Source organism: Eurytemora carolleeae, unplaced genomic scaffold, assembly GCF_000591075.1.
Source record: "Eurytemora carolleeae unplaced genomic scaffold, Eaff_2.0 scaffold42, whole genome shotgun sequence".
In the NCBI taxonomy this organism is placed as follows: Eukaryota; Metazoa; Arthropoda; class Copepoda; order Calanoida; family Temoridae; genus Eurytemora; species Eurytemora carolleeae.
Genome location: NW_019396063.1, coordinates 12,890 through 82,821, shown reverse-complemented (window position 1 = coordinate 82,821; position 69,932 = coordinate 12,890). Strand labels below are relative to the sequence as shown.

At 31.7% G+C, this 69,932-nt stretch overlaps 4 protein-coding genes and 1 long non-coding RNA gene across 8 annotated transcripts in view; 3 read left to right on the top strand and 2 right to left on the bottom strand.

The window, feature by feature from the left end:
* The window catches only part of LOC111709079 (peptidyl-prolyl cis-trans isomerase B), a 10,300-nt gene extending 5,815 nt beyond the window's left edge, over positions 1–4,485 (bottom strand). Inside the window, exons 1-6 of one of the 2 annotated variants that reach the window (XM_023482678.1) lie at positions 4,208–4,485; positions 3,133–3,196; positions 2,285–2,298; positions 1,991–2,047; positions 707–723; positions 264–324 (exon numbers count right to left, since the gene is read on the bottom strand). In XM_023482678.1, the coding sequence (XP_023338446.1) occupies positions 264–324; positions 707–723; positions 1,991–2,047; positions 2,285–2,298; positions 3,133–3,196; positions 4,208–4,246 (252 nt within the window). In that variant the 5' untranslated portion in view covers positions 4,247–4,485. Of the gene's footprint in view, positions 1–263; positions 325–706; positions 724–1,990; positions 2,048–2,284; positions 2,299–3,090; positions 3,197–4,207 lie in introns of both variants that reach the window. The other variant, XM_023482670.1, reaches the window with a different exon arrangement.
* A 5,661-nt stretch (positions 4,486–10,146) lies between these two features.
* On the top strand, positions 10,147–14,317 carry LOC111709272 (uncharacterized). Its single transcript, XR_002766823.1, has 6 exons — positions 10,147–10,187; positions 10,433–10,493; positions 11,235–11,461; positions 12,043–12,117; positions 13,354–13,424; positions 14,255–14,317. It is a non-coding gene; the product is annotated as an uncharacterized LOC111709272 (long non-coding RNA).
* Positions 14,318–14,979: 662 nt separating this feature from the next.
* Positions 14,980–20,220, top strand: LOC111709091 (uncharacterized). Of its 2 annotated transcripts, XR_002766786.1 has the most exons (9): positions 14,980–15,045; positions 15,355–15,422; positions 16,492–16,656; positions 17,092–17,267; positions 18,074–18,132; positions 18,435–18,494; positions 18,987–19,065; positions 19,265–19,400; positions 20,129–20,220. XR_002766786.1 is itself a non-coding variant. In XM_023482688.1 (8 exons), exons 1-8 carry the CDS (start codon positions 14,984–14,986, stop codon positions 19,334–19,336), a joined length of 741 nt encoding a protein of 246 aa, XP_023338456.1. In that variant the 5' UTR covers positions 14,980–14,983; the 3' UTR covers positions 19,337–20,220. The 2 variants fall into 2 exon arrangements, 1 of the variants encoding a protein (XP_023338456.1); XM_023482688.1 differs by having other exon boundaries at positions 19,265–20,220.
* A 6,284-nt stretch (positions 20,221–26,504) lies between these two features.
* LOC111709101 (transmembrane ascorbate ferrireductase 1) lies at positions 26,505–33,029 on the top strand. The gene is made up of 6 exons (XM_023482703.1): positions 26,505–26,545; positions 30,588–30,685; positions 31,322–31,396; positions 31,969–32,058; positions 32,639–32,714; positions 32,826–33,029. Exons 1-6 carry the CDS (start codon positions 26,514–26,516, stop codon positions 33,001–33,003), a joined length of 549 nt encoding a protein of 182 aa, XP_023338471.1. The 5' UTR covers positions 26,505–26,513; the 3' UTR covers positions 33,004–33,029.
* Positions 33,030–38,817: 5,788 nt separating this feature from the next.
* LOC111709279 (uncharacterized) lies at positions 38,818–44,216 on the bottom strand. 2 transcript variants are annotated; one of them, XM_023482906.1, is made up of 9 exons: positions 43,825–44,214; positions 43,410–43,443; positions 42,574–42,615; positions 41,926–41,982; positions 41,145–41,193; positions 41,054–41,083; positions 40,056–40,204; positions 39,756–39,831; positions 38,818–38,978 (listed from the first exon to the last, which is right to left on the bottom strand). In XM_023482906.1, the coding sequence occupies exons 1-9, from the start codon at positions 43,925–43,927 to the stop codon at positions 38,898–38,900; spliced, it is 621 nt and encodes a 206-aa protein (XP_023338674.1). In that variant the 5' UTR covers positions 43,928–44,214; the 3' UTR covers positions 38,818–38,897. The 2 variants fall into 2 exon arrangements, with proteins under 2 accessions (XP_023338674.1, XP_023338683.1); XM_023482915.1 differs by lacking the exon at positions 41,926–41,982 and having other exon boundaries at positions 43,825–44,216.
* Between the last annotated feature and the right edge of the window lie 25,716 nt (positions 44,217–69,932).

The window sequence follows — 69,932 nt, the reverse complement described above, 5'->3', positions numbered from 1 at the left end:
GATACCCAGGCATTTGGGAAATTTCCCAGATACCCAGGCATTTGGGAAATTTCCCAGATACCCAGGCTTTTAAGAAATTTCCCAGATACCCAGGCATTTGGGAAATTTCCCAGATACCCAGGCATTTCCCAAATACCTATTTTAATAGAAAATGTAAATGCTGTCGTGACATGCAAAATTGAAATAGAAAGTCGTCCTCATTGTATTGATATAATTACCTACCACTGTATTATATAAACTTTAACTTTTAAAGATAATCCCACCTTAAAGTTTTCATCCTCAAAAGTATCTCCATAAATAGAATAACCACCAGTGCCGTCACCGCTACATTTTGTAACATTTTTTTAAAATTATCATTTTCTTTTGTAAGTAAATTCATTTTATGGTAATTATGGACCTAGACGGAATTTCAAGTGACCCTGAACAAAAAAGTGTCATGAACGATGAACAACGGTACCATAAAAGCTTCAAATGACCCAGAATGAAGAAGATGTCCAGGTTTTTAACTTTCAAAAATTATTATTTTCTCTAGAAATTAACTGGATAATTTCTGTTTCAGAATCAATGAAGGAATAAGTTCTGCAGAGTCTTGTTAGTCAAGCATGCTCCTTTTTAAATAAAGGTCCACTCGAAAATACAACAACAGTCACTTTAAAGAATTTTAGTGAATTTTAAAAATTTAAAGATTTTACAAATGATTCCTTACTTTGTAAAGTCTCCTCCCTAACAATACAGATGTTGATTAATAATTAAATAATTCTTATTTAATTAAACATTTATCAGTTCCATGATTTGCAAATAACTGGGAAACCGGAAATAGTTTAATTTGTTCATCACTGCTGATATTTGCTGTAATTTTGTTTTCGTGATATTTGCAATTTCCTTGATTGCAACATTGCAAAATTTAAATTTTGTGATTCTTATCTCAAAACTATTTGATTTAATTTTGAATTATGGCTGATAACTGATTGTTTCAAATTTCAATTTTTTAATCCCTAGATCTTTACAACCTGATGGTTCAAACCATTGATATTAAAATGTTGACGTCTTGATGTAGCAGATCTGAGGTGAACATCAGAGTGCAAAGATATAAAGATTAAGAAAATTAGAGTAATTAGTTCCTGTTTGAGGAATTATTGTTACCATTTTACTCCTATAAGACCATTTAACTCGAAGTGAAAAAGAAAATTCAAGTATCTCAAAACTTTTGTTATTCTGATCATGTTTGCTTCAAAACTTCTGATCATGTTTGCTTCAAAACTTCTGATCATGTTTGCTTCAAAACTTCTGATCATGTTTGCTTCAAAACTTCTGATCATGTTTGCTTCAAAACTTCTGATCATGTTTGCTTCAAAACTTCTGATCATGTTTGCTTCAAAACTTCTGATCATGTTTGCTTCAAAACTTCTGATCATGTTTGCTTCAAAACTTCTGATCATGTTTGCTTCAAAACTTCTGATCATGTTTGCTTCAAAAACTTCTGATCATGTTTGCTTCAAAAAACTTACGGTATGATTTAAAATTAGTAAATGTAACTATGGCTTACAGAATGGAGTCTTTGCAACAAACTTTAATTTTCTAATCATAACATCGTTGCAACCTGATCGTGCAAACCTTTGATATTTCAAACTTAGATTATTTGATCTAACAAAATTCAAAGTTTGGAACAACAAAGGTTTATGACATTGAGTTGCAAAAATTTAAGAATGATAAAATCAGTGATAGAGGCAAAGATTTGATTTCGTTTAAAACCCCACAATGACGTTGTTGGGTATACTACGTCGTACTACGTAAAGAGATTTAATTGATTAAAGACTGAATCAAGGAAACATGAAGAGTAGGAATTAGTATAATAGAGGAAGGTGATTAAGTATAAAATTTGCTTAATTTACACATCTAAAAACAAGTTCGCTAAAAACAAGACAAAATGTCACACCCTTTCATCTAAATGAATAAAAGTGGAAATAATTAACATGGAATAAAAACTTACCTGAATCATAAAATTTTTCTGAATTCTGTGAAAGCAAGATTGAGAATATCCTTCTCCCTAAAAAAGTAGAATAATTCGCACATTAATGTGGTTTCATATATTAATGAAAAATAACAACGTCTTTGAAACGTAGAGTTTCATTTTCATAGATAGTGTACAAATGAAACAATTTGTATACATATACAATGACTTATTTCTAAAGGAAAACTTTTAGTTGAAGTAAACATTACTAAATAATCAATCATACTAAAAAAATTAACATTTTGTTTTGACTTAAAATTTTCAAAACTATACCTTCGGTTTGCAGGCTGTGAAAATATCAAATTAAGTATAATATTATTAAAACAATAATCTTGAAAACACCCGTTATCTTTTTTGTGATTTAAATTTTCACAGAAATAGTTTTCAAATAAAAACTAAGGGATCAAGCACTTGAAATTAACCGAGTATTTGCCACACACTTTAAAGTATTAATCCTTATTTATGTATATGTAAACCGATGATGAATCTTTGATATTTCAAACTATGAATTCTGTACACACACTTTGAAGGGTTAATCCTTATATGTCTATGTAAACCGATGATGAACCTTTGATATTTCAAACTATGAATTTTGTAAGATCAAATATTGAAAGATCAAAGTTTGAAATAATCAGTTTGCAAAGATATAGGAATTATAAATTCAATTTCTGTCAGTTTCCACAGTGTTATTAAGCTCAGAGTTTCAGATTAACGCTATAAACTTTTTTAAAAATTGTTATATTTAAAGTTTAAAGATATATTTAAAAGGACTGTAAACACAATTTAAAGTGAACCTACATTACATAGAGTAAAGTGTTCGATTCACATCGGCACTGTTTAAACCTGTTTGTGAGTAGTATTAAGGAAAATATTTTTTTTTAGAAAAAACACAATTATAAATAATCATTTTTTTATTTATAAGATAAAGATATCACATTCTTTCTTGATCAGACAAAGGGTATCGTTGTAAATAAGAAATGCCACACAATAAATGGAGGTTCACCTGAAATTATGTCCTCAGTCCCTTTAAGTTTGTTTTCTTTTTTAAAACCAAGTGATAATATTAGAATTTGATATCCCTAGTTGTGCAAAATTTTCCGTAGTTTCAGGAACAATTTTACCAAATAATCCGATATTTATTCTTCCAGCCTCCTCCCCTCCTATACTCACACACATATAAACCTCCTGGAAATGGGGGAAAATATTTGAAAAAATATTTGAAAAATATGATTTATCTCATACAAAGTTCTGATGGAGAAAGGACCACTAACTTTGAGAATTAAGTTCAAAGTTTTGAATCAAAAAAATATTTGCTTCTGATTAAATGTATTTTTAATGTTTGACTAAGCGTAAAAAAGGTAAAACTATGGTTTTGTGCGTTGTTTCAACAAGAGTTTTAGTAACATCTATCATTTTTGTTGTATCTAACATGACCCTGCACTGAAGGTTCAATGTTTACAGGTAAAATTAAAAATGTGCATTGAAAAATGGCACGAAGCGCTCTAAAAGCGTCGTATAATTTTAAACATACAAAGGTAACCAGAAAAAAATTAATTCCAGTCGTCATCGTTCTTTATTTTGTAAATAAATTTTGACATGGATGGATCGTATCTACTGGACACATTATTTTAAATAATCGATTTCAAATTACACAATTTCATTATATAATGTCAGAAAGAAACCAACTTGCATTCCTGTTTTTTCTGTTTACCACTGTATGTTACATTCAAAAATGTATTCTTAAAGGGAGGTGTAGGCTTAATGCGATAAAAAAGCGCTTTTGATCGCTACTAATCTTACTTCTCTGTTGCGTCTATAAGGGGAAATTGTTAAAAACGACTAATACCGAAGAACGTAGTGTCCATACAAATTCAGAAAGATGCAAAATACAACTCGGATCGTAAACAAATCAATTTATTTCCAAACAAATCATTCAGATATTACAAACAATAGTCATCGATTATTTTTCGACGCATTCGTAAATAGTTGATATTTCATAATATTTTGTATTTTTCATGATCTGAGAGTTACTTTTGACATTTTCATATTTTCCAGGAATGTTAGAAAATCCAGCGCCAGCGAAAATTATTTTTTTTTTAATCAAAAATATTATGAAATATTAACTATATACGAATGCGTCGAAAAATAAGGTTAATTTGAATAAAATTGGAAAATTTGCTTTTAGAAAAATGTCACCTTTGTTACTTTCAGTTTTGCCATTTTTATTCTAAACATAAATCCTAATTAGGTAGAGTTTAAACCTACAATGCATTAAAACTTTTAATTCAAACTGGTAAAGTTTTGAACTGGTGGCTGGTGTAAATTAACTGTTTAATCATGGCAAGATGTAGTTCAAAACTAATAAAATGTGCTGATCTTTGCAACTTTGTATATCAATCTAAACATTTCATGAATTTTAGAAAGCCAAGATACAGAGGGTTTCCCCTAACCATAAAGTTGTTGACTTTAAAAGTCAATATGATAAAATAAAAGGAGATCTACATGGATATTTCTAACATTTATTTAATAAAACGAAAGTTTTGAAATAGTTTCCCAAGTGGCATTAAAATTGGTTGGTTTAGAAATTAACAAAAGGAATAAATGACGACTATTTGGGGGGACTTCATGGGAGTGATGTAGAGCTTCATGTTGGTGGAGTAGATCTACAGGAACTGAAACAGCAGGGCTTATCCAACCTAGTAGGCAGTGATCGCGGTTTTATCATGAGGTGGAGCTTCATGTTGTCTCTGGTTTACATGATAAACTGGGAACCCTTCGGGTAAGCACGTCTGCTGCTCACTGAGTATCTGCGTCATCATCATGAAGGAGTCATGGGTTGAGATGGAGTTGTGGATGTCTTGAGTGTTTGTAGCTGACTGCCGGGGCTGGGATCTGTAGAAGGGGGGGGGGAGAAGAAGCGGGGTTTGACATGTGGGCACTACGTGGAGGAAATAGATCTTGAGTACGCATACATCTAGAGAAAAGGCTAAGGCATTTGAATCGGAAAAATCGTCTTCCTTATATTTCGAATTAATTTTAACAAAAGTATATGTTCCTTGGTTCTTTTCTGAAAAATTTGATTAAAGGAATTGAGTTTTTGCCACAAACTCAAATCTTCTGATCCAAATATCTTGCAGTCTGATGGTGAAAAGCTTTGATATTTCAAACTCAGATTATTTTCTCTATAAGTATAAATAGCTTGAAATATCTTAGGTCTACGAAATTGGGTTACAAAGATAAAGAGATTAGAAAATCAGAGTTTGTGGCAAAAACTCAATTCCTTTTATGCTCTAAATTAAACAGGAGTTCTTGCCACAAAGTTTTATTTTCTAATCCCTATATCTATATCTATATATGCTATCCAATATGTCGGAGACTTTTATATTTTAAACTTGTTTCGCGACCAACATGGTCTCGATCTGTTGATGAATCTACCCTGGATTTACTGGTCTCGATGATGAGTTGGTTCTGGTTTAGAGACGTGAGATCTGTCAAGTTTGCAGTATGCTCTGTCTAAAGAACCGGTTTTATTTTGTGTTTGCCTATTCTCGTGTTACCGTACAGCCTATTGTGACCATAGCAGTTATTAAACATGTTTTCGTGTTGTTTCCGTGATTACAATTGCAGCATAAATGCGTTGAAAATGAATGTGTTATATATTTTCAGAAAAAAAACTTTTTTGACTTGAGATTTATTCTTCAGAAAATCCTATCTAGAAAATTTCTCTATGTCTTGTCATAAAGATCGGTTATAGTTTTTAGGTTTATGGAATCTTTAGGGACCCACTTACTCACCGTAGTTAGTGATTATCTGATAAATTAGGCAATATTCTGTTCGATAGCAGTGAAATTTAGCTCATCTGAATGAACTAAAAGTAAACATGAAAGAGGACTATTGATATATGTTTTTAAAATGTCAAAACTACATGTAGGCCTCATTAATATAACGATTTAGACCTTTATGTTGTGTTTTTCTTTAAATTTATATTTAATTTAAAAGCTATAAATTCTTTATAGTTTTTTTCATAGAATTCATACATGGGGACTTTATGTCATTTTAATTGTTTGTTTGTCCATTTGCCTCTATCTAATGTGTTTCGAGTCTCACCGTCGTGTCCCTAGAGAAACATCAACCTGTACGTATGAAAAAGTTAAAAAACATATTTTGCAATTTTTTATCTTGCTCTCTAGTTTTCATAGTATAAGTTCTGAAAAAAATCTGTTGGGGTTTTAAAATTAATTCTTAAATTCAAAATAGAAAATTCAAAATCTATCAAAACCTTGGGTTTAAATAAAATTTGCTTGTAATGTAATTTTTCATCTGTTTACAAAAAAACGGTTTGGGAAAGGTTTTACCGATAAATTTGAGGTACTTCGCTGAACTACCTACTGCCGCAACCGGTTCACATTTGAACCACCGATTCAAAGTTAAAGATTAAGGATCAGGATATAAATCGCTCATTCAAATTTGAACTGGAGGTCGGCAGTTTAAATTCATTAAATTCGGTTCCAGATCAATTTAAGAGAACACTGAAAATTATCGAAAATTAGTAGAATTTTTCGAAAATTTGTCCAAAATTGTTTGCTGGGATAGAAAAAACAATAGACACGATTTTCAATCCATTTTTCATAGGATATGACTAAACATTTGCCAACTTTTAACATTATTTTAGTTTTGAGAAACAAATACGTTTAGATACATTACATTTTGACTTCTTATATATCACTCTCCCTGTTTCGATTTAGCAAAGTTTAGAACACATTTACATCACTTTTCTAGTGATTCGAAAACATTTCAGTGACATAATATAATTTAGAATGTCGTCTTTTCTATAATTCTGCTTTGAAAAGACGATCGAATATACATATATTGTATAATGTATATGATTCTTTGGTTTTCATGGCACCTAACATTTTACGATTTAAAATGATTTTTTAAAAATTTTGTTTGGAATATCGAACTTCCATATCTTGAAAATTGTGTAAATTTCAAAATCAACTGTTTGAATTTTATCTGACTTCAGAATAACATTTAAAAAATTAATAAGAAATAACATGGTGTTGAACTCAGAATGTACTATTGTGGGGAATTCATTTGAGACGTTTTACGGTGTTTATTTGGGAAGCAAGAGCGTAAATTCAATCTTTTAAATCCACATAGATTTTCCATTTTGGAGGGATAATTTTGAACATTGTTTTTTAAAAAATAATTAACTCTATCATCAAAGAAAAGTAATCTTATTCAGTTAGTAGGTTCTGTAATGTCTCATTGTTCGCAAACATTTTCAGAGATATCCCCCAAATTTTATTGAAAAGACGACATTTGAAGTGTTTGAAGAAATTTGCGAACACATTTTTATTGATTAATAAAATCCAATATAATGATAAAAAAGAAATAATTGATAATGATTTATTGACTTTCTATTGAGAAATATGTTCCTAAACATCCAATTAGTTTAATTAAAAATTTTTGTAACATTTTTCGCCGTTGTTATTGAATGATTAAAAAAACGATTCTTAAAATGATCTCTCCAGAATGGACAATGAAGGAGGATGTTAAAAATTAAATATGCACTCTCGCTGAGCAAATATTCACCGTAAAAACGTCTGATAGGTCTCAAAACAATCCTAAAAAATTTCTTTACAAAACTGCATTTTCAGATCAACTACCATACAATGCCAGTCACTCCCTTCAAGGGAAATTATAAGTTATGAGTGAAGACATGTTTAATTTTATTTGTCCATATGAATTGTGCATTTTGTATTTATTATATTACAAATTTACCCCAAGAAATTTCAGCGTAAACATATGATGGTGTGCGGCATTGCGTGGTTGACGCACGGTAATTATTGATTTTAGTTTTATTGTACATGTTGGTAACACTAGCTTTCTCTGACCCCCCTGACTCCCCCTGACTCTGTAGTAAACACCTACTCCATAACAAGTTCTCGAAACGTATCTATCCAGGTACAATCCGTCCGCTATCAAATTCAACCAGGACTGAATCCCAGGCTCTAAATGCCACACAGGGACACAAGCCTATGCTATACAACAAGCTTTTAGGGTTCATGATATTCGCATGAATACAGGTCATTTTTGCAATATCATAATAAGTGGCAGAACTGATAGTGAAAATATCTAAAAATACTTAAACCCCCTTTCCCAGGAATTCATGAATCGCTAAATTGCAAAACTGGGTGGACTTCTTGCCCCCCTACAGGGGGGGGCAAGCCTTCTTAATGGCATGCCCCCCCTAATCCGGATTGCAAAATAGGGTGGACTTCTTGCCCCCCCCCTACAGGGAAGGGCTTGGGGGGCAGGCAAGCCTTCTTAAGGGAGTGGCATGCCGCCCCCCTTAAACCAGATAGGGGGGCCTTGCCCCCCTTGCCCCCCCCCCACTGATTATTAGTGAATGTGATTATGATTAATTAATTTGTGAGTAACTCAGTTACTACTTGAGATTGATTGCGGATAAACGGTGTAATAGTCGGTACAGTCCGGTGACCTAAAACCTGTGAATTGGGGCTCATTTGGCCAGCATGTTTGAGCTCGGAGCAGACTGGAGCATAAGACAATCATATTACGTATTTACTGTCAAAGTCAAAGTTTAATATACTTCTTTAAAAGATTCGTGAGAATAGATATAACGGACTAAAGCTATCCGGGAACTTCTGGATCAACATCCATCCCATGGTTTCGTCTCCGGTTTACGGTTACTCATTGTTTAATCTATACAAGCTTATACAAGGAGATATATTTCATACTTTAGCCGTATCAATACTAGAGTTTAAACTTTAGCAGCTACTAGCTAGTGTCCATTTTATTGCCCATTGAACAGCGAACTCGTATAGAATACTAATCTATAACTAGTTAAGAAAAAGTCGGATACAAGCCGACTTTTGATAACTAGTCCACAAACTTGAAACAAAAAGTTGTAAAAAAGTCGACTTTTTCATCCCAGTTTTAAACAAGTTACAATCTTGGAACACAAGTCCTAAAAAGTCTACTTTTTTATCCTAGTTTTGACAAGTTTGAAACTTTGAACAAACGTCGTAAAAAGTCGACTTGTTCATCCCAGTTTCGGACTAGTCACAAACTTGTAATACAAAGTCGTAAAAAGGTCGAATTTATCATCCCAGTTTCGGACTTGTCACAAACTTGGAATAAAAAGTCGTAAAAAAGTCTCATCCCGTTATGATACATTTTAAGGAAAACAGCAAATTGGGAACGTTTGATAATAAGGGAGAAAGGCAATATTTGTGTAAGCGTAAATAGTGCTTTCTCCCTTTACCTATCTATCTATCTAGTTTTCTTTATATCTATCTATCTATTTGAAACTTACTTTCTATCTGTCTAAATTGCATGGTTTAGTCAGTGGTACACTGTTTACATGATAACAGTATACCTGGATTCTGAAATTCTTTTATTTTTTTTATTTTAAAGGTTGTGACAATTTTATTTTTTATTTTTTTTTTTATTTAGAAAGTTAAATTCAGAACTTGATCTATCCAACAATTCTAAAAACAAAACATAAACCATTTTTGTTTTGATTGAAGTTCCCTGTGCTATAGATAGTAGCAATCTCTGACTGTTTTGATGTCCGATCATAACTCATGAACCCCTGAACCGAATTGCTTTTAATTTTGATTAATTAGATGTCAGGAGAACCACGGGAATGTGCTTAGTTAGGTTATTGTAATTGTAAGTTGAGTGGAAAACTCTAGGTAAAAGTGGGTTCCCCAGCTAGCAGAATATATTTCTATATTACATCATTTAGTTTTTTTCTTAACTCAAGATTGATAGCAAATCGATATTTTAAAAAAAGTGTATTTTTAAACTTATAAATTCTTCCAAGAGACCAATGAGGAGACATTTTTACTTTGTTTGTATAAAATGTTTTGTTTTATCATACTATAATTAATCCTGTAAATGGTAACAAAACACACAAAAAAGATTGATAAATGAAGTTCAGTATTTGTAGGTTAGAAGTTTACTCTATCTGTATTTATTATTTAAAAATAAATTGATTACATGTAGATATTTAATAAATGTATATTCAGGGGTCGAAACTTTTTTTTAAATTTGCGTAGAAAATTATAAAATACAGTATATATATTTTTTACAGAAAAATGGCAGAATATTAAAAAAGAGATTATTAAAAAATAATGAGTATCCGGTAAGTAAAGGAACTGAGTCTTTACTCATTAATTTTTTTCCAGAAATTTAAAGGTTGCAAGATCTCACGCTAAAATCAATGAGAATTTTTCCAATTACTTATCCAAAACTTAATAACAACTGAGGTAAAATCAGAGACCAGGGCGTTACGACACTTTATAAGTCTTGAAAATCTAAACAACTTTTCGTAAGCCAGACTACATCTCAGGATTTAAAATGATTGAAAATGTGAATTATTTATTTTAGGTCCATGGAGCAAAAATATGGGCAATACTTGTTTCAAAGGAAGAATAGGAATTGCCAACAGGTATTCTCACTTTTAACCAAATTTTGTTCTTATTATATTCTGATTAAATTTTGATTCTTCTAAAAATATTCTGATTAAATATACTGCTCATATTCTGATTTAAATATGAACTAATCTTTGGCTTAAATTTACCTATAATTAAACATAGTTATGAGAACAAAAATGCTGGGTCTAACAGTAACTTTTAATGCAAAACTCTTTGTGTTAGTATTCTGTATGCTTTATATATTTTTGTAAAAAGGTGTGAATACTCCACCCCCCACCCCCCCCCACCTCAACGCTTTTAACATTTAAAACTAATTGTGTGTAACAATAGAAAACTAAAACAAAAAATATAAAATTCGATTTTCAGAACAAGAATATCTGAGAAAATGCTTGATTGAATGATCGGCTTTGGCTGATCCTTCTAATGATAGTTGGGCTTAAGATCCTATAATTGATTGATTGATTGATCAATTTTGGCTATATGCCTATTTTTGCTTGGGTTTAATCCTATATTTGATTGGTTGATCAATTAGGTTAGGACTATCCAATAATTTAGTTAGTGATCAAATGAACTATCCACCAACTGATAATGGTTGGATTTTATCCTGTAACAATTGAATTATTGATCTTTTAGGACTATCCACCAACTGATGGTTGGATTTAATCCTATAAAAATTGAATTATTGATCTTTTAGGACTATCCACCCACTGATGGTTGGATTTTATTCTATAACAATTGATTAATTGATTTGCTAGGACTATCCGACTACTTATGGTTGGACTGGATAATGCTGGAAAGACGTGTACAGCTAAATCTATTGTTGGAGAAACCTTAGATAATGTTGCTCCTACTGTAGGCTTTAATAAAGTACAACATAAATATAAGGTAACTCAAGTTTAACACAGGAGCATTGCCCGTTGGAGAAACCTTAGATAATGTTGCTCCTACTGTAGGCTTTAATAAAGTACAACATAAATATAAGGTAACTCAAGTTTAACACAGGAGCATTGCCCGTTGTGCAAGGTATGCTATACCTCAATAACTTTACGATAATGATGACCGAATTTAATTAATTTGAGTCATCGCTGAACTGCTTGCCGCGGTATTTGAATCACAAAGTCAAATCCTTCCTGACCTTCAGTAGGTGGTTGAGCGACGTTGCTTGAATTCATTTAACTCGGTCACAAGATTTTAATACAACTATATGTATTTCCAAGGTTTCCAGATAACTATTTATATTTCCAGGGTTACAAGATAACCATTTATATTTCCAGGGTTACCAGATAACGATTTACATTTCCAGGGTTACCAGATAATTATTTATATTTCCATGGTTTCCATATAGCTATTTATATTTCCAGGGTTTCCAGATACCTATTTATATTTCCAGGGTTTCCAAATAGCTATTTATATTTCCAGGGTTTCCAGATACCTATTTATATTTCCAGGGCTGCCAGATACACATTTTGTTTCCAGGGTTACCAGATAATTTTTTACATTTCCAAGGTTACCAGATAACTATTTACATTTCCAAGGTTTCCAGATAACTATTTATGTTTCCAGGGTTTCCAGATAACTATTTATGATCTGGGTGGGAGCAAAAGTTTTCGTGGAATTTGGAATAAATACTATCACGAGGTAAAATTAACCTAAAATTTAAAACAGAGATCACAGAAGAATTATTCTCTGTAAATGTGACTTGCGGCTTTATGCAGCTAAAATAAGGAATGAAATTGTCAGAAAAGGTTTGAAGGGTATCCTAGTAAATGAGACAAGACACTTTACAAATGGAGTATTTCAGTCCCTTAAGTGGACTGTAAGCATAATTTAGAGTGAACCTCCATGCAAAGACGACAAAGCCAGATTCACAACGATACTTATCAAACATTCATCTGTTCAATAATGTTGAAGATAATAACGTTATTTTTCTAGGTTAACAGTTTTATTATTAGTTTTCACTATTATAAACATTGATATACTTAATGCGAATCAGTGCATCTTCATCTTTGCATTGAGAGTGACCTGAATTACGCTTACAATCGATTCCCGTTAATTGCGAAATATCAAAACGTCTCCTAACATTTGAAATGTTGAAGTTTTTGTCTATATCTATGATAGATTATTAAAGAAATATCAAGGTAAAATATGATTTATTCTAAAAACAAAAAAGTCTCTTGATCAACCATGTGAATAGTAGAATACTAGAAACCCAATATTTTCCCAGAAGTATTAAACAAGAATGGTTAGCAATAGCAAGTTTCAGCTGTCTTTGTATTAAAACTGTGAATATCTGTTTAATATATATATATATATATATATATATATATATATTGGAGAACAATGCACATTATAGGCTTAAATTGAGAGCTAAATCTTTAATATCAAAATGGCACAAAAGAAAAATGGCCCAATTCAATTTATTGAGTATGTCCCAAAAAGTCCTAAAACAAGTTTTTTGACGAAAACGACATCAGTTTGAGAAAAGGAAAAAACGACTTAAAAACTCGTAGATTATTTTTACAATAAGAATAGTAGTGACAAAAAGTAAGCTTTGAAGAAATTGGTGTCAAATTAATATCTACTAACATTTTTTAACCCGCATATACATATATTGACATCTGTTTATTAAATACAGAAAAAAGAACAGTAAAAGAGATATTATTTTGTATATTTCAGGTTCATGGTTTAATTCATGTATTTTTTTAGTTTCTTGGTTTTATTTTGATATTTTTCATGTTCATGGTTTTATTTTTGTATTTTCATGTTCATGATTTTTGTATTTTTCATGTTCATGGTTTTATTTTTGTATTCTTTAGGTTCATGGTTTTTATTTTGTATTTTTCAGGTTCATGTATTTATTTTGATGTTTTTTAGGTTCATGGTTTTATTTTTGTGATTGATAGTTCAGATGCTTCCAGGATCCAGGAGTGTAAAGATGTTCTCAGGTGAATTGATTCTTAGCCACAAACTTAAATTTTCTAATCCATATATCTTTGCAAAATGATGATGTAATTCTTTAATCTTGAAATGCAATCGCAAGGATTTTGTTGTTGAAGAACCACAGAGAACTGCAAAAAAAAATAACAGAATTCAGTAATCCTGTAAAATTATCATATCTTGATTTTTTGTTGTTGAATAGATCCACAGAACTAGATCAGAGGACGAATTAAAAAATTTTAGCCGCGGTTTAAATTTAAGCTGCGGCTCAAAATTTGTTGTTTCCACTTAAATTTGTATTAAATGTTTCAAGACTTAAGCCGGCGCTCAATTAAAACCGGTTTTTGAGGGATTTGAGACACTGCTTAAATTCATTAAATTTAGACACTAAACTCATAATCGACCAAGGCTGATGGCTTTAAACAATTGTTTTCAAAAATTGTTTGTCCGCAAAAACTAAGCCTTTAGAATTAAATGTATTCGCATGTTTCCATGGAAATGTGTTTTTATTTTTTTTGGCGTCCACGTCATTCAAAATAAAAAAGTTATTGATTGAATTTTACGATGAAAACTAACATCTTTGGAGGATTTAGATTTTTTATGAATTTATCAATATATTTATAAAGGAATTGAGTCTTTGCCACAGACTCTGATTTACTACTCCCTATAGTTTTGCAACTCAATGTAGTAGAACTTAGATATTTCAAACTATGAAATCTGTTTAAAGTTTAAAATATTAAAAGACAAAACCGTGAAGTTGCAAAGATATAGGAATTAGAAAATTTAATTTTGTGGCAAAGAATCAATTTTTTGATTTTGATAATCTTTTATTTTTCAGGGAGATGTTGAACCATGAGCTGGTTCAAGGAAAACCTATTCTGCTTCTCTGTAATAAAAGTGAAACCTTAGATAATGTTGCTCCTACTGTAGGCTTTTAAAAACTTGAGAGGGGAAAAGAAAGGAAGTATGAGGGGTGTATAAGTTACAAGTTCAGTAATAATGTGGTTTTTATTATTGATCATGACTGCACGTGAGATTTATGGAGATTAGAAAAGCCTTGATAGATTAAAAACTAAAGAAGGCATTTTTTATCCAATTCTTATTTTTTAAGTATTAATTTTGTTGTCATGCTAAAAATAAATATCCGTGTTTAAAGGGACTGTCGTTGTATTATCAAGTGACCTTACATCTGAGGAGTGGCATTCACTACAGTGTACCTTAAACATTAAGCTTAATCAATAATGTGGAAGATAATGTTCTTTTCTACTCTGAAATGTTTTTCATTTCATCGTTTCCGAAGTAGAAATGCGCAAGTCAATTTATAGGGAAACACCATTTAAATTTAAAGAAATTTTCAAGACAAAGTTTATGGATGTACAAAAAGTCTCACTTTCCAAAGAAACCACAAGAGATAATTTTGATGTTTTTAAAGAGCAAAATAAGGATATCCCATTTATCCTTGATCATTGAAAGGTTTATCGTTGTGAATCGGACATTCAACTCTATAAAGAATATTAGAAAATTACGCCTACAGTCGACCCTTTAAGTATTTATTTGTTAGGATGAGATGGAGTTAGTCTCTCAGCTTGAAGTAGAAACACTAGTCAATGCTGCCCAGTGTCCAACAAGGTCAACACTTTAAAGGAACAGTTCTAGAAAACCACAAAAAGAAATATACTTATAAAAATTGGACCAATAAAAAAATAGAGAATACTAATGAACACCTACCTAGCTATATTTTAATATTCATAAGTATAAAGAAACTGAGCAATTTTGCCACAAACTATATTTTCTTAATTCCTATATCTTAAACAAAATTAGATATTCAAAATTCTCCTTTTTGATTTGTTAAACTAGAGCTATTATTACATCATAGAAAACACAATATTGACGACTTCTAGAATTTATGTTTCTTGGCATTCATATTTTACTTTGCAGAGTTGAGCAGTGTATTGCTAGCAAAGGACAAGGATTGAAGGAAGGATACAAATGGTTGGTTAAATCAGGTAAATTCACGGATTAAAGGAAGAATACAAATGGTTTGTTAAATCAGGTAAATTCAAGGATTAAAGGAAGAATACAAATGGTTTGTTAAATCAGGTAAATTCAAGGATTAAAGGAAATTACAAATGGTTGGTTAAATCAGGTAAATTAAAGGATTAAAGGAAGAATACAAATGGTTGGTTAAATAAGGTAAATTCAAGGATTAAAGGAAATTAAAAATGATTGGTTAAATCAGGTAAATTAAAGGATTAAAGGAAATTAAAAATGGTTGGTTAAATCAGGTAAATTCAAGGATTAAAGGAAATAAAAAATGGTTGGTTAAATCAGGTAAATTATAGGATTAAAGGAAGAATACAAATGGTTGGTTAAATCAGGTAAATTCAAGGATTAAAGGAAATTAAAAATGGTTGGTTAAATCAGGTAAATTAAAGGATCAAAGGAAATTAAAAATGGTTGGTTAAATCGGGTAAATTAAAGGATTAAAGGAAGGATACAAATGGTTGGTTAAATCAGGTAAATTCAAGGATTAAAGGAAATTACAAATGGTTGGTTAAATCAGGTAAATTCTAGGTTTAAAGAAAATTAAAAATGGTTGGTTAAATCAGGTAAATTTAAGGATTAAAGGAAATAAAAATGGTTGGTTAAATCAGGTAAATTCTAGGATTAAAGGAAGGATACAAATGGTTGGTTAAATCAGGTAAATTCAAGGATTAAAGGAAATTACAAATGGTTGGTTAAATCAGGTAAATAAAGGATTGAAGGAAATTACAAATGGAAGATAAAAAATCTAAAATTCTTTCAAAATTTAAATTATTTAAAATCTACGAAATTGAGAAATTATGTAAGTTTTAAACTTTAATGGAATGAATATTTTATCAGTGGTCGGGCACCAAGTCAGTTAAATATTTCATGTTCTCTAAAAATTACACAGGATGAAACGAAAGATATTTCACGTTGTATAAAAAAAATACAAATTGGATTGGAGCTGCTTTTTCCGACTGATTGAGGAAGAATAATTCTTTTTAAAATATTCTGAATGGTTCGGATAAGATTCTATTTTTCATAATTCAGTTATCTCAAAGTTCGTGGATATCGAGGGACGGGTGGTGAAGGACTCCGAGAAAGAGAATAAGAAGGAGGAGGTGAGGAGGGAGAATGCCAGGAGAAGGATTGAGGAGAAGAGAAGGTTGCAGGAGCAGGAAGAGGAGGGAGAAGGAGAGGAAGCATCAAATTCAGGTGAAATTGAGTGACTTGTCAACATTAAGAACCTTTTACTTTTACGTAAAATCCTTCAAATATCAAATTTAGATAAATCTGCAAAAAAAAACTTAAATCGATTAGAAGATCGCAATGATTAGTATTTTTTTTTATGAATCTGTCAATTTTTAAGAAGTAAAATGCGTTCGTCGTTTTGTATCATTCTACGTTTTGTTTTTAATAAATTTTTTGACGTTTTGTTTTCCACAACTTTGATTTATAGTACAAAAGTTTTGATCTCCATATATCTTTGCAACCCAATGTCGTTGACCTTGGATATTTCAAACCATGAATTCTGTTATCTCAAATAAAGTTTGAAATATAAAAGGTTTACACAATCAGGTTGCAAAGATACAGGGGTTAGAAAATTTGAGTTTGTGGCAAAAACTCAATTCTTTTAATTTATGATTGTAGAAGATATTTGTCCTCCTGGATTTGTTCCGCTTGATGATCTTCGAAAACGCTGGTCAACTCAGGATAATCCAGTCTCAGCAGCCTCTAATCTGTTCAGTAATGGGGGCAAAGCTGTCTCGAATCAGTTCAGTAATGGGAACATATCAACCTCTAATCTGTTCAGTAATGGGGGCATGGTAGGATTTTTATACATTCTCGTATACATAGTGGGAACCAGAACACAGTCGAATTATGATGGTCTATTTTTCTTTAATTATGAAATGGATTCTGTAATTTGCAAATAAACTTTTTCTAGAAAATATTGCCCTGAACAATCTAAGGGCTCAGGGGTATGTCAATAGTGGTAATTTATAAAATTCCTCAGCGATATTTAACTCTTAATTAAACGTAAGTGCAAAGATTACATTCAGTTCACAGTTTTCTGTTTCCCACTGTAAAAAAAAGGAGCTGATGACCTCACTCAAACTCCAATTTTGTCAATCTTATTATATCTTTGCAACCTGATATATTAGACCCATGCTATTTCAATCTGTTATAGTCTTATAGACCGATCAGTTCAAGTATAAAATATCAAAGTGTACACCATCAGGTTACAGAAATATCTGAATTATAGAAAATTAAAGTTTGAGTCGAGTAATCAGTTCCTTTGCGTATGCGATATTAAGAAATATTTTGAATGCATCAATCTGCTTTGATATTTGAAATCTCTTAAGCAAAATATTTTTGTTCTTCTTTGTAATCAAGGAGCATGGAATATATAACCAGGAACTACCATTTTTTTGTTTACATAAAAGTATATTGCAAAAGTTAGAAGAGCACTGTACGTAGATTGTTTAGATTACTCTCATGGAGTCTACAGTACTGCACTTTTTATTTAAACCAAAGTGTGGAGGTTTCTGATACAACTATATAGGCCTTGTCAAGGAATATAAAAATATAAGACGACATTTTAAATTTCCCGATTTCTACTTTCTACTTCTAGACGGAGAAGGTTAGGAACGGAAACAGTTCTCCTAATGGAACACACTTTTCTCAGCTCAGGGAGGAGTTTAATTCTTCATTTGCAAATTGTAATAAATTATAACTTATCCAAAAACTATATTAAATCTCTAAAACCCTTAAACCCTTGTTGAAACTCCTCGTAAACCCAAAACCCCCTGACCCCTCCCTGGTCCCTGAACCCCTAAACACCCCTTAAAGATTAACCCCCTGGACCCCTCTGAAATACTCCTCGTAAAACCCTAAACCTGAAACCTCCCTACCCCCCGCCCCTATCTGAGCCCTGCAACCCCCCTTGAAATCATAATCCCCCCTTGAAGATAGATTAACCCTCTGGTCTTCAGATTGTCAGATCTTCCAATAAATGGTTCCAACGGGAAACTAGAACTGGAACCAATACACAGGAACAATATATAGATTAAACTTTTATTCAATAAATCAATCTGAGAAAACCAGTGCAGATGCAGCTTAACAACTTCTCTTGTTCAACCATGTCTCGCAATACATTCAATCTGGTCCAAAGCATTTCTAGATGAAAAAAATTCTTTAATGTTATTTTAAAAAAGTAGCTGAACTAGGAATTACAAGTTGAATTATTTTTCGCATACATCAACTCAATACATCAACTCAATACATCAACTCAATACATCAACTCAATTGACATATTTTTTTTTAAATCACACTTTTATTCTTAAAGCATCTTACACTGATACAATGATCGGAAAACTTATTTGTTTTTTCTTCAAAAAAAAAATTTAAAAATAATTAACTTCGGAAAACATATTTCCAAAATCAAATATTTTATCCATTTACATATCAAAACTATCAATACAAATTTCAAATACAAGAATTGTGTTAAAAGTGCACTGACGTTAATTTATATTGTTGCTGATTAGGCCAAAAAAGCGTAGTCTGCTCTCCAAACTACAAAAAACGAATACAGAAATTAAATCTATAAAATCAATAGACAGTCAGGTAATCATAGAAAAGATGGGGAAATTGGAAGCGGGGAAGAATAAAATAAATATAGTGTTTAAATTTTTCTCTACTTCCAAACTTGAATAAAAACAGTAAAGTATCTATAACGCATTCATAATTTTTATTTAGTTATAAACAACGTTTAGTCAAACCGTAAACAAGAAATAAGTTTAAAAGAATGAAAATTAATGTTTAGATATCGCAGGCCTGGAGTACGGCAGAAGATCGAGGCGGAATAAGAAATTGGGGACTGGCGGAGGAATTATAAAAAGTGGAGTAAGAAACTGAGGACTGGCTCAGGATTTTTGATGAGTTCAGTTAGAAAATATAGGGTACTGGTGGAGGATTTATGAAGGGTTGAATTAGGAATCGGGGTACTGATGGAGGATTTATGAAGGGCGGAGTTAGGAAATGGGGGACTGGTGGAGGATTTATTAAGGGCTGAGTTAGGAACTGGGGGACTGCAGGTGGAGGATTTATGAAGGGCGGAGTTAGGAAATGGGGGACTGGTGGAGGATTTATGAAGAGTGGAGTTAGGAACTGGGAACTGGTGGAGGATTTATGAATTTATGAATTGCGGAGTTGGGACTGGTCGGACTGGCGGAGGATTTATGAAGGGTTGAGTTAGAAGATTTGGGACCGGGTTATGAAGGGTGGCGGAAGAAACTGGGTACTGTTGGAGGATTTTTTAAGGGCTTTGTTAGGTACTAGGGTACTGGAGAAGGATTTTTGAAGGGTTGAGTTGGAAACAGGGACGGGCGGAGATTTATGAAGGGTGAAGATAGAAACTAGGACTGGCGGAGGATATATGAATGGCGGATCTAGAAACCTATAGGGACTGTTGGAGGAAATATGAATGGAGGATTTAAAAACTAGGAACTGTGGGAGGATATATGAAGGGTAGAGTTCCCATCTTCTGGACTGGTGGAGGATTTAAGAAGAGTGGAGCTGGGAACGGGGAATCGACTGGCGGAGGATTTATAAATGGCGGAGTTAAGAACTGGGAAATGCCAATTTTAAGTATGATTATAAGACTACACTAGTACACCCAACACTGCAGATATGTTCAATAAAAATAAAAAATTTAACATGAAATATGTATTATCTAACCAGTACTTACAAGTTTTTTGTACAAATAAATTCATTATGTTAAATGCACAATTTTGTTATTTTAATTTAATAAGGATGATTTTCTAGGAATTTCTAAAAAATTGCATGTTTTCAGAATGTTTTATAGAGGAAAAGAAACTGCCTTAACATTTAGTCCTTTTCCTACTGGGGTGCATTAACATTTAGTCCTATTTCTACCGGGGTGCCTGAATATTTAGTCCTATTCCTACTGGGGTGCCTGAATATTTAGTCCTATTCCTACTGGGGTGCCTGAATATTTAGTCCTATTCCTACTGGGGTGCATTATTATTTAGTCCTATTCCTACTGGGGTGCCTGAACATTTAGTCCTATTCCTACTGGGGTGCCTGAATATTTAGTCCTATTCCTACTGGGGTGCCTGAACATTTAGTCCTATTCCTACTGGGGTGCCTGAACATTTAGTCCTATTAAACATTTTTCCTTTTTTTATTTTTTTGTCGGCATACGCGTTTTAACAAAAAAGTATATAATGACAAAATCTTAAGTTTAAAGATTGTTTTATTATATACCAACACGTGATTCAAATATAAGAAACCAAATGCATCTCACCCTGGTTAGTTTGGGGTGACTGGGGTGCCTTAACATTTTGACATACCTCAAAATTTACTGGTCTTGGGCTGTTCAAACTTTTCTAACTAACCTATAAATGCCCATCACTTCAGGTTTAAAGCTGGACTTTAATACCAACTGCCAGATTCCTCAGGCATGCTGCTTGAATGCCTTACTTAACCAATTTTAGACAAATTTTATATTTACATTCACTTCCAGTCATTACATTTCGAAGTTTTTATAACAATTTACAATTACAACAGTTTACAATTAAAAAAAGTATTCTATCCACATTAATTAAAACAACTAATAACAACTAATCCTCTGATTTCTTTACTTAAAAATTAATTTTTAGTGTATATTTTTACAAGAGTATTAAATAATTTGAAAAGTTAAACACTAAATGGGCAAAACCCTGCATTCATACAAGTTTTCAGAAATATATATGCAGAAGACAGAAAGAGATGGTCCAAGGAATTGAGTTTAACTGTCACAAACTCAAATTTAAGGACACTAATATCTTTGCAACCTGATGGTGTAATCATTTTTTCTTCAAACTTAGACTATTTGATCTAAAAGAATTAAAAGCCTGAAATATCAAAGGTGTATATAATTAATTTGCTAAGGTAAAGAGATAAAAAAAATCAGGACTTGTGGCAAAAAATCATTTCCTTCGCGTGACATTATTGGTGTAAAGCAAATTTTAGAAATAAAAAGAAGCTGAACTGCGTGGAGTAAGTTCAACCTTTACTCTATAACTCTAAGCAGATCCTGAACCAGAAAAATATTCTAAAACTAATTTACATTTTTCTCAAGATTAAAGGAATAAAAGAATGAATTAAGTTGAAAAGAAAGATTTAAAAGATTAGGCATGCGTTGTAATCAGAGTTTCCGGTTTATTCAGCTTTTAGAGTTCCAACATCCAGTCGTTAAATAATTCTATAATAAACTAAATATATTCATTTCAGGGCATTCAACGTTCAACATTGTTAAAAAAAATGAAGATTTAGATGATGTTTTAACGTTTCTAATAAACTTTAAAATTAAAGAATAATTTACAATGCTCAAGAAATGATAAAGCTTAACTTTAATTGAAAATTTTAAATTAAAATGTTTTAAATGCTTAAAAATGTGCCGTACCCTTCTCTTCTATATGAATTATACTGGGGCATATCTCACCTAGTAGCTACAAATCTCTTATATTCAATTTGTATATACTATTCTTATATTCGGAAACCATGTGTATATACTATTCTTATATTCGGAAAACATGTTTATATACTATTCTTATATTCGGAAACCATGTGTATATACTATTCTTATATTCGCAAACCATGTTTATATACTATTCTTATATTCGGAAACTATGTTTAAACACTATTCTTATATTCGGAAACTATGTTTATATACTATTCTTATATTCGGAAACTATGTTTAAACACTATTCTTATATTCGNTGTTCATAATCCCATCTTATATTTGTAAACCATGTTAATAATCCCATCTTATATTTGTAAACCATGTTCATAATCCCATCTTATATTTGTAAACCATGTTAATAATCCCATCTTATATTCGCATACCATATTTACATACTATTCTTATATTCGTAAACCATGTTTATAATCCCATCTTATATTCGCAAACCATGTTCAAGACCCCATCTTATATTAACACATCCTGTTCATAATCTCATCTTATATTCATAAACCGTGTTTATAATCCCATATCATATTCGCACACATTGTTCATAATCCCATCTTATATTCGCAAATCCTATTCATAATCCAATCTTATATTCGAACCCATGTTCATAATCCCATCTTATATTTGCACACCATGTTCATAATCCTATCTTCTACTCGCAAACCATGTTCATAATCCCATCTTATATTTGCACACCATGTTCATAATCCTATCTTCTACTCGCAAACCATGTTATAAATACTTTAGGCTCGTGTGCACACTGAATATTTACACACATAACTCAGCAGGGATTAATACACTCTTCAATAAATTCTAAGATTTTATTTTGATTCCAATTTTAAATATGCAACCAATTAAAAAAAAAACGTTTAAAAACGTTGATATTTTAAGACTCCCCCCCCCCCTGGTGATGGTTAAGCTAAAGACGGTTGGTTTCAGTTCGTGTTCGTTGCTCCAGGTGGGAGCATTGTATAGGCAGTGATACTTAAATATATTTATATAAACAGAATATAGATAAATTAGATATATATACATATACATATATAGACGGACAAATCACACGGAGAGATTAAACTTTTTGTTGTTGATGGAATAATATTGGACTGATAAATTGATGTATTGCAGGTTCGAGTGATTATTGATTAATAATCCATGTTTTGGGGTGGAACCGATGATCAAAATATTTAGTTTTGGTTGGACGGATAAGATTAGGTTATGTAATCGGACGGATAAGTCCAGTATTGCTTATTTGGATAAGTCAATGAAGTTTAGGCTGGAATCATGTATAATATATAGTGATGGGGAAACGGATAAGTTTATATTGTGAAAATGAAATTAGATAAGATGAGTTCAAAAGTGTGGGTGGGACGGATAAATTCAGTTAGTGCAGGACGTAGTTAAGCTGGATAAGACTATGCATGTGCTGTCTGTATCATGTGGTGTGTGCTATAGAATGAATAAGTTTATTTATAGTGTGAGTAGAAGGGATAAGTTCATGTAGTGTGAGTAGATGGGATAAGTTCGTGTAGTGTGGGTAGAAGGGATAAGTTTATGTAATGTGGGTAGAAGGGATAAGTTTATGTAATGTGAGTAGAATGGATAAGTTCAAGTAGTGTGAGTAGAAGGGATAAGTTCATGTAGTGTGAGTAGAAGGGATAAGTTCGTGTAGTGAAGGTAGAAGAGATAAGTTTATGTAATGTGAGTAGAATGGATAAGTTCAAGTAGTGTGAGTAGAAGGGATAAGTTCATGTAGTGTGTGTAGAATGGATAAGTTCATGCAGTGTGAGTAAAAGGGATAAGTTCGTGTAGTGTGAGTAGAAGGGATAAGTTTATGTAGTGTGAGTAGGAGGGATAAGTTCATGTACGGTGAGTAGGAGGGATAAGTTCATGTAGTGTGGGTAGAAGGGATAAGTTTATGTAATGTGAGTAGAATGGATAAGTTCAAGTAGTGTGAGTAGAAGGGATAAGTTCATGTAGTGTGAGTAGAAGGGATAAGTTTATGTAGTGTGAGTAGGAGGGATAAGTTCATGTAGTGTGAGTAGAAGGGATAAGATCATGTAGTGTGAGTAGGAGGGATAAGTTCATGTAGTGTGAGTAGAAGGGATAAGTTCATGTAGTGTGAGTAGAAGGGATAAAGTAGCATTTTCTTATATATTGTAACACTCAATCTATATATAAATTTGGCTTGTTTGTTTGGGTGTCTGTCTGTTTGTTTGTATCCAATAAACGTCAAAACGGCTGACCGGTTTATGATGAATGATAAAAAAAAAAAAATGTGTTTTAAAGGTTTTTAATTTTGTAAAAAAAAATAATTCTTGAAAATCCGCGATTTTTTTTTAAAAATCCGCAAAATTTTTTTCTTCTTTGTTTTAAAATGTAAACAAAAAGAACATGTTCACAATTTAAATCAAAGATGGGCGCGAAGCGCCCTGAAAGCCGAGAAAGAAGGGCGCGAAGCTCCTTGAATTTTTAGTATATTATATTAAAATACTGAAAAGGGATTGAGTGTTTGCCACAAACTCTATTATCTCAGCAACCTGATGGTGTTAACGTTTGATATTTCAAACTTAGATTATTTTATCTATAAGTATTAATAGTTTGAAATATCTAAGGTCTACGACATTGGGTTCCAAAGATATAGAATTTAGAATATCAGAGTTTTTGGGAAAAATTCAATTACTTTAGTTTTCGATCGTTTGATAATCTTCATAAAGGCTAATAGGGAGGATAGATTGCTCTATAGAGTAGGTGGAAAGGACTACTCCGTATACTGTATTGCGTAGGTCGGACAGGCTTGGTTGAATCTTCTTCATTATTATCAATGTTCACACATGTTTAATGCTTAAACATAATACGTAAAAACCAAGATCTGAAGGTTTAGTTCTTCCCGCTGCATGGACTAAAATTCTGTTTTTATTTTATACTAGGCCAGACACTACGATATATTTGGGTTCTCAATTGCATAAACTGTGCGATAATCTCTGCAAAATCAAGTAAATTAGGTCAAAACAGTATTTTCCAAATTTACTTGTTGATTGAAAGCACAACGAAGTGGGAATTCAAATAGTAATAAGGCCTGTAGACGTAATTTCACGTGACCTTAAGTGACATGTCCGATGTAAAACGGTACCCCTCAATCGTAAACCTTTAAATGATCAACAAATAGGAAGATATCGTCGCATTTCTAACATCTAAAAGTGTTAACTTCTGACGCTCCAAGACTGCAATATTCCGCAAGTCACTTACAGCGAGCAGCAGCATCTATAATCGAAAATAATAATTTTTTAAATAGAAAAAGAGGAAGTCCTGCATCGGACATGCCATGGTTTAAATGGAGGTTCACTTAAAAATACGCCTGTAGTTCCTTTCAGAGGAGCCAATCACTAATACTTTTTGGCTTGATGGAACTTTACTCAGGTATGATAATAAACCAGAAATGTATTACTGATTTATTCGAAAAAACAACTATCATACCACATTTTTTGGTTTTTATAAACTATAGCTATGTACTTTGTACATTGTACACTATTTCATACTATTTATATGAAAAATAGTTAATTAGCATTTACACGATGGTGCTTATTGTATAAGACCAAATTTAACCTTTAGAACTTGGTATTTCAAGAGTTTCTAGTCGTTATTCAACTCCTTTCATGTTAAGAAACCCATGTAATCACAATCTTAACTCACAAATATGTTTGATGTATCTAAATTGTACTTCAAATTGCAATGCTATATTTATTGCGTAAGCGAAAATTCTAAGTGGAAACGTTTAGCACAACAAACATGATAATAATTCATGATTTATCTTGCGTAATTTTAGTTCTCATGAGGATACGGAAGCGTAGTTTACGCAAGTTTACGCCATTATCCCCGAGATACTCCTCTTCGTGAGAAAATACGGAGAAATAAATTCAATTGAATATTTGCCTGGTTCACAAGAATACGGAATTTATGTTTCTTAAAAATCGTTTAGATATTTATATCTATATATATATATAGATATATATATATAAAGTAGTAATCTCTGTTTGTTTGTATGTCCGATCATAACTCAGGAACCCCTTGACTGATTTTCCTCAAATGTTGATAAGGGGAACTCTGTAGGACCACGGGAATGTTCTTAGCTTGGTTTAAGAGTTCTTAGTTGAACAGGTTAACTCTTTAAAAGAAAAATTAGTTTCCAGGCAAAGCTTGGTTCCCAAGTTAGTAAATTATGAACCCCTTGTCTGATTTGCCTAACATTTGTATAAGGGAACTGGGAAGAACCACAGGAATTCTATAGGTGGAGCAGGATGAATGTTAAAGCGAAATTTTAGCTTCCAAGAAAAGCTGGGTTCCCAGAGCTAGTATATTATACACTCTTTCAAATCGATATGTTTAAGAGTAGTTTTAATTATGGAAAGTTGAACTCAAGTACTTTTCATATGCATATTAAATATTATACATGGCTGTCTTACTTATGTTAAGTGGACTTACAGTACACAATCTCAAACTAAATATATTTTTATTTTTTTAAAATTTAATTTCCAGAAGAAAAATGAAAGGCTATGCAGTCTCATCAGAAACAAAGTAAGTAAAAATAAAGTGAATATAATGAAAAATAGGTTTACGTGTATATAGAACCAAACGTCGCACGTCAAACTAAAGTAAAATTGCCTGCACGGGAGATTGAAATCTTAATTTTTTCAATAATAACTCCTCTCAATATTGAAGAGCTATTTTGAGATTACAAACCTGTTTTCAATTACTGTTATATAAGTGTAAGCGGATAAAATTATATTTTCTCATACTTGTGTGTAAATTTATAAATAGAGAAGCTGTGCCAGTGATGAATTATGAATAAATTAGTCTCAGTTTGAAATAACAAAGGTGTACATATCATCAGATTGCAAAGATATTGAGATTAGAATATTAGAGTTTGTAGTAAGTGTTTAGTTTTCTTTATTTAGTCTATATGGATTCTTTGTTCTGTAGGACACCCTATGTATAAATCTAGTTGTATGTACTTTAGGACACCCTACATATAAATCTGGTTGTATGTACTGAAGAACACCCTATGTATAAATCTGGTTGTATGTAATGTAGGACACCCTATATAAATCTGGTTGTATGTACTGTAGGACACCCTATATATAAATCTGGTTGTATTTACTGTAGGACACCCTATATATAAATCTGGTTGTATGTACTGTAGGACACCCTATTTATAAATCTGGTTGTATTTACTGTAGGACACCCTATATATAAATCTGTTTGTATGTACTGTAGGACACCTTATATATAAATCTGGTTGTATGTACTGTAGGACACCCTTTATATAAATCTGGTTGTATGTACTGTAGGACACCCTTTATATAAATCTGGTTGTATGTACTGTAGGACACCCTATATATAAATCTGGTTGTATGTACTTTGTTGGAATTATTCAAGGATTGACGAGGATATATTTTACTTCGGACTCACTGGAGCTTAAACAGTTTATTCAAGTCGATACAGTTCTACAATTAACAGGCAGATTCAAAATTACATCAAATTTAATTTTGATTTTATGTACAGTTTTTAGAAACTTTATTCAATGCTGGTAATGGTAGAATTTATAATTTAAAAAGCACACAAAAAACATGAAGTCTTATAGGTCAGAAAATCTCCGTAAAGATAATTAATTTAATGGCATAAAATACCTTAAATTTTTGCAACCTGATAACGTAGACTTTTGATATTTTAAACAAAAAATTTTGCGAAATCAAATAGACTAAGTTTTGAAATATTAAAGGTTGCCATGCCACTATAGGCTAAAAAATATAAAAAATTAAAAAACTAGAGTTTGAGACAAATACTTAGGTCCTTTGATCGAGTGATTAAAAAGTTAGAAATAGCAATATTATATATTTTCTGAAGGCTGCGTATTATAAAAATGGATTTTTAAAGTTTTCTGTTCAACGAATGTCACTGGAAAGTTTCCTAGATTAGTAGTTGAAGCATAAACCATGAGTTCTGAAGGTCTCCAAGGTTTAAATCAAGATACACTGAGAATTAAAATTGTAATTATTTAATAATTCTATTTACAATTATGTATACGCAGAATTAGGCATTACGAATTAATGGGATACCCCCTACTTCCCAACTTACCGACAAGGTCCCCCCCCCCACCCCAGAGCTCAGCTAAAATAAAAATTAACTTTCAAAACTTTTATCTTTTTCTTTATCTTCTCTTTTCTCAAAAGTTCTTATACTTTCTATAAGTTAAACTGTACACTGTACGATCCGATTTACAATTGTACAATTTTAACCTTTATTTAAGCATCATTTTAGAGATACTGTTAAATATTTTGCTAGGATATAAAGAAAGGACTTATTATTCATTCGGGATCAGGCCACAGTTTAAAGGGTATCGTTGTGAGTCAAACATAACGCTCTATATTCTAGAGTCACTAAATTATACGTTTTCAGTCCCTTCAATAAATGGATAAAATATTTAACTATGAAGAAAGGGCCACGCTGTATGTAAAGCCTATAGACTCATGAAAGGATAAAGAACGGGTTGATGAGCTTAACCTTTTGTTGGATGCACACTGCACAGTGCATCGTGGAGATATAAACGCTAAAAGTGCAAACTTAACCCTGAGAGTCCGAACCATACAATAAGACCCATGTATAATGTAAAGGATTCCTAGATAAATTTTTCTTGGCCAATGTCCATGGCGTAATCTGTAAAAAGTGCAAGCAGCTTATTAACATTAACATAATGTTCTCATCCCAGCTTAATAACATTAACATAATGTTCTCATCCCAGCTATATTGTTGGTAAAACCCAATAATGTAGAAAAGGATGAATAAATGATACAAGGTTACCCTAAAAGAATGAAACTTTATTGACGACCTGTAAATCTAAAGGTTAAATGAATGTAAGTAAATGACTGAATACTTTCTGCACAGTCGTGTCTCTGAAGTTTCATCCTTTGTGAGTAATCCTGTTCTTTAATGACAACATTATTTTATGGTCCAGCGTTTATTGAATACAAATTATTTTCTTTAAATATTCCACCATATCACACACTATAGAGTTATGGTTATAAGAATAAAAATATTTGGTTTATATACAGGGTATCCAACGAAACATGACAGTTGGTGAAAATTTTAAAATGTCTTCTTCCATAATTTTATAAGCTGTTCGATACTAAAGAGACTAATGACATTTTTTATATGACAGTTATATTATAGTAAAATTGATTTCACAGTAAAATAAATATGCGTTAAACATTTTTTTAAAGAAATAAACTACAATAAGTCTTTAATATATAATACAGTATGTGGAAGAAGATATTCAAAACTATTTACCAACTGACATGTTTCGTGGGACACCCTGTATCTAAATATGTGTGTAATTTGTGGTAGATATAATATATATGTATAACAGTTATATTAGGTATAATATTATTTGTTTTATTGCTCAAATACAAGATTTAGGATTGTCAGATTTACGATGGTTATTAGTTTATCCATTTATTTCCTTGTATTCTGAAATGTGGTTTGCTATCATGAGACAGTAAAATGTCGTCTTCGTCATTCTTTAAATGAAGATTTTTCAGTACAGAAATGTACGTATCATCTTGTACATATATGTACAGGAAAGGTTGCCTGGTATACCTGGTATTCGGTACAGTGGATATATGTACAGGAAAGGTTGTCTGCTGTACCTGGTATTATATACAGTGTATATATGTACAGGAAAGGTTGCCTGCTGTACTTAGTATTCTGTACAGTGTATATATGTACAGGAAAGGTTGCCTATTGTACCTGGTATATTGTACAGTGTATATATGTACAGGAAAGGTTGTCTGCTGTATCTGTTATTATGTACAGTGTATATATGTACAGGAAAGGTTGTCTGCTTTACCTGGTATTAAATACAGTGTTATGTACAGGAAAGGTTGCCTGCTGGGCCAGGTATTTAATACAGTTTTATGTACAGGAAAGGTTGCCTGCTGTACCTGGTATTCTGTACATTGTATATACGTACAGGAAAGGTTGCCTGCTTTACCTGGTATTAAATACAGTGTTATGTACAGGAAAGGTTGCCTGCTGGACCTGGTATTAAATACAGTGTCTATATTTACAGTAAAGGTTGCCTGCTGTACCTGGCATTCTGTACAGTGTTATGTACAGGAAAGGTTGCCTGCTGTACCTAGTATTCTGTACAGTGTTATGTACAGGAAAGGTTGCCTGCTGTACCTGGTATTCTGTACAGTGTATATATTTACAGGAAAGGTTGCCTGCTGTACCTAGTATATTGGTCAATGTATATATATTTACAGAAAAGGTTGCCTGCTGTACCTGGTATTCTGTACAGTGTTATGTACAGGAAAGGTTGCCTGCTGTACCTAGTATTCTGTACAGTGTTATGTACAGGAAAGGTTACCTGCTGTACCTGGTATATTGTATAGTGTATATATATTTACAGAAAAGGTTGCCTGCTGTACCTGGTATTCTGTACAGTGTATATATGTACAGGAAATGTTGCCTGCTGTACCTGGTATTCTGTACAATGTATATATGTACAGGAAAGGTTGCCTGCTGTACCTGGTATTCTGTACAGTGTCTATATGTACAGGAAAGGTTGCCTGCTGTACCTGGTATTCTGTGGATGTATTCTGGCAGGCCTGGGTGCTATGACCTGTGTGCTCTACTGGAAACTAGGATTTGACGGAGGAAAATATCATCATTTTATTAATTATATATATTTAAACTTGAAAAATGAGAAAAAAAATTTAGCGCCAAAATTTTAATTTAAAATGACACTCTTTCATCATTGTCTTTGTTCACCCTCAAATCTGAATGAGTTATGAGATAGCTGTTCTTTTCTAATTTGTTAAATACAATAACAATTGCCTAATGACAGCTCTGAGACGATTTACTCTGTCACTTAATTCTCCTGTTAAATGAGACGCAAAAATCACTTTTTTTTGCCAATTTTTTTATTTTTTTTTGGTAATCCTCTAAATACCCTTTATTCCTAAATAACAAGACCTCAAATATCTAGTTTTTTTGTGAATCTAATAAAAATAATTTAATCTTTTCCACGAATTAGAATTTCTTAATTCCTATATCTTTGCAACGTTTGTTATTTCAAACTTAAGTTATTTGCATTAACAGAACTCATGAATTTGAAATATCAAAGGTCTACACGACGTTGTTTTGCACAAATATAGGGATTAGAAATTTAGAGTTTTTGAAAAAGAAAAAATGTCTATGGCTTAAATCTACATAAGGCATGAACAGAATATTATTCTTTCTTTTGATTAAATAAATTAAATTAAAGTTTTAATTTAAATGAATTTTAAACAGGAGTTGCTTGGCGAGATAATCCAGCAAAACAGTTTGCATGGCATCCAATCCTACTTACCCTTAGTATTGTTTTAAGTAAGTTAAATAATCCTACTTACTCTTAGTATTGTTTTAAGTAAGTTAAACAATCTTACTTACTCTTAGTATTGTTTTAAGTAAGTTAAACAATCTTACTTACCCTTAGTATTGTTTTAGGTAAGTTAAACAATCTTACTTACCCTTAGTATTGTTTTAAGTAAGTTAAACAATCATACGTACCCCTTAGTATTGTTTTAAGTAAGTAAACAATCTTACTTACTCTTAGTATTGTCTTAAGAAAGTTAAACATTTTTACTTACCCTTAGTATTGTTTTAGTAAGTTAAACAATCTTACTTACTCTTGGTATTGTTTTAAGAGGTTAAACAATCTTACTTACCCCTAATCTTATTTACTCTTAGTATTGTTTGAAGTAATTTTAACAATCTTATTCACTCTTAGTATTGTCCTAAGTTTTAAGTAAGTTTAACCATATATTTTATCTACTCTTAGTTTGTTTTGGTATTTCTAAACCTATAATATTTGTACATTTATGTATAGGTAGAATAGGTGGAACACTGTATAAAGTGCTGAATATTTCTAAACCTATAATATGTATATTTATGTATAGGTGGAATAGGAGGAACACTGTATAAAGTGCTGAATATTTCTAAACCTATAACTAAATCAATTCATGCAATTCTAATGATTCTAGCTGCAGGTATAGTCAAACTTAATCTTAGATTAAAATTTAAAAAAAAAATTTTTAAATGTCTGATCTTGTATTTCTACTTAAATGTTTTTCACATAATTTCAAGTTTAATTTATCTAAACCCCTAACTACAACCTAAACCATATTTGTTAAAACAGAATGTAATAATACAAAAGACGGTTAAACATTATTTCCTACAGCGTAGCTTTAATTGAAAATTTATTTGAATATTACTTGTTTGATAGATTAAATAAATAATTGATTTATCTAATACATGTTTGATGTATTCATTTTTTTATTTTTTTAAATTCATTTCTTTTATTAGATTTTATTTATAATTGATTTATAAATTACTTTCTTGATGATAAGATTATTAATTAATTTATAAATCAATTGCTTTATAGATTGGATTCATAATTGATTTATAGGTTAATTAATTGCTAGGATTGATTATTGATTATTTATTTATCCATTCACTGCTTAAGTATGATATATTTTTGTTTGATTGTTTTTGTCGATATTAATTGACAAATCTTTCGATGTCATAGATCAATAGAATTAGATAAAAATAATTAATATATTTATTAAGCGAGTGGAGCAATTGGACTGTGGGCAGTCATCGATTCTCACAATTTTGCATCTCCGCCAATTCCAAACTTTTTCAGGTTATTGATTTTTCTTTGTTTATTTTTTTTTATAAAAAATCTTTTCTAGAATCTTTTATTTCTTATGATAAATTGAAAATTTTTAATTTAATTTAATTTAATATTTTGCAGTTTGCACTCCTGGGTTGGTATCAGTGTGCTTGCTGTTCTTGGTTTACAGCTCCTGTTCGGTTTAATAATACTCCTGTTTCCTATTCCTAGCTCTAAAAAAGCAGGATTTATGCCTCTTCATAAATATTTTGGAATTCTCGTATTCGTGGGCTCCGTCGCAGCAGCCATCATAGGTTAGTTGCTAATCTTGTTTCTACTGTTTCTACATGTAAAAATGAAATAATAATTTGTGGGTGCCTTGGTGATTAATTGTTTTGCTGTCTAATAATAACTTTTGAAACCCATTTGACCTATTTGCATCAATTTTGATGAGGAATTCTTAGCTTGATTTGCACATTTTAAGTTAGGTCAACTTTTACAGTTGGGTTTCCATGCTCCTTCTAAATAAAGTAATGTAAAATGACATAACATTATATTGAGTTAAAGTTCGAAATATACAGAAACTGCTGTTTATTCTGAACTTCAATATGGTGTGGCCTAAACAAACTTTATAAATTTAACTGTTATATGGCTTTACATATTACTGTCGATTTTTAATAAAACCAAGCGTACACTTGACAAATTTTTATTAAAGAAAAGGTTAAACTGTCTAAATCATTTTTTTAAATTAAAGATAGAGTTTTCCCCATTAAACACGATAATTTGTGGAAAGTTTTTAAAATTCACCATATTAATGGGTTATTCAACAATTGTGCAATATCAAATAATAATACTGAAAAATGTTAAACAAATCTCTGCTAAATCGAAGATGGATTCTCGAACTATTATTGGTTTCTGGTTTCTAGTTTTATTGTTCATTCTTGATTTTATTGTTTTACTCTCCGACTTGCACGTTTGGTTGCGGAAATAAAACTTCTTCTTTTTTCCAACCGAAGAGTTGGAAAATAACGTGTTTGTGATTTCTATTCTTTTATTTGTCCCAGATTTGGAAGTTTTAATTTTTCAAACTTTTGCGTTTATGGATGCTTTCTGTGTTTATGTTTTTTTAATCTAGATTTATAAATCATTTCCGGCCATTTTGTACAAGTTTTGATTTTCTCAACCTAGCAATCTGACAGATCTTTACATTTTCTGGGCATGCAAAGATTCAGAGAAGTTTTCTTTGGAACTAAAAATTTTCAAGTTTCGAATAGAGAAATTTAAGATTAAAAATAAAACAAAACCATGACTATATCTATATAATAAAACAAGACATATAGGTGGTGTATAGCCGGCCAAACGGCTGGACCGATTGGGATGAATTTTTTTTTTGACAGTCATGGGTGGCCGGGGGGGTGATATAGGCTAAAAAAATCGGAATTTTTTGCATTTCAACATTTAAAAAAAAATGTTATTTTTTTTCTACGGGCAACGCCGGGCCCTTCAGCTAGTTTAACCATGTTGTTTAAAAAAAGACACAAATAATTAAATTGAAAATAAAGAAAACTGCAAGATGAAATCATTACTGATTTTGTCCTCTGCTAAGAAAGTTTTAGGGGTTTAAAGAAAATTTTGAGTTTTGGGTCAACGGGATTGACCGGCAAGGTAGGGTACATGAACCAAGAGTGTAACATTATATAATGAATATTAGGATTCATTTCATACAATAAGATGTTTTATTTTCTAACACTGCACTTACAGCTACTATCCTACAGGGTGTCCCACGAAACATGACAGTTGGTGAATAGTTTAAAATGTCTTCTTCCATAATTTGATAAGTTGTTTGATACTGAAGAGACTAACAACATTTATTATATGACAGTTATATTATAGTAAAATTTATTTCACAGTAAAATATATATGAGTTAAACATTTTTTAAAAGAAATAAACTGCAAAAAGTCTTTAATATCTAATACAGTATGTGAAAGAAGACATTCAAAACTATTTACCAACTGTCATGTTTCGTGGGACACGCTATACCTTGCCGGTCACTAACTCAAACAAAAGCACATAAAGGAAATTTTGTTGTCTTTATAACATTGTTTGAAGAAAAACAAACACAAAATTTGAAGGAAATTGGAAATTATCAAAATCAATATCAAAATTAAAGTTTTAGTATTGCATCGATACCTAAATACCTAATACCGAAATACCTAAATACACAAACACACCCAAATTTTGTACGCTCAGCAGTAAGGAGCCATATAAGTTACAAATTAATACTGCATTGCTGTTTTAACCTTTGCATTTTTATGTCAAAAACAAGTTTTTTTTCATTTTTTTGCTCGTCATTTCATTTCTTCTTACTATTCTTTTCTTTCCCTTTTTCCATTAAACTTCCTCCTAGATCATTGCCCTAGTTATCTTATCTTCTCTACTTTCTAGATATTTTCTCATTATCCTCTAAAACCTTCTCCCCTCCACATAATATCTCTTACCTTCTCCCGTATCTGCCCCCTCCCCTCCTCCCCTAGTCCCTAGGGACTGGTTGTGAAAGGTCCAATTCTATCCTGATGTTCTAATCTAAACCCAACATATAGTATTGTCTATCTATACATTCATTTATCTTTAGACAAATATAAATGATATATAATAAAGATATTGTAAAGGATTTGAGCTGGCAACTTTTGTGTCCATGGAAATTCGATTATCCCAAACGCTTGATCTCGCTATCTACAATGGGTTCTTTTGAGCAGAATTGGATCAATGCAGTCTCTTGATTTTGGATATTGCAATTTTCCTGTTTTCTCACTGGTTTAACACAAAATTCACTGGCTTCTGATTGGCTGTTCATGGGTTATCTGATGACACTAGATATCAAATAAAAATTTAAATCAATCTGTAGATTAACAGAAGATCAAGATCAAGCATCTCGATATTCACAATACAAGAGTTCCCACCTCCATGGTTGGAGAAAGGAAGTCAAAAAAATACCTTTTTATTGATAGAAGACAGACGTCACAGATTGAGTAATATGTAACCAGATAAATCTCATTTTTTCTTACTTTGACATGAAATCAAAACTATGGGAGCTATGAGGTCATAAAGTTGTACCATTAATATTGCATACAGTTTAGTATCTCCTTTTGTCAGTTCAGTGTGATTTAGATACCGTGAAACCCTTAAAAAGAATACATCGAAAGAATTCATCAAATGTCGTATTCTTCACTTTCTGATAATGGAATGTTGCAGATATTTAGTTTTTTAATTAAATGATTATATCGAACTCTTTAATTTCGTAAATACTGAAATTTACGTAATATAGCATAAGACTCATTGAAAAATTTGATAAATTCTTCCGATGTATTCGTTATTAAGGGTGTCATTGTATATTATATGTATCAGTAACAAACTGCAAACAGTGGAATGAGTGTCGTCTTCTTTTATTCTTTTAATCGTGAAATGCCGATAAGGATTTTCATAATTGGAGCCTGGAAGTCGACAATTTTCCTTACAAAAGCTCTATCTACAAAGCTTTAGCTCAATTTAATTAAAATTTTTTGGTGAAAAGTGTTTGATCCATTAATTTTAATAATCCCTGCTGGGTTCCGACCATAAGACATAAACCAGATAAAAATATTAATTCGTCGGACGACTAAAATACTCTTGATCCTGTGACTCGTTTTGACTTCTGGCTGGACATTTTTAGAAATACAGTGATAACCAGAAAACTCTGGAATAGATTTTTAATCTCAAGTTATGACTTTAAATAGTCCAATAAACCTAAGGCACAGCAATAGTGCAGTGTAAACAGACCCATTTTACTTAATCATTGATTTATAATTTACAAGTGAGGCTTTTTGTTTTGTAACAAGTATCAAATACACTACAGTATTGCATTATGTCGTCTTCATATTCTACAGTTTTCTAGTTATCAATGCAGTATGTTAATCAGAAGTTTAGAACAGTTGTGAATTTATGAATTCTTCAGATATCTGATTTAAATAGAAAGAACGACGACGGCAATCGTTCCACAAGGTTTTGTACTCAAATTGATAATTGCGATTATTTGTATTGTTTTTCAAGAAACAATTGAAAGTTGGTGAGTATACATAGTTTTAAATGATTTCTTCCATATATCTACTGTATTAGATATTAAAGACTTTTTGCAGTTTATTTTGTTAAATTTTACTGAAAAATATTTTACTTTTAAATCTACAATTTACTATAACATGACTCCAATATAATATTGATTATTATTGTTTTTGGTATCAAGCAACTTAATAAATATGGAAGAAAACATTTAAAACTATATTGAATTTGTGTGTAGGGCACAGATGTTCACGCATATTCTGAATGAACTAGTATCTTCTGATAATTCTGTCAAAAAATATTAAAGATTATGCCCCTGTCCTCTTGAATTTTATTTGCCCCCCCCCCAACTGAAAAAATTAAACTTTCGTGATTACTATTTCAAGGTACAGGGTGTCCCAAAAAACATGGGAATTCAGTGACGAATTCGATATCGCCTTTTCAAATAATTCTTTGATTTAGTATAGTGATACCTACTGAGAAAGATGTAATCTGTAAGAGTTTCGTCTGCTATGTTTACATTTTGTTTGTTTATGTTTTGACTGCAACCGGTTGTACTTAGTAAAACAAGAAAATTACAGTATACAAACAGAGTAAACTTGTCGTATTCACTGTTCATCTTGCGGAGACATTATAGACACATCTTTGCAGTCTTTTACCCTTTTCTTTAAATAAACTCTAGCAGACATAATAATATTATGGCTTTTGAAATTAGGTATTACAATGCTAATTCTCTCCCTGACCTTCATGGGAGTTGCGGGGAGACTTGTCTAATGCATTTAGCCATAATTGTTTATCAATTAGAGGGGGGGGGGATGAAAGTGAAAGGCCTGAGTGGAACCAACTATATTTGAACCGCGGTTTAAATTTAAGCCGCGGCTTAAATATGGTTGGTTCCACTTCAAATTGTATCAAATGTTTCAAGATTTAAGCCGGCGTTGAATTTTGGCGGATTTAAGCCGCGGCTCAAATTCTTTAAATTCGGCCTCAGGGATGGTTGCTCTTTCTAAGAATGAGGGACTTACACGGCACATTGAAAAGAAATCACCTAAGATTAATCTTCATATTTAAACTATCTTTAATCTCATTTTTTTTTCTTTTTTACTTAAACCTCAATTATTGTCTTCTAGCAACCATTCATACATGGTTAAATTCTGGTTCAATTTGGAAAACAAATTAAAAATAATGATTTTTTTCTATTGTAGATTCTTTCTTGTAGACTTGCATAGTTTTATTTGATGATTTTCTAATTGAATAGATTTTAACTTTTATTTCAATTAATAGTTGTTTTCATTTCTTACATATAAACTCAGTTATGATGTTATGATTATTCTTTTTTTTCTAATTTTTTTGTCTAGCTTTTTTTCCAGGAAAATTATAGTCTTTTTTAAATTATCAAAAATGTTTTTTTTGTTTATGTGTATCAATATATTATTGGCATTATAGACATACTTGGCTAAAGAGAAATATTCACAAAACCATGGTGCAGAAATTATCATGGGATTTGATAAATTCAAGAACATCCATAGGAAGGTAATAAATGGGGAATGACAAAAATTTATTTAGGTTTATAATACAGTGTGTACCACATTATTTAGGTTTATAATACAGTGTGTACCACATTATTTAGGTTTATAATACAGTGTGTACCACATTATTTAGGTTTATAATACAGTGTGTACCACATTATTTAGGTTTATAATACAGTGTGTACCACATTATTTAGGTTTATAATACAGTGTGTCCCACATTATTTAAGTTTATTATACAGTGTGTCAAACATTTTTTAGGTTTATAATACAGTGTGTCTCTCATTATTTCGGATAGTTTTGGCTCTAAATTGCGATTTTCGGTACTAATCAGAAAATTTCAGGAGAATGAATCAATTTAAAAAATTGAATAAAAACACCAGGTTTTTAGAGTATTATGTGCATATTTCAGCATTTAACCTTGGAGATAATCTAATATGATAAAAAAATGAATACACAATATTTTTTTTACGTTTTTAATTAAATCAAATAAATAATTATTAGTTAATAAACAATAGTCACAATTACAAATATAATATTAAATGATTTATTGATTTTTGAAGTTCTGAAAAGTTTTAATTATTCTTGACTTCAATCTACAGAACATATGACAACTCCATGACAGCATGTGCATCGAACCTCTATAACATCGGTAACAACAATGTCTACTTTCTGAAATAATTAAATAGTGTCCGAATTTAATGAATTTGAGCCGCGTCTTAAATCCGCCAAAAAACCGGTTTTAATTGAGCGCCGGCTTAAATCTTGAAACGACGAATACGATTGTGAGTGGAACCAACTATATTTGAGCCGCGGTTTAAATTTAAGCCGCCGCTCAAATTCTTTAAATTCGGCCTCAGGTTGTATTATTGTAAAATATTTTATAGATATTTTTTTCATTTTCATTCATTTTGATCTTAGAAGTTTCTCTTGCTTTTATTCATGTATTCTTTGCTATGCTATTGATCTACTCAAGTTAGCTTTTCACTAATTTGTTATCTAAGTTCTCTTTTTCAGTCCTCTACAAAGTTAGTAACTTTACGCATTATGCATTGATTTTACATTATTCAAAAAAAATATCAAATAATTACGTAACCTCGTAACGTTAAAGATCGCGAAACCTCTTACTAATTTCAAACTTAATTTTCGTATCCAGATATCTTTGCAATCTGTCTACAGACATTTGATATTCCAAACTTAGAATTTTTAATTTAATCAATAAAATACAATATTAATACAATAAAGACGACATTCTACGTCAACTTTGATTTCTACCGACCATTGAAACAGGATAAACAGTTAAATATTTAAACAAAGAGAAGTTGTCAATTCAAAAGTTTCTCTTAGTATTCATATATCTTTCTCTGTGAGCACAACTCATAATTTAAATTAGAAAGCTAGATTATTATGAGAATGATCAGTTTCTTTAACGAAATATCAATATTTTACCTGTTTTTTATTCCATACTTCACCTTCCTCTCTCTCTATCCTTCTTCCTTCTTCAAGGAAATTACACGATCCTTCCCTAATAAAAACAATATAGTACAGTTAGACTAATAAAACTCTTAATAGGCCGACGACATTTAAGTCATCGATAATACATATTTGATGAATCTTGAAAATCAATTTTTTAAGGGGTATTAAACTAGGCCTGTGTTCAATTACATTGCAAAATTGCTGTGTTTAATGTTCTTTGGATTACATAGAATCATATGATTTGTAACACATGTTTTTCTTTCTGATTTTTACCTTTGGATCATTATTTGTTGTTTGGTTTCCTTCTTGTTTCCATCTCTATCTAAATCATCTTTTTCAGATTCATTTATTGGATTAGAACCATCTTCATCCTTCCTTTCTTCACTTGATGAGTCGTTTTTGTAGCAGTTTGGATGATTATCCTTTAAAGTATAAAGGACCGAATTTAATGAATTGGAGAGGTAGCTGAACTACCTACCGCCGGTTCAAATCCTGGATAACTGATTTAATTCCTCAAGAATTTTTAACTTGAATCGGTGATTCAAGATTTGAACCGGCGGTAATCCATTTATAAAAAAAGTAGGAGTGGCCATAGTGCTCCGCCTACTTTATCAGTTATGTAAGTAGATAGATATCTATTTAAGATTAAAAATCTTCAAAAAAATTGAGAATTTTGCAAAAAACGATTCAAATTCATTGAATTCGGTCCCTTTAAGGATTATTTTATTAATACAATAACAAACATGTTAGATTTGCAGAACATTCCATTTAAATCAGTTATTTCATGCATAAAGAAAAGAACATTATGTCATTTTTTATTAAAAGAAAATATTAAATAAATGAAATGAAACAGGATCAAACTCAAACTATTAAGAAAATATAAAAAAATATTACAGTCCAGTATTATTAAAGGGACTGTTACCGTATTTCCAAGTGACCCTCAGCATGCAAAGAAAGCAATGCTGGATTCACAGCGGTAACCTTTAAAGCTTTGTTTGATTAAGTATGATTATTAATCAATGTTTTGAGATTTGAAATTTGATTATTTTCAAATGTGGTTTCTCTACCAAAGGGACTTGCAGGACTGAAGGAAAAAATAAAGAAATTGTCAGAATTAAAAACGTTTAAACCTAGAAAAACGACAGTGTCTTCAACGTTATTGATCGGATAAAGGTTTCAAGGGTATCGTTGTTAATCGGGCGTTGCATAAAAGGTCACTATATAAATGACGCTCACAATCCTTTTAATCCATTAAAAATAGTTAATCTGACCTGAGTAAAATCATCGCAGTGAATCACACCCTAAATGAGTTTTTAAGAAATATTATTTGTTAACACTTAAAACAGACTAAACAAAAAAAACCTTGGCACAATAACAGATATTGCAGTTATCAATAATCCAGGAACCAGATCTGAAAAAAGAAAAAACCATTTCAAGCCAAAGTTGTAAAACTTTATTTGATTAAAATTTAAAATGTTGTGAAATATTTAAATCGCCAGATAAACTAAAGAAATAATTATATCGTAGAAACGGCGTGGAAACCAACAAAGAAAATGGCCAAAAAAAAACTTTAGATTCATCCACGAAAATACGCAATCTTTTTTTAATTCTTATTCGAGGCAGGTAGAGTAAGTAGCAGTTATTTTGGATTGGATGAAGTGATTATTTTGATAAACAGGCGGGTATAGAAGATTTTAGTTAGAGGGCCGGGGGGAGGGGGCAAAAAAGTGCTGTTCTTTTAAGTTCTGAATAGTCTCCTGTAGACATTAGTCCACCGTCCTCTTTATTCTCTCTAACCCTCCTCTCTTAATGTAAACTCTCCCTGACCTTCATGGGAGTTGCGGGGAGACTTGTCTAATGCATTTAGCCATAATTGTTTATCAATTAGAGGGGGGGGGGATGAAAGTGAAATGCCTTTTGTAAAATTGGAAATAAGTGGCGCTCGCACCAAGAAAATTTTCAACTACTTTTTAAGGGGGCAAGAGGACTACTGCCCCCCCCCCCCCTGTTTACGCGCCTGTAATGATAAAAATGTGCAGGGGTAATGATAAAACATGTTTTCACAAAAAAAAATTATTAAAATTTACAAATATGAAAATTCAATATTTTGAATTTTATCAAAGAAACATATGGAATTAAATACCTAAAGGTACGTCCATTTGGCCTTTCAGGGGTCCACCAGTCCGCATGGCACACCGTTCTTTTTCAGAATGAAATAATAATTTTTATATTTCTTTTAAAATTTAAAAACATTATTATGAAATATAAACGAACTAACAAAAGATAAAATGAAAAAAAAATCTTACTTCTGGAATGTTCTACATTTAGTGTTCCATCCTATTATACGGTAAATCAAAAAGTCACAAAAAAATACACGAAAAATGCTAATTTATTTAAGACAGTCATTTTAAATCATTGCTTTAACGATGTTAATTTCAGGATTAGATAAACAGCTCAGGAGTCAGGACCAATAAACGTTATTGTTCTTTGGATCTACAAGGTTGGGGTTATTGCAAAAGGGGGGCAAGCAAAGTGGGCAGTGCACCTAGAGTCTTTCAGGGGACTGTAGAGAGTGTTGGATGTCCGATTCTGAACGGTACCATTAACAGCTTTGTCTTATCAAAACAATTTTTTGTGGAATTTAATCGCCCCATGATTAAACATTAAAACTTATTAAATTACCCACTTATTTAATGATTCTTCGCCCCATGATTAAACATTAAAACTTATTAAATTACCCACTTATTTAATGATTCTTCGGAAAAAAAATCTACCACTCCCGTCCCTGTACCTTCCAAGCAGTTCTATGCACTCCCTTTTTTGCCTGATCCAGCTGAAAACACAGGTTATTAAAGTCGTCTTCCTTTACTTCTATGGGCGGGCTCAAAATATGCTTGATAAACAAAAACAATGTGACCAACAGTTTAACCCAAAACTTCGGAAACATCAAATGAGGTTGTAAAAGGTCGTCTTCTAAACCTAGTGATGGTGATGTGCTGCAGAAATTTCTCTTTATAATTTAGTAATTAAATTAAGTTCTTTATACTGTCCATGCACATTCATGGCTATTTCTTTATTTTTACAATTACTGACAATCAGGTCTAATAGTATAAAACCTATTGAAAAACTGTCAAGACGAAATTTTATCAATTCTTCCGTAGTTCTGGGTCATACTGTATAATATTATGAAAGAGGAAGACGACTTCAAGATTCAAGTAATTGATTTAAGAGTCCAATGAACATGAAAGAAAGCCATTTTGTGCGCACACAGGCAACCATAAGTTGATTTTAAGCTATATATACTGTTAAACATTTTTCTTTATAACCACATCAAATAGTCATGAGATTGCCTAAATGTCGTCTTTCTATTTCACAGTTTTATGGGTTACATTATATAAATAGAAATTTAAGAAAAGGAGCATCGGGCATTACTCAAAAAGGACAAAAGATCAGATAGCATGTGCGGCTTTTGATGAATTCAAGTAACATTGTTGGAGCTAAGCACATTTTCTAGATTTATTTAAATTTAGTTTTGAGTTTATGATAAAACTAAATTCCATACATATATATTGTCCTATATATAGGGAAAGTACAAAGAATCTGTTAATTAATACGGCCAATAATTACCTATCTATATACTCCTTCGCCTCCAGATACTGACCTAAACAATTGGGATTATGAATACTTTGAGCTTGATGTTTAATTAAACGGAATACCGTTTATTTATTTTTTTATTGACGCTTCATGAAAAGATGGCAATGCCCGAGGCATGGTCTAGTATGAATTAATTATCAATGTTTATAATTTTAAAAACTGATTATTTTCTGTTGCAGTTTCTCTTCAATAGTGACCTGCGCATTTCTACTCCAGGAAACCGTTTAGGAATTATCAGACTAAAACACTTTTAAATTTAGAAAAACTGAAATATCCTTCACATTTTTGATCAAAAGTTTCAAGGGTACCGTTGTGAATCGGACATTGCCATGTTTGCATGGAGATGCTTACATTTCTTTAAGGTTAACTATTTATTAAGACTACTCACCAAGAATAGTTCCTCCTGCAACTTTTTCAATTCTACTATTTTCACTTTTAATTGGAATTACACAACACATATTCAGAAAAATAATCATTTTATAAATTATCATTTTTTTAGAATTTTTACGAAGAATGATAATGTTTGATTGTTTTGTTTTAACTCGTTAAATGTGTAGGAAACTGGGCTAGGTCTCTGTATCAGTTTTCTCAATCAATTATTCCATTTTTTCATTATCCTGTTACCAGGGATATTTATTTTAAATGTATCGAATAGAAAACACAAAGTAGAAAATATATTCTCTATTATGTGATAAAAATGTTAATCTCATTTGTTTCAGAATTGTTTTTCTCATCCTTTAATATGTCATTGCAGCTCTAAAAAATACCTAATTTCTAGTATGTTGATCAAGAACTGTGATTGCGTAACAATACTTTTTGTAGCCTGCGGCTGCGGCCCCTGCGGCTCATTTCTGGATTGGAAACTATTAAAGGGACCGTTCACTTATTTGGGTAATTTCAGGGTAAACTAAACAGCCTATTTGCTGTTGATTGGTAATAGTCTTACTTTTCAAAGACAACTGTGGCCGGAGAAAAACCCGATTTTTCGTTCAGAATTCGAGCGCAAAGGGACGGTCCCTCTCTATAGACACTATTTGATGCTTTTTTCAGTAACAGCAGCCCAATAACATTTAAATTCATTATATTTTAATGTCATTATGTGTTCCTTATTATGTACTAAAATATGAAAACTTTTGATATTTGAATCGACTTTTTCTCCGGCCACAGTTGTCTTTGAAAAGTAAGACTATTACTAATCAACAGCGAATAGGCTGTTTAGTTTACCCTGAAATTACCCAAATAAGTGAACGGTCCCTTTAAAACCGGGACTATTAATGATAAATATTGCGAAAAATCCAAAAAATAAAAAAAATATGATCCTGTTTGTCCGTCCTGAAAACGATGATCTTGAACCGCTATAATAAATTACATTTTAGACACCCAATCATTATTTTTTTTTATAAATATATATTTTTCAAGGCACACTCAAACAAAAAAATTCTAACATAGATTTCCCTTAGTTGGGAGAGGGTTTATGTATTAAACGTTTATATTTCGCAGATGAATTTTATCACAAACTAAATTTATTGTTTCTTTATTAGCTCCTAATTTTATATTTGATCATTCTGAAACTGTATTCTTTCCTACCCGTCCTAGAAAATCATTTCCTTTTCCGGTCCATGCCGTCTGACCAATCTTACTTCCGGAACTAAACTTCCGGTGTACACTCATTACCACCCTCGTATAGGCTAGATCCAGGAGAATACTGTACACTGTACACTGTACAGTCCAGTGTGCAGTATTCCTTGCAGCACTGTAGTTTAAACTAAAATCTAAATAATCAAAATTTTTACCATATATAATATGTTTGGAAAAGGAATTGAGTTTATGCCACTAAATCTGATTTTCTAATCCCTATATGCACACTAATTTAGCAAACTTTAAATATTGTTTTCTATTCCTCAACAGTGCGCGCGGCGTGTCTTTTCAGTTTTCCATTCTCCTCCCCCCCTTTCTCCTTTACTTTTGTGTTCTATTCATCAACAGAGCTTTTTATTCTCTTTATTTCACAAACTCCAGAATGATCTTTTTGGCCAAAAAATGGACCACACTCTCCTTCCTTCTGTCCTCTCTTCTATCCTATCTACTTCTATCCTCTTTTCTATCCTCCTTTTTGCTATACTCTCCTTCTAACCTTCTTAATTCTATCAACCCCGCTTCTAACCTTCTTAGTTATATCAACCCCGCTTCTAACCTTCTTAGTTCTATCAACCACGCTTCTAACCTCCTTAGATCTTCTATCAACCACGCTTCTAACCTTCTTAGTTCTATCAACCACGCTTCTAACCTTCTTAGTTCTATCAACCCCGCTTCTAACCTTCTTAATTCTACCAACCCCGCTTCTAACCTTCTTAGTTCTATCAACCCCGCTTCTGTCCTCCCTATATCCATCCTCCTTTTCCACCTCATTACTCCTCAATATGAAGTTAAAGATAAATAAATCATTGATTTACTGAACTAAATTTATTCAAAGTTTGGGGAAACTTATATTAGTATTTACTAGTAGTAAATACGCATATCTTAGCCTTAGCTGGAAACTTTAGATAAAATATATTTTTTACGGTCTATTTTTTTTACCGGCAAGGTAAGGTAGTAGCTGTTAGTGCAGTGTTAGCAAATAAAACATCTTATTGTTTTAAATGAATCTTAATATTTATTATATAATGTTACACTCTCATGGTTAATGTACCCTACCTTGCCGGTCAATCCCGTTGACCCGAAACTTAAAATCAGTAATGTTTTCATTTTGCAGTTTTCTTTATCTTCAATTTTATTATTTGTGTCTTTTTTTAAACAACATGGTTAAACTAGCTGAAGGGCCCGGCGTTGCCCGTAGAAAAAAAAATATATTTTTTTTTTAAATGTTGAAAAGAAAAATATTCCGAATTTTTTAGCCTATATTACCCCCCTGGCCACAGCTCAGTAACATTTGGTTGTTGTTGTTGTTGTTGTAGCATCATCCTGGGTCAGGATCTTCGAGTTCTTCCAGTCCAAGGAAATTTGAGGCTTCTATAGGGTGGGTCCATAGGCTGGTAGTGGGAAGGCTGGTTGGATTTGCATGGCAATTAAAAAGGTGGTTTGTATCGTGAGGTGTGGTTTCACATTTGGGGCATTTATTTTCAATTTTATCATCTAATCGGTTGAGGTAGGAATTAAGGAGTCTTGAGAAGCCACTCCTGAGTTGGGAGAGTCTTGATCTGGCGATTCTTGTGAGTTTAATTTCATCAGGATTGATTGGTGGAGGGGGGTTTTAATCCTGGCCGAGGATGCAATGGTTTAAGGAGAGGGATGATGATCGAGTTTTTCCATATTTGAGGGATTTTACTGTTCTGAAGTGAGAGGTTTAAAATGTTAGTTAGATACTCAAGTCCTAGTGGTCCAAGGTGTTTAAGATGAAGTTGGACATTCCGTCAGGTCCTATTGCTTTGGAGGATTTGGCTTGTTTTATTGCTTCGCTTGTATCCGATGCGGTGATTATTGTGGCTCCCGATGTAGTGTTCCTTTGTGATTCTTTGAAGAATCACAAAGTAACATTTGGTCTAGTACACTTTCGTCTAATAACATTTGGTCTAAGTAACATTTGGTCTAAGTAACATTTGGTCAAAATAACATTTCGTCAAAGTAACTTTAGTAAGTAAATTGGTCTAAAACTACAGAATTGGTTTAAGTAACTTCAAGAAAGGAATAAGTAACATTTTGTCCAAGTAAATTTTGGTATAAGTAATTTTAGTGAGGAATTTGGTATAAAACTAAATTGCCTAAATGAGATGGTTCCGTGAAGTAGTGCGTCTACAGAAAGATGTAACAATCTTCTGTAGAATGTGAACCTTGCCCAATAAAAAATGGTTGTCAAAAGTACTTCATCCCTCTCATATTCGTTCATACGCTACTATTGGTCTATGGAAAACAACAACAACAACAAAGAATCATGTAAATTTTCTTATTAACTACCTATGTATGTTAATAAAGGAATGCGTTGAAATCTTTAGTTTTTCTCAATAGAAACGTTTTCAACTTGATTCCCTTTCAGAGTCTGTCCATTTTATTTTATTTGTTTTTTAATTGAAGATAAAATCTTGCATGTTTTTAACCGAATCTATGTAAGAAAGTCCCGGGAAAAAAGTTTCTGAAAAAAAAACCTGGAAATAAAAACTTTGGAAAAAAAATTTTCTCAAGTCCTTGGAAAAAATGTCACTGGAAATAAAGTCCTGTGTTTTGGATTCCTGGGACTTTTTTTCCTAAAATAGTATGAGGGCTGCCAATAAAGTCTCAGGAAATAAGATCCCAGGAAAAAAAGTCCTGAAGAAAATAAATCCGAGGAAAAGAAAAACCTAGAATTGTAAATCATGCATTTTCACTTGTTAGAGGACTTTTTTTCCGAGGACTTTTTTGTATAAAATTTTACTGGAGCCAGAAAAAAAAGTCCTATAAAAATAGTCTCGAATTGGTAGGACTTTATTTCAGGAGACTTTTTAATAAAAGGACTTTTTTCCACAGGACTTTTTTAGTGTGAGATTTTAAAACTTTTTTTCCGGAAACTTTTTTTCCAAGAATATTTCTGAAGTTAAGATTGTATTTTTGTAATAATATAACAATAATGTTAAAACAGGTGTGAATAGACATATTTTACAACTAAAACTACAAAAAAAAGTATGAGTGAGTTAATGAGAAAAAACCATAGGCCAGGCGTTATACGACACTTCAAAGTTCCATTTGTCTTTAAATCAATGCATCTTTTCATAGCAGCCTTGATATATGTTTTTACACATACTGTACTTGTTGTACACAATATAAAGTATACAGTATACACTGCCTGAGCCGGAAATTTAAAAGAATATCGTTGAATAACACTTCCGAGTTTCTGGGGTCTACAGATTTGTGAAGATTTTCATATAAACACAGAAAATATTCATATCTATATAATAAAATAAGACATTCGTATATATATATATGTTGCCTACAGCCGAACTAACTGCTAAACCGATTGGGCTGAAATTTTTGTGGATACTCAGGGGTGTTATAAGCTAAAAAAAATTCGTACCTAATTTTTTCAACATTTTTTTTTATTTTAATATTTTTTTTATTTTTTTTCCATGGGCAACACCGGGCCCTTCTGCAGCTAGTAATATATGTCTATATATAAATTTGGCTTGGGTGTCTGGGTGTTTGTCTGTTTGTTTGTATCCAATAAGCGTCAAAACGGTTGAACCGATCGGGCCAAAATTTTCTGTGCGACATCTAGGGACCCCAGGGAAGGTTTATGAATGATCAAAATTTCAAATATTTGTCTCCATCAAAATTTGATCTTCATTAAATTTTTGAAAATTTTGAAATCCACGAAATTTTTTGTCAAAATCCGCGAATTATTTTTGTTTTGTTTTACGATCTACACAAGGAGAACATGTTCACAATTAATTTAGAAGATGGGCGCGAAGTGCCCTCTAAGGCTAGTATATGTATATATATGTATTGTACAGTGAACAGACGTAACAGATTCCTCATTCAATCATAGCAAAGTTGTTCACCGTAGGATAGAAACTAAATTTGAAATTTATTGTGGAACTAAACTAATCTAAAATAAAGTTATATTGAATTTTGTATAGTTCCATTTATTACATCACTACCCCACCTACCCACCCTCCTATGTTTACACCAATCGAGAACTCTTTTAATTCGGGGACAAAAGGAATTGAATTTTTTCCACAGACTCTGATTTTCTGATCCCTGTTTCTTTGCAACCCGATGTCGTAGGCCTATGATATTTAAAACTATGAATTCTTTTAAATTAAATAATCTAAATTTGAAATATCAAACATCAGGTTACAAATATACAGGGATTAGAAAATTTGAGGTTGCGTCAATTTTAAAATAATGGCAATTCTAAGTGTGTATACGTTACCCAGAGACTTTAAAGAACACCTAAACTAAAAAATTTAATAAAACTTCAAAAAGATTGATTAATTCTATCTACGGTCGTCTCTAAACTTTCATTTTTTTGGGTAACCCTAAATACTTTTTATATTTTCATTTTTATATACAGTGAAACCCTTAAAAACGAATACATCGGAAGAATTTATTAAATGTCGTCTTGACAATTTTCAATGAGTTTTATACTATATTACGTAAATTTCAGTATTTGCGAAAATAAATAAATAGACATGAATATGCGGGAACAGTTTTAAAGAGTTCCATATAATCATTTAATTAAAAAACTAAATATCTGCAACATTCCATAATCAGAAAGTGAAGAATACGACATTTGATGAATTCTTTCGATGTATTCGTTATTAAGGGTTTCACTGTAGTAAATGTGTTTTTATGTAGCAATAAAATAACAAAGATATACTGATTTTGGTAATATTTTGATGAATTAAAATGTTCTATATTTATGTATATAAATAAACTATGACTTGTTATGAGATAGGCCTGAGGGAAGGATGAGCGGACAATTCAATCTCAAGCTGACCTCTGACCAGTTTTTGCCTTGTACATTCTTCTTATCCTTCCAAACCATCCTCTCTCCCCCCCCCCCCTTCCTTTAAAGGGACTGTACACATAGTTTCTAGCATCACTGCAGCATGTTCTATTCACAACAGTGTATCTTTCAAAGTAATTGTTCGATCATCGATGATGAAGATATCTTGATTCATTAATCTGCGTTACTGATTATCTGACATCATAAATATATAAAGGAAACGGAAAATTATATTCCTTTAACCTCCATACCCCCCTCCTACCCCCCTCCCATCCCCTCTCTACCCCCTCCTCCTCTCCTTCCTCGCCCCTCGACCTCTATTAGAGAAATCTCAAGAGTTTCTATAAGAAGAGGATTGAGAGAGATGGATTTATTCTTCAAACAATTTTCTTTAAGTTATTTCGCTGAATATGTTATAGAACAAACTACTATAAATATATGCTAAATATGTTATACAACAAAGTACTTTAATTATATGCTGAATATGTTGTACAACAAACTACTATAATTGAGTGCTGAATATGTTATACAACAAAGTAGTAATATGCTGAATATGTTATACAACAAACTACTTAAGTTATATATGCTAAATATATTATACAACAAACCACTATAGTTATATCCTGAATATGTCATACAACAAAGTACTTTAGTTATATGCTGAATATGTTGTACAACAAACTACTATAATTGAGTGCTGAATATGTTATACAACAAAGTACTTTAGTTATATGCTGAATATGTTATACAACAAAGTAGTAATATGCTGAATATGTTATACAACAAACTACTTAAGTTATATATGCTAAATAAATTATACAACAAACCACTTTAGTTATATCCTGAATATTTTAAACAACAAACTACTATAGTTGTATGCTAAATATGTTACACAACAAACTACTATAGTTATATATGCTAAATATGTTACACAACAAACTACTATAGTTATATATGCTAAATATGTTACACAACAAACTACTATAGTTATATCCTGAATATGTCATACAACAAAGTACTTTAGTTATATGCTGAATATGTTACACAACAAACTAATAAAGTTATACTTTGAATATTGTATACAAAAAAAATTCTTTAGTTATATGCTAAATATATTATACAACAAACTGCTATAGTTATTTGCTGAATACCTCCCTAGTCAGCTCTAAAACAAACCTTCAACATTTTTCCAATAGAAAAGTTTCATTTGTTTTATTTTGACCATTATCATCTCAACAATTGAAAGATTAAATTATAAAAAGTTCGGTTTGAAGATGTTCCAAGATGTAATTTAATCTAAAACAAGAGTGGAGTAGAGGGGATGGAAACATACAAATTGTAAATACAAGAGGTGGCGATAGCGAATCTTCACTTTTCTGAAAAACAAACATATTGCTTCGTTTTTGAAGATTGAATTGTTTTGATTAAAAATGAAGTAGTTGTTTTTATTCAGAAGTTTTTCGTTTGGTTAACGAAGGTAGCTCGTTAACGATCGTTAACTATCTTTCATTGTTTAAATATGGCAACTTGTGGACCATCAGCAAAGGTTTGAACTAATTCAGCTGGTCTTATTAACACTCAACTCTATCAAATTATCTAATTTTAGAAATTTTTGAAGGGTAGAAAAATGAGAGGGGGAACAAAGGAATGTGTGCAATAAGAAGAGTGGGGTGAGCAAAGTTGGAGTGGGGGGAGGACACGAGAAAGGGGAGGAGGTGGGAGGTGGGAGCAAGGAAAGGGAGAAAAGAGGAAAGTGAGGGGGAAGGACAGTACGGGGGGGAGCAAGGACTAGCAAGAATAGAGTTAAGGGACGGGATAAGGAGGGGGAGCAAGGACTAGCAAGAATAGAGAAAAGGGAGGGTATAAGGAGGGGGAGCAAGGACTACCGAGAATAGAGAAAAGGGACGGGATAAGGAGGGGGAGCAAGGACTACCGAGAATAGAGAAAAGGGAGGGGATAAGGAGGGGGAGCAAGCACTACCGAGAATAGAGAAAAGGGAGGGGATAAGGAGGGGGAGCAAGGACTAGCAAGAATAGAGAAAAGGGAGGGGATAAGGAGGGGGTAAAGGAAAGGGAATTCTCGTATTTCTTGGTGCATAACTAATTGATATCTGATATCTCCCACACCAGAAACACCAGCATAGGTTCATCTGTCACAAATAAGAAAAATCTTAATTAGTTTTTTTCTTCTTAAGAATTCATTATGAAATAAAAAGCAAAACAGGATGAAAGCAATCATGGATTAGTTAGTCCGTAATCCGTACTATATTTGATCAGTCGTGTTCTTGATATTGCAAGTTTACGTCGCATGCGGATTCTAGAAAAAGTACGGTGAAAGCAATTATTTTGTAGACAAAAAGAACAGAAACATCTTCACAATCACTTTACAGTGATAATATTTAAAAGGTATCGTTGCTTTAATTAAGATCTTTTTTGAAAAAAAAACGTTAACTGTCTCTTTAAATTAGAAGAGTTAACCGGTTTTATTATTAAAAAACTTCATTTCACCTTTTTTACATCTATTTTTCTCTGGTTCTGATCCCAAATCCATTCCTAAAGAACTCCTAGAAATCAATCCAATCACTGAGTGGAATTAATGGATTCGTTGAAGAGGAGAACGGATGAGCTTTTATTTCTAGTTTTTCTTGAAATATTCATGAAATAATTGAAGTTTTGCCAAGTTTTAGAATTTGGTAAAGTTAGATTGGATAAATGGATATTCCGATACATTTAGTGGGATAATTCTTCCAATCTTACAAATTGAGAAACCTGCAGGAGGGAGAATAGGAAAAAGGAAGGAGGAGAAAACTTGTAGTTTTGTTATTATTGCGCGGCGTAACGTGAAATCCTGTTTGTCAATAAAATACAACTATGGCTGCATCCTTTCCCAAGTAGTACGCGGTTTCAATAGTTATGTTTATAAAAGAAGAACCAGATATTTTAAAAATTAATAATACTTTTTTTTCAACTTTATGACACTTTAGAAGTCCTGATTTTTACATTGTAACCCTGAAACCAGGGTCGCAATGTTAGATTTTGTAACCCTAGGAATGCAGTATAATTGATTGCGAATTTTTCTGCCAAGAAGTTGTGGATTTACAACTCCGAAAACATAAATTAGATTTGGTTTCTGAACACTAAAATATGTGTTACTAAACTAAATAGATTTTGCAGTTTTTAAAACCTGAAAAAGGTTGATTTTATGTAATTTAAAATGTTAAATTGTGTGTAGAAGTGGAAAAATCTTCATAAAAGAAATTGAGTTTTTGCCACAAACTCAAATTGGTTATTCATATTTCTTTGAAACCTGATGGTGTAAACCTTTGATATTCTAAACTTAGGCTATTTGGTCTAACACACTTCATACTTTGAAATATCAAAGATCTACAACATCGTGTTAAACAGATATAGGAATTATAATTTTTAGTTTGTTGCAAAAACTCATTTCCTTTGTCTAAAAGTTAAAAAAATTACAAATCTTATCTTTCACGTGAGGCAACAAGGATGTCACGCTCGTGATGGATTAGGACCCACCAAGGTCTTGGGAACCTCGGCAATGTAATATTCCCTCCTATATTTATTGCATCCCTACTGCCTCCCATGTAATGAAGAGAAATAGTTTAAAAATCTGATATTTTTTTCTACTATGCTGTGTTCTGAACTGAACCTAAACATTAATAATGATAAGATAAAGAAAACTAATATATTTTCAACATATCATACGAAGGAAAGAAGTTTGGGATTTATTTATCAAATTAATTTTCCAAGTTGTAGAAAACTAGAAAGCTAAGATGAAAGAAGGCTCTATGGCCTCGTGCTAAACAAACCTTTTCATTTTATAATGTTCAAACTGGTTGGGATCGGATAAAGATATGATTTGGTCGTTTCAGGGGGAGGGAGGGAGATCAAGGGGGGAACATTAGGAGAAGTTATTTAGGACATATTTAAATAATAAGTTCATCGGCGATTACTAATCAAATTCATTTCATCGTAGTTATAAGAAAAAAAAACTTTACAACGTAGAGAGTAAACAATTATATGCTTTTGAATTAGAACAATTTATTTGGAAAGACATTTGATAAATTAAAAACGAATTTACTTTCTATCAGAACTTAAAACAACAAATGTTAAAACCAAAGATTATAATTATACATAATTCCTAGAGGCTGTAACAAGTAAAAGTAGAATAAAAGAGCTGCGAGGTCTCAAAGTTGCCCCAATTGATCAGCAAATGATTGGTATTTGAGTGTGATTTTTTTTACTTGTCTGTTTATTAACTCTGATTCTGATTCTGATTCGATCGACTAGACAGATGCAAGAAATGGATATGGGAACAAATGGGCTGGTTGCGGGGGGGGATGGAGGGAGGGTTGAAAAGGTGAGTGTTAGGGGGGTTATATAAACGGGTCCCAAGAGACCTGTTCTTTACACCCTGAACATACATGGAGTACAACATGTATAACATCTGCTCTCCAATAATAGTGGATATTCAAAAAACATAAAAATGTTGTAAAGACGACGTTAAAGGAAATGTGTATTTGTAATTCTCGCTCATTTCCTATTAGAATTTTAGTTTTTAATTCTAAAAGTCACAATTTTGTATATTCGTAAAATTTTTCCTGGGTTTTTTGTTTAAATTGGTGCATTTCCAAAACTAATTAATTTTTGACATTTTTTCCGCTAAAAATTTTTCAACAATCCCTTTGGTCATGAGAGTTGCCTCAAAAATGTTGGGCTCGATCGGTTCAGCCGTTTCTACGTTAATTGGATCCAAAAAACAAACAGACACCCAGACAAGCAAAGCATATATAAAGATAGATATCAAATGTTTCATGGCTAGGAAACTTAATAAATTCTTATATCCAAGTGTGCTTTGTCAATTTGAGTTTATGACATATTCCAAAATCTAACTTAAAAGCTTGTGAAACTCTGTTTTCACAAAAAAGGGAGCAAATGATTTCAACATTTTTAAAAAAGATTTAAAGATAAAGAAAGCATAAAATACAGAAGAATTAACAAGGCTGTAAACGTAGTTTTAAGTGATCCTCCATTTATATAGATAGGTATTTCAGATTCTCCATACGGAGTATCCCATTAAAAGTTTATTCTGATCAATTAGGAAGAAGACATTTTGCATGTTTATAATTTTAAAAATTAATTATTTTTAATTGTGGTTTCTCTAAAAAGTGGCTTGCGTATTTCTTCTGTAGGAACATATTGTAAAATTGTTTAGAATTAAACACTTTATGAATCAGATTAAGGTTTCCAAGGTAACGTTGTGTATCGGGAATGCTCCCTCTTTTTTTAAATAGAGAGTCTCCAACCTAATTTTTTTAAATAGAAAGTGTCCAACCAATTTTTTTAATAGAGAGTATCCAACCTAATTTTTTTAAATAAAGAGTCTCCAACCTGATTTTTTTAAATATAGAGTCTCCAATCTAATTTTTTTAAATAGAGAGTGTCCAACCAATTTTTTTTAAATAGAGAGTCTCTAACCTAATTTTTGTACATAGAGAGTCTCCAACCTAATTTTTTAAATAGAGAGTCTCCAACCTAATTTTTAAATAGAGAGTCTTCAACTTATTTTTTTTATATTGATAGTCTCCAACCTAATTTTTTTAAATAGAGAGTCTTCAACCTAATTTTTTAAATAGTGAGTCTCCAACCTAATTTTTTAAAAACAGAGTCTCCAACCTAATGTTTCAAAGTCAACCCACTCAACTTGAAAGCAAAGCTAAACCAAGCTAAGAACATTCCCGTGGTTCTACCGAGTTCCCCAATCAAAATTTGACGCAAATCGGTCATGGGGTTCCTACATACAAACGAACAAACATAGATTTCTACTGTATTATATAGATTCATGTATCCTAGTATGTAACCTATTTCTCAGAAGGAAAGTGAAGTCATGAGCTTGTATTTTGCTGTGGAACAACATTCATGGGTTCAGGAAGACAAGGATGGATAAAGAGAAACATTCATTATTTCATTCACAAGTTGGAAAACAATATTAAATTGTGTGCACTGAGACCATGGTTGTATAATAATTTTGCTTAATCTTGACGTGCTCCAATGTAAAGGAAGTACGGAAAATAGATAGATATAACATCCGTATAAGACGTCACTGATCCCTACTCTCGCCCCTATAATCAGTGACTGTATGTACAGATTTTATCTTGGCCTCACTGCACTCAATTTAATATTTTTTTTTCAAACTTTTGAATTAAATTATAAAAGAATATTTACATTGCAACCATGAAATCATAGTCGCAATGTTAGATTTCAACCGTTGGGATTTCCCATACATTGGAGTCCATCGAGAGTTAGCTACCTGTTTGTACAGCCTTTAGTAAGACACGTAAATCTGTGGAATATAAAGATGACATTTAGACAATATTATGTATATTTCATGTTGTTAAAAAGAAAACATCTATTTTTACCAGTAACTCGAAAAATAACATATTCAGTGAAATGGGTCTGTGTACACTGCACAAGTAAATATGATTTATGTTTATTATACTTGGTAAACTTGTGTCTAACATTCGTCTTCCCATTTTACGGCTTTATTATATAAATTGATATTATAAATTATATTATTATATTAATTATAATCCCTGTTTTCTAAATTAACAATTCAAGCAGTCCCCACATTCCTAAGTTTGTAAGCCTACAATCTGGGCACAGCATAAACATGGGCTAAGGTTTCACCAGAGGGTTGGGTTACACTTAAATATTGTAAAAACAAGAATGTAAACTAATAGTCTTCTCGTCTTTCCAGTGTCTTAATTGATACATTTCCTATGCACATCCCTTATATGTAGTCTTTCATATTTACCTTAATTGATACATTTCCAATGCACATCCCTTATATGTAGTCTTCTATATTTACCTTAATTGATACATTTCCTATGCACATCCCTTATATGTAGTCTGCTATATTTACCTTAATTGATACATTTCCTATGCACATCCCTTATATGTAGTCTTCTATATTTACCTTAATTGATACAATTGATTTACAATATTTAAAAATTTCTCTCCTTTAATTTTTTTTTCTTTTTTTTTCTCTTCATCAAATTATCATGATTTTAGTTCAAATTTTTTAAATTTATATTTATATTTTTCCCATCTTCTTGTTACTCTCAACCCTACTCTTTTACTACTCCATTCTTGTTTTGTTTTTTTATTCATGCTAAAAGGGATTGCCATTGTGTAAGTTCAAGTGACCCATCATTTATAACGAAACCTTTAAACTTCCAAACAAAAATGTGGAAGATATCGTTCGTTTTCTAGCTTCAAAGGTATTCAATTTTGACAACTTCCTCCAGTGTTTCTAAAGCAGATATCTGCTAGTCACTTTATAGAGATCCAGAACTGAAAATAATCAACTTTTAAAAGAAAATATCTAAATCCATTTTCTCTTTTTTTTGCTTTCACCCTTAAATTTAAGACGCTCAATCACTGATTTTTTGCCAGACTACCCTTCCCATTTAAACAAACTTCTTTATGTCAGTATGCTCTTGCTTTTTTCCTCGCTTCGTTAAATATTGAATAATCAATTTACCCTTTCATATCATGTCAATTCAAGATCGTTTTAACAAGCTTTTAATCCTCATTAAACCTCTTCACGTTCTTTTCTTTTTATCTTCCTGAAGTTTTAACCTCTAATTTTTGTTATCAACTTCTGTAAAAATACTTTCCCTCTCATCCTTTAGCTTTATCCCCCCTCTTTCACCCTTTCTCTCCTCCTTCTAGTAGTCCATTAACCCCCCGTAGTCTCCTGAGATTGACAAAGTTGACAAAACTGTAGATTTGAATAAAAAGGTGAAGGGAGGATGGCTGCAGGTTAAGGTTGAGGAAATATGGCTGTAGGATAAGATTGAGGAAGTATGGCTGTAGGATAAGATTGAGGAAGTATAAATGCAGGATAAAGTTGAGGAAGTATGGCTGCAAGTTAAGGTTGAAGAAGGTTGGCTGTAGGATAAGGTTGAGGAAGGATAGCTGCAGGATTAGGTTGAGGAGGTATGGCTGCAAGTTAAGGTTGAGGAAGTATGGCTGCAGGTTAAGGTTGAGGAAGTATGAATGCAGGACAAGTTTGAGGAAGTATGGCTGCAGGATAAGGATGAGGAAGTATGGCTGCAGGATAAGGTTGAGAAAGTATGAATGCAGGATAAGCTTGAGGGAGTATGGCTGCAGGATAAGGTTGAGGGAGTATGGCTGCAGGATATGGTTGAGGGAGTATGGCTGCAGGATATGGTTTAGGGAGTATGGCTGTAGGATAAGGTTGAGGAGGTATGGCTGCAGGATAAGGTTGAGGAAGTATTGCTGCAGGATAAGGTTGAGGAAGTATAGCTGCAGGATAAGGTTGAGGAGGCATGGCAGTAGGATAAGGTTTAGGGAGTATGGCTGTAGGATAAGGTTTAGGGAGTATAGCTGTAGGATAAGGTTTAGGGAGTATAGCTGTAGGATAAGGTTTAGGGAGAATGGCTGCAGGATAAGGTTTAGGGAGTATAGCTGCAGGATAAGGTTTAGGGAGTTTGGCTGTAGGATAAGGATGTTACGAAAACAAGGTTGAGAAGAGAAGTTTGATCCCTAGAGGTGGTAATATAAACTTTATTAGCCGCAGCGCTCGGCCCTGAAATATTTTTAACCTAACCCTAAAATCAGTGCTTACGATTAGGATCCGTTGGATCCGTTATATTTTGCCTTCCTGGATCCGCATCCGCGTAAGTATGCGGAACTGGATGCAAGAGTAAATATCAACCAAAAACTACATAAAAAAACGTTTTACTCTCTAAACCTAAATCTGAACTAATGAAAAAAGAGAGATTATAAAGATTTATATAGATTTCCTGATTTCTGAATGGTTCATCAAGTTTTACCATAAAAATAAGCGAAAAAAAAATAAAGCAATATTTGGAAATTCTTCTTTGTTTTAAAAATTCAAATAATTTAAGGAAAGGACTCAAGATTTTGATCCGGATCCATTTTTTCCAGTGCGGATCCGGATCCGCATTAAAATGAAATGGATCCCAAGTACTTCCTAAAATAAATAATAATTCTGAAAATTAGTGGCCGTGTATGTACAAAACTGATATGAGGGTCCCCCCATGGATCGTATTCTAGAACATAAAAAAAATAGTAAAGGAGGTCCCACTACAGTTTCTGAGGGTTTATTATGTTAAAAATGTTGGCTCTTTTATGGAAATGTGAGTCAACCCAATTAATTTTTCAAGTTCGTTAAATCAATTTAAACGCAATGTCAAAATAAACAAATCTTTAAATTACTGAAATCAAAATTTTATTTTGCACAATTTTTGGAAGATAGTCGGAAAATAAAATTCTGAACATAATTTCTTAAATACAACAACAACAACAACAGGAAAAATTATAAAATTTTATTAGAATGTATGACATCCTTATTACATCGTTATTGACCAAGAAACCCCATAGAATAAAACTTAATTAGTCGCTTATGTTTGTGAAATACAGTTTTCAAGAGTTTTTATAGCTTTATTTCATATTTGTCTGTTAAACATACATTTGTAGAGAAAGTTTTGGAGAATGACTACGATACGAACCTGCAGATTACCTCTATATTCTCTCGGCTAGCGCAGGTAACTTTGGTGTGTATGTGGAGGGGAAGGGGGGGTTCAGTCCATATTTTTTGCGAAATTTAAGAAACGAAGAGAAGACTTGTATTCTGATGTCAAATTGTTAACCTTTTTCCCTAAGCATCCATAATTATTCCCCCTCCCTTCCCAGGGGGTCTGAATCCATATTGTATAAAATGGATTGGAATTCAGCTAATGAGGGAAATCATAAAAATCTTATTATCTAGTTTTGGCCTATTTGTATCATTCAATGATAACCCCAGGGAAATTTTAACAACATTATTCATCTCGATATTCAAAGTTTTTTGTTCCGATGTTGCGGTTTCATTTTGTCAATTGAAAATGGATTCGTGGATCGATATATTAGTAATATTGCGGATCCAGGGACCATACAAAATGTTGCGGGTCCATTGGAACTTTCTTCCCCTTAGTCCCCCTGTTGAAAATTTTCATTTTGGTTTTTTTCAACTTGCTGGATTTGTTGTTACATGGAACGGGAAAAAAAAAATTTTGTTCACTGAATTGGGGAAAATAAAATTATTTTTATGGGGTGAAATTTGGTAAAAAGATATAAAAGAAAAATATCAGTTTTGGGGGTAATTCCGAAATTCTCCCCTGGTCCTCCCAGAACTTGAATTTCTCAATATGTTAAAATATTCAAATTGTTATTGCTCAATGGAGGGTTTCACAAAATATTTCAGGTGTTTTCATCNCCCCCCTAATACTTTCGCCAATTTCTTTGGTTCCATTTTCACCCCAATTCATACTTTCTTTATTCTGCATTTTCCTGGGGGAAAAACACCTTCCATTTGGACAATTTACTAAGCAACAACAATCTTAGATTCTTTGCTAGACAATTGTGGTACTTATAACTAGCTGAAGAGCTCGGCGTTGCTCGTGCAGGAATTTAAATAGAAAATAAAATGTCGTTTTTTTAGCTTATGTCACCCATGGGGTATCCATGTTTCCCTCGAAAAATGTAAGCTAATTTGGTCCAGCCGTTTGGCCAGCTATAGCTTACATATAAATATATATATATATATGAGCGAAGAACTTTATTATACAGATGAGGATAAAAATGTGAAATACTTTTCATCTTTTCATAATCATGAAATGTCGACAAAGATTTTATAATGTCCAACTTATCTATTTCTAAAAATGTACTTTGTGAATCTCGGAATCAAGCATTATATCACAGTCTTTTGCAGACCTACCTTACGGATTAATTCCTCTCTGATATCCCTTGGTAATCATACCCTGCAAGGATAACTGAAATGAAATTGCTCACATTGGATATCGAGATCAACAATACTCCACACAAAAATTCCGACTACAGAACATTTAGAGATATATCAACAATGGCATTTTAATGAGAAGGAAACACAAAAATAAGATTCATTTCACAGTTTTTTGGTTCTCACTGTAATGTGTGGGTTTCAACAGTCTGTGTTAAGTATTCTCAGAAAAAGTCTTTGCGTGCTAGAAAATATTTTTACAGAAAATATTCATAATTCTGTAATTACGTTTTTTATATAAAGAAATATTTTTTATTTAACTTTTGTAGAAAGGCAATAAAAGCAATGGCGTAATTTCAAGTAACAAGGTGGCAATGACGTATCTTTATCTGATCAATAATGCGGAAGATAATGTCGTTTTTCTAGGTTTAAAAGTGTCTAGTTCTTAGAATTCCTATTTATGAACCACAATCGAAAATAATTTGTTTTCAGAATTATAAACAATCATGTCTTGTTCATACTTAAACGCTTTTAAAGGTACCGTTCTGAATCGTGCATTAACATCTTTGCATGGATGGTCACTTGAAATTAAGCGTACAGTCCCTTTAATTTTATTTTTTCTCCTAAAAATCTCAACTTTGAAACTATCAATGTATATTTGTCGCCCCTCTCCAAGCAGAATATTTATAGAATCTAGCTTTATGTTTGTTTTGCATCAAGAAAAAGAAGTATTAGTTTGTATTCTGGAATATCAATGATTTAATCAGAAGATGGATTCAGTTTTCTTTATAATTTTGAAATTAGATACTTGGCGGATTTTCTAATTAATATTATTCTTTATAGCAGAAAAATAATGATTTCCACTTTTTCATTCTAAATATTTACAAAACTCGAAGCTTATTTTAAGTCGTAGATACGCCAACCATTTCATAATAATTTACTCTTCAAGGATTTCTCATAGATTAAAACTTAACTCCTTAAAGTTTATGCTATAGGATGTCGAGTTGAGTCGATGTAGCTAAGCCCTGTCTAAACCAAAAAATTACAATTTTCAATACATGGAATTCTCCACAACTTTGACTTTAAAAATATTCCTTGATTATAGATTTATTGGAGAATGTTTGCGGGAACTATTCTAAACTAACTTAATTTATCTGAAATCAATCAATCAGTCAGTGTTCATATTCTTGAATACGTTATTAACCCTACTGCTCCGGTCTATACAGTGCTCCCCCCCCACACTCTACCCCTTAATCTCCCCTTTGACTAATTAACCCCTTGCGGGGAGGGAGAAAGGGAGGGACAGGGGAGTGTAATGTCCAAGGATATAAAGTTGCAAGTGTATTACAAACTTTGGAAATATGAAGTTTACTTGCTCTCTTGTTTCACTCAAATCAAATCAATAAGGACAGGATGTAATCATGAATAGTAAATGTAATCGTATATCTCAATAATTATATCCATAAATATTATATGTAGATATATAAACAAAATATTAAACTCTAACCAGAACAAAATTCTCTTAAACCTTGGAATTTTGATCATTCTTTGGTTTATATTTACATTAAAAGTACTTTGCAGTTTCTGGGATATTAAAAAAGGTATCAACCAATCTTGGCTTCAAAAAGGGGGTTCTTTACTTTAACCTTTGCATATTAAATTAAGACTAAATTATGACTAGTTTTCACAAGACTCACAAACCTGTCATTTTAAGGTTGCAATCACGGAACCTCTCATAAATATACTAGCTTGGGAACCCAGCTTTGCCTGGAAACTAAACTTTCATTACAAACGTCAATTTATTCATTTCTAATTCTCGTTGTTCTACCAAGCTCCCCAATTAAAATTTGAGACAAATCGTCAATGGGTTCATGAGTTATGATCAGACATCCAAACAGACAAACCTTCTATATATATTTTCTATTAATATCCTATATTATATTTAACCTATTCTGTTCACTTTTCATATAATAATGTAAAGGAGTTGAGTTTTCTAACCTATCTTCCCTTGAGCAACTTACTATTTTTATTCACTGATGTTTAGAATCCAAATAAAACCTATTCTGTTCACTTTTCATATAATAATGTAAAGGAGTTGAGTTTTCTAACCTATCTTCCCTTGAGCAACTTACTATTTTTATTCACTGATTTATAGAATCCAAATATAACCTATTCTGTTCACTTTTCATATAATAATGCAAAGGAGTTGAGTTTTCTAACCTACCTTCCCTTGAGCAACTTACTATTTTTATTCACTGATTTTTAGAATCCAAATATAACCTATTCTGTTCACTTTTCATATAATAATGTAAAGGAGTTGAGTTTTTGCCACAAACTCTGATTTACCAATCTCTATACCTTTGTAGCCCAATGTCGTAGACCTTAGATATTTCAAATTATTGATCTTATAGATAAAATAATATAAGTTTGAAATATCAAAGGTTTACACCATCAGGATGCAAAGATATTGGGATCAGAAGATTTGAATTTGTGGCAAAACCTCAAAAAATTAGCTCTAGAAACTTAAATTAGTTTTAAAAAGAAAATATGATTCTTCTAAAAAAGGTTATAGTAAAATCTTCTATTCTGAATTTTATTAAGAATTATGTATAAATAAACAAAAAAGGTTAATAAGTCGAAATACAAAAAAAACTGGGGAATTTAGACTCTTACTTGCATTAATCATCATCTCAAATGGAAAAAGGCATTTTAACATAGACAAAACATTTTTTTCTTTTTCTTTGTGTGGATGAAACCTATTTTATTAAAAGACTTGGTGTCTTATTATTAATGCATTATAATCTTTTTATATTTATGCACAAATGCACAAAATTACCTATCCTCATTTTTTAAAACATCTTTATTTCCCATGAATATGAAATGTATTCATGATGAATCGACAACTATCAAACTTTATCAATCAACAACTTTTAAACATTTGAACTTTATTTTCAGTCACTATTTAGTTTCATTCCAGCAACATTTTATATTCAGAAATCGAGAAAACCGCTTTTTTGGCAGTTCTTTAACTTTTTGCTGCGAAAAACCGTGATTTTGTCGCTTAATTTAATTTGATTTGTAATTTAGATTAAAGTAGTTGGAACTCATCTAGTGCCGGGTAGAAATATATATCAGATACTCCATAGCTTTGTTTACAAATAAAGTGTACTGCAGTTTCTAGGAGGAAATTGCAGTAAGCAACACGGCAATCACCAATGAAGTTTTTGGAAATAAAGTCCTAAATTTTGGTACTAAATTTCCGATGACATTTTGTCCCAGGCCTTCAGAAAATTGGGACTTTTAAGCAAAGTTTTTATTTCCAGAAATTTTTTTCCGGAGACTTTCTTACATAGATTCAAGTAACACAAGAATAGATCACAGGACTAGATATATACATTGTACAGACTGCTAATAAGAATCCCTATGTTTTGATGAATTTGCAATTTTTTGCAAATTATATTATTTGCCAAGGATTTGCAAAGATGGCAATGCCCAATCCACAACGGTGCCATTGAAAGCTTTATCTGATTAAGTATGAATTATATATAAATGTTTATGAAAACTGATTATTTTTAATTGTGGTTTCTACTTCAGGAAAACATAAAGAAAAATTTAACACTTTTAAACCTTAAAAAACGAATATATCATATCCAGTATTGAACAGATAAAGGGTTCAAGGGTACCATTGTGAATCGGGCATTGTCATATTTGCCTGCATGGAGGAGTCACTTGAAATTAAGCATACAGTCCCTATAAGCGAATGATGGCGAATTTGAATGTTTGAAGAAAAGCTTTGAAGTGAAAAATACGACAATCCATTCTCTACTTTATAACATATCGGCAATCTGCATGGCAGTTTTATCATAATTTTTCTCCATCACATCTTGTGTGTATTGTGTTGTATATGATTTATGATCTTTAAATATTTTTGTTTTTCTTTACAAGTTTTAAATCTTTGAACATAATATCCTTGGTTTTGGAACTCTTGGCTGTTTTTTAAAGCATTTTTTTCTTTTGCATTTATAGTTTTAAATTGTTTTTTCTTTATGTAATAATTAAGATTTGTGAAATAACATAATGTCAAATGTTTAGATTAAATTTTTTTTTTAGGGGAGAGGGGGTGCATGGGGGATCCTGATAAATTGTTTCTTTTCTGATCAATGAGAATAGTTTTAAAGTGAAATAATGATATAAACAAGTTTGGTAAAAAAAAAACAAGAATAAAGTTTTGCTTTAAAATTCTATCAAAAAATGCAATAATTGTATATGTTTAAATTCTACCAAACAGTGTTAGGAAAAACGCATAGGAGAATTTAAAGGACAAAATTTTAATTTTTGTCGCTTAACCTTAAATTTAAATGTTTTGTGTGGGATTTTAATCTGTCGGTTTTCAATTTTTTTCTATTTTCTAAAAGTCTGAATATCTGAGGTAAAATATAAAGTGTGCAGACTGGTGATAAGAATGTGTGGAAGAAAAGGAGGAAGAAGGAAGGGAGGGAGGAGAGGGGGTAAGGAGGGAGAAGGAAGGCAGGAGAGGGGGTAAGGAGGAAGAAGGAAGGGAGGAGAGGGGGTAAGGAGGGAGAAGGAAGGGAGGAGAGGGGGTAAGGAGGGAGAAGGAAGGGAGGAGAGGGGGTAAGGAGGGAGAAGGAAGGGGGGGGGGTATTTGTAGATTCAAAACTTTTCCATAAATTCTCTTCATTTTGTCAATCAAAACATTAATGTCCATAATTTAGTTTAAAAAGAAACAAATGGGCATGGAAGAAGGAAGAGTTGTGTCAAAATATATTTTTCTAATTATTTTTGCAACCTGATGCTGTAATCTTTGGATATTCTAAAGTTTGACAATTTGGTTCAACAGCATTTAGAGTTTGAAATATCAAATTTTGAGAAATTCCATGTACATATTTTAATTGAAGCAATAAAAAATTACAATATTTGTGGTTAAAACAGTTTAAAATTGCATTTATCATCATTATATTTTAAATGCATTTAATAATGATAATATTTGGATTATTTTTACAACCAAACGAGACGAACATGACATTATTTCCTTGCAAATCCTCAATTTCTACCCTCCCTCCTTTAAGCTGTTGACATTAATTTCCTGAACAATGAAAGAAAAAGCTCATCTTTTCCACTATTCCTTTATCATTATTTTGTTGGAAATATTTCCGGAGAAATTATTTGATGAAAAATGCAATATTAGAATTTTTGTTAGTGAGTTATACAGATTTATAGATAGATAAATAGATAGATAGATAGATAGATAGATAGATAGATAGATAGATAGATAGATAGATAGATAGATAGATAGATAGATAGATAGATAAATAGATAGATAGATAGATAGAAAGAAAGATAAAAAGATAAAAGAAAAATAAAAAGTAATTTTACATCAGATCAATGGAAGAGTGCAATAAAACTCAGGAATCTTCCCCTAACCCATAATGCAGCCTGTAGATTTGCTGACAAATCCAGCAAAACTATAATAACTAATTTAGATAATGATGATAAATTAGTTATGGAGGATCTAGATGATACAAATTATTATGATAAACTTCAAGTTGATCCAACTCAAAATATAAAAGAGATATATGTTAGTCATTAGTCAATGTTTTTAATATTCAAAGGAATAAATGCTTTAAAAGTTATTCTCCAAAAAAATTAAAAAATTTACTTGCATTTTAGATCATTTTTGTTTGTTGTGATTGTATTTTGATGTGTGCACCCCTGTATTTAAAAAATGTATTCTCTACTTGAAGTGTTTGCAATTTATTTGAGAAAAGCAAATTTAATATTCTCTTGGTTCTTGGGAGGAGGAAAGAAATATAACAAAAACTACAATTTACGACAAGCTACGACAATTTCAAACAAGTAGAGAGTGTTTGAACTGCAAAGATTAGAATTTTGTGGAAGATTTTTTCTGTACTAAAAATTTAAATGATAAATAGTTTGTAATCAAACAATCAATCAATTAAACCTGTTTTAGCTATTTCTAAATGCATATTCGCGAAAACCAACAAAAAGGTCGGTCAATAGGTTGACTAAATGATATAGATAAGTCGATCACAACGTTAGGATATCTGCAATAACTATGGTTTTGGGTTTTCAACATAAGCTGTCAGCTGTTGCTCTTCAAGTCAACATTTTTGTCTTCGTTCTCCTAACGCGGATTTTTAAAAATAATAAATGTCGATTTTTTTCCGGGGAAAATTTTTTTCATTTGAAAAACCCAATGACCTCCATCGGTTTATCATGAGTTACCATAACGGTTATTGGATACAGACGGACAGACAGTATATATAATTCAGAAATGTCCAAGAAATGACAAAAATCACATTTGTTATGCATATATTACACAACATTTTATGGTGGAATTTCATAATATAAAATTTTATTTCATGATAGATTTTTTTCAGTTCCAAACCAAAGTTAAAAATCCAAAGTAAAATTAAGATAAAACCCACATAAAATTTAGGAAAATGAATTCTGTACATCTAAACAAACTATTGATAAAGGAGAGGTTTAACCAAGGATATTGATAAAGAAGGGGTTGAACCAAGGATATTGATAAAGGCGAGGTTGAACCAAGGAGTGGTAGAAACAAGGATATTGATAAAGGAGAGGTCGAACCAAGGATATTGATAAAGGAGAGGTTAAAAAAAGTAAAAGTTGTATTACTGTATTGACCATAAATTGTTTGATACATATGTACATGCATAGAGCTGCAAAGGACCGCGTATATGTTTAAACTGAGAAAAAAATCATCGGAACAGGAGCAATAAAGAAGTTTCAAGTTTGGAACTATAATCCACCTTTCAGTATAGAATAAATACATATATCTTCCTGGACATATTTAATCAATTTTTAATTTCAGACCGTCCAAGAATATAATGTAAGTAATTCAGTATAAAATATTAAAATTGGAAATGCTTTATGAAAAACTAAAGGAATTCACACTGATTCAAAAATAGATTAAACCAAGGAATGAAAACCAAAAACAATTTAATATTAAAACAAATCAAAGAAAGTCAACCAAGGATAGTCAGCCAAGGATTGTAAACTCAGGATAGTAATCCAAGCAATGTAAATAAAGAATACTAAACCAAGGAAAGTAAGCCAAAGATAGTAAACCAAGGATAGTACACCTAGGGTAGTAAACCAAGGATAGTAAACCAAGGATAGTAAACCTAGGGTAGTAAACCAAGGATAGTAAACCAAGTACAGTAAACCAAGAATAAACCAAGTTAAGTAAACCAAGGATAGTAATTCAAGCAATGTAAGTAAAGAATTCTAATCCAAGGAGAGTAAACAAAGGATAGTAAAACAAGTATAGTAAACCAAGGATATTAAACCAAGGATAGTAAACAAAGAATAGTAAATAAAGGAAAGTAAACCAAGGATTGTAATTCAAGCAATGTAAATAAAGAATACTACACAAAGGATAGTAATAAGTAAACCAAGGATAGTAAACAAAGGATAATAAACAAAGTATAGTAAACAAGGGATAGTAAACAAAGGATATGAAACCAAGGATAGTAAACCAAGGGTAGTATTCCAAGGCTAGTAAATCAAGGATAGTTAACCAAGAATAGGAAATTAAGGATAGTAAACAAAGGGTAGACAGCCAAGGATAGTAAACCGAGGATAGTAACCAAGGATAGTAAACCGAGGATAGTAACCAAGGATAGTAAACCAAGGATATTAAACTAAGGATAGTAAACCAAGGATAGTAAACCAAGGATACTAAACCAAGGATAGTAAGCCAAGGATAGTAAACCAAGGATATTAAACCAAGGATAGTAAGCCAAGGATAGAAACAAAGGATATTAAACCAAGGATAGTAAATCAAGGATAGTAAACCAAGGATAGTAAACCAAGAATAGTAAACAAAGGAAAGTAAACAAAGTATAGTAAACCAAGGATAGTAATGATAAAAGGTAAATTAAGAAAAGTAATCAAGGAATGTCAACCAAGGATAGGAAACTAAGGAAAGTAAATCAAGGAATGTAAACCAACGATAGGAAACTAAGGATAGTAAACCAAGATCTTAAATTATGAAAAAAAAACTGAAATAAGCTGAATCCCAATCTTAATACTATTTCATATGTATTTATTATTCAATATATTCAATCATTTTTAGAGGTGATCATAAGATTGGGATATGCAAGAAACATAATGTATATAGGCAATAACAAAGTTTAATAAATGTGAAAAGCTGTTTAACCAAGATCATTTATTCTAATTTATCTCAAAGTTCAGAAAGAACACATATTGACAGAACTTCAACCAGGCAAAGATTTAAAGACGAACGTTGTCTCAGTAATCCAAAGAGCAAATTATCCGTCAATTTTTCAGATCGAACCTTGAAGCCTTCTCTACAGGGTCAACCTTGCCAACCTGCACCTTAAAGAGGTTTTTTAGCCCTGGATCTGAGTGTTTTTTATAGCTTCAAAGAGCTTGAATAGCTTAATATTTGCTAAAAATTATGATAGATATGAAATCTGATAGATGTATATTCTGATATATGTATTTTCTGATAGATGTATATTCTGATGATAGATGTATTAGTTGACAGTAACCTCTAGACTCCGCCACTAGGATTTGAAGATATTTTGAGTTTTCTCCTGGGAACTATCCGTCATCTAAAATAGATTGACTTTTCTTCATATCTAGATACATCTAGATACTTCTAGTTATATCTACTATCTAGTTACATCTACATATATCCCATAGCTATATTCATTCTATATACATATCTACTATATAGATATATTCTACATACATCTAGATATATCTACTATCCTGCATGACATTTCTTCTTCTTCTCAAATACTTTATTAAAAACAAAAGAACATTTATACACATAGAATATAATTATAGGTATAGAGTGGCTTGTTCTCCCTCTATAGTTTCAGATAAAATAACAGACGTGATTTCAAATATTCCATGGAAGAAGAAAGAGAGATAAACTTTTAATAAATCTGCAAAAATTATGGATTTATAAATTTGTCAAGTGGCTTGTTCGCCCTTTTATTTTAGCAAAGATAATATATTCAATAAAAGAAAAACGTGAGAAAAAACTTTAAAAATCAGCAAAAATTATTGATAAGGGCGTAAATGCATAAACGCCTAGAGCTAAAATGCATAACATATCTACTATACCTAGATATATT

What these genes read in the sequence shown, in the direction of transcription:
- LOC111709091 (XM_023482688.1), top strand. Translation starts at nt 14,984, where the DNA reads ATGGAGTTAGTCTCTCAGCTTGAAGTAGAAACACTAGTCAATGCTGCC. An exon ending in CAAATGGTTGGTTAAATCAG is followed by an intron (nt 15,423 to 16,491) that starts GTAAATTCACGG and finishes TTCATAATTCAG; the next exon opens with TTATCTCAAAGTTCGTGGAT. An exon ending in AGAGGAAGCATCAAATTCAG is followed by an intron (nt 16,657 to 17,091) that starts GTGAAATTGAGT and finishes TTATGATTGTAG; the next exon opens with AAGATATTTGTCCTCCTGGA.
- LOC111709101 (XM_023482703.1), top strand. Translation starts at nt 26,514, where the DNA reads ATGAAAGGCTATGCAGTCTCATCAGAAACAAA. An exon ending in TCTAATGATTCTAGCTGCAG is followed by an intron (nt 32,059 to 32,638) that starts GTATAGTCAAAC and finishes ATATTTATTAAG; the next exon opens with CGAGTGGAGCAATTGGACTG. An exon ending in CCAATTCCAAACTTTTTCAG is followed by an intron (nt 32,715 to 32,825) that starts GTTATTGATTTT and finishes AATATTTTGCAG; the next exon opens with TTTGCACTCCTGGGTTGGTA.
- LOC111709279 (XM_023482906.1), bottom strand. Translation starts at nt 43,927, where the DNA reads ATGATAATTTATAAAATGATTATTTTTCTGAATATGTGTTGTGTAATT. An exon ending in ATATCTGTTATTGTGCCAAG is followed by an intron (nt 41,084 to 41,144) that starts GTTTTTTTTGTT and finishes AAACTCATTTAG; the next exon opens with GGTGTGATTCACTGCGATGA. An exon ending in CAACAAATAATGATCCAAAG is followed by an intron (nt 39,832 to 40,055) that starts GTAAAAATCAGA and finishes TGTTTTTATTAG; the next exon opens with GGAAGGATCGTGTAATTTCC.